The sequence below is a fragment of the Papaver somniferum genome, chromosome 8, assembly GCF_003573695.1.
Source record: "Papaver somniferum cultivar HN1 chromosome 8, ASM357369v1, whole genome shotgun sequence".
Classification (NCBI taxonomy): Eukaryota; Viridiplantae; Streptophyta; class Magnoliopsida; order Ranunculales; family Papaveraceae; genus Papaver; species Papaver somniferum.
The window spans coordinates 144,445,198-144,517,286 of NC_039365.1; the positions used below are offsets into that span (position 1 = coordinate 144,445,198).

The 72,089-nt window shown below is 35.7% G+C and overlaps 3 protein-coding genes and 1 pseudogene across 5 annotated transcripts; 2 read left to right on the top strand and 2 right to left on the bottom strand.

The window, feature by feature from the left end:
* The first annotated feature begins 4,922 nt into the window (after positions 1-4,922).
* Positions 4,923-17,689, top strand: LOC113303320 (MAP3K epsilon protein kinase 1-like). 3 transcript variants are annotated; one of them, XM_026552350.1, is made up of 24 exons: positions 4,923-5,257; positions 5,367-5,501; positions 6,633-6,653; positions 7,152-7,225; positions 7,329-7,419; positions 7,499-7,582; positions 7,775-7,876; positions 8,189-8,320; positions 8,512-8,583; positions 8,994-9,100; positions 10,426-10,540; positions 10,722-11,108; positions 11,388-11,702; positions 11,780-11,821; positions 12,373-12,552; positions 12,663-12,746; positions 12,860-12,951; positions 13,055-13,138; positions 13,646-14,481; positions 14,695-15,089; positions 15,193-15,327; positions 15,624-16,030; positions 16,518-16,632; positions 17,205-17,381. In XM_026552350.1, the coding sequence occupies exons 1-24, from the start codon at positions 5,198-5,200 to the stop codon at positions 17,379-17,381; spliced, it is 4,242 nt and encodes a 1,413-aa protein (XP_026408135.1). In that variant the 5' UTR covers positions 4,923-5,197. The 3 variants fall into 3 exon arrangements, with proteins under 3 accessions (XP_026408135.1, XP_026408136.1, XP_026408134.1); XM_026552351.1 differs by having other exon boundaries at positions 4,924-5,257; positions 10,716-11,108; positions 11,388-11,681; XM_026552349.1 differs by having other exon boundaries at positions 4,925-5,257; positions 10,716-11,108; positions 17,205-17,689.
* Positions 17,690-39,427: 21,738 nt separating this feature from the next.
* LOC113303322 (probable metal-nicotianamine transporter YSL7) lies at positions 39,428-46,120 on the bottom strand. The gene is made up of 7 exons (XM_026552352.1): positions 45,596-46,120; positions 42,187-42,350; positions 41,954-42,051; positions 41,633-41,767; positions 41,363-41,552; positions 40,517-41,058; positions 39,428-40,221 (listed from the first exon to the last, which is right to left on the bottom strand). The coding sequence occupies exons 1-7, from the start codon at positions 46,047-46,049 to the stop codon at positions 39,666-39,668; spliced, it is 2,139 nt and encodes a 712-aa protein (XP_026408137.1). The 5' UTR covers positions 46,050-46,120; the 3' UTR covers positions 39,428-39,665.
* Positions 46,121-64,506: 18,386 nt separating this feature from the next.
* On the top strand, positions 64,507-67,433 carry LOC113306137 (annotated as a pseudogene).
* Positions 67,434-68,457: 1,024 nt separating this feature from the next.
* On the bottom strand, positions 68,458-71,857 carry LOC113306826 (ankyrin repeat-containing protein NPR4-like). Its single transcript, XM_026555741.1, has 6 exons — positions 71,569-71,857; positions 71,242-71,463; positions 70,634-71,141; positions 69,860-70,526; positions 69,309-69,766; positions 68,458-69,220 (listed from the first exon to the last, which is right to left on the bottom strand). The coding sequence occupies exons 4-6, from the start codon at positions 70,185-70,187 to the stop codon at positions 68,579-68,581; spliced, it is 1,428 nt and encodes a 475-aa protein (XP_026411526.1). The 5' UTR covers positions 70,188-70,526; positions 70,634-71,141; positions 71,242-71,463; positions 71,569-71,857; the 3' UTR covers positions 68,458-68,578.
* Between the last annotated feature and the right edge of the window lie 232 nt (positions 71,858-72,089).

Here is a 72,089-nt window from a genome sequence, read left to right on the forward strand (position 1 = left end):
AAGGAAATGATTCCATTTAGTTATTCAAGAATAAATATGTATTCCTCATCTGATTTATGGATGACTTCACTATCATGTTCAACTTCATTATTCATTCCTCTCTCACTCTCAACAATTCTTTAATGGACAAGATCCATTTTCTTATCATCATGTCCACAAAGAGTTTTCTCTCCTCCATGTGCTGCTTACCCTTTAAAAACCATTCTTTAGATTTATCAACCCTTGACTACTATAACAAGAAATCTTGTTAGTGTAAATCTCTGGTTTTATTACCTCTTTTTATCAGCTTCGTTATCCATTAGTTATTTAGTACTATCTATTATAGACCCAGATCTACAAATCAAACAATTACCATTATGAAGAATAAAACAATAAAATAAATTATTAGGGTTTTTCCTAATACCAAACCCCGAAGAAACACTTACCAGGTCTTGGCACAAGTCTTTGAGAGTCAAAAAATGATCATATTTTGAGTTAGTCGCAATAATAACAAATTCCATTATTTCTCTATGTAAAGCCTTCAAGCATGAAACAAAACCAAAAAAAAATTCATCAATAAAAATCTTGCTAATAAGGATTTGCATCTTTTCCACAAAAAAAATAAAATAAAAGAGAACAGTAGTAAATACAAGATCATATACTCACTGACTCTTTTTTTAAATTGTCCTTGTTTGATAGATGACCTGATCATCAGCGATTGGTCCAGCATGAAGATCTGGCCGATAACTAGGATCCGGTCGTGGTAGTGTTGGTTGAGGTTGTTCATCTGATCCACTCATTTTTGAAATACTAATGGATTCTAGGGTTTCAGTCTTCACCTTTCAGACAGAAATGAAGTTAGAAATGTGTTTTTACATAGAAATGAAACATTTTAGGGTTCCAGTTTTCACTTTCAGACCGAAATGAAGTTAGCAATGTGTTTTTTACATATAAACGAAAAAGTAAAGTAGAGACGTAATGATATGTTCCCGTGCCATTTGAGATATGATTTACTACCCTATTCCAACCCGCTCAATTATTATTTCTGGGAAAGATTGATTGATGGACGGTATATACATGCTTTAACCATATAATTGGGATACAATCAGATATGTAGAATCGTATGCATTTAGTGCATTTTATTGTCCAATGGGTGAAAAATTAGTGATTTTTCTTTGCGTGTACGTATCTAATGTCTAATCAATCATTGATCTGGTATTTTCTGTAAGTTTACGTTGTATTTTATTAGTTTAATTTCCCCGATAACAACAAACTCCACTATTTCTCTATGTAAATCCTTCAAGCATGAAACAAAAAAAAAAAACAAAAAAAGAATCCATCAGTAAAAAAATGTTGATTAGAAGGATTTTGCATCTTTTCCAAAGATTTAACAAAAAAGAAAAAAAGAACAGTAGTAAATACAAGATCATACACTCATTGACTCCTTTTTTAAACTGCCATTGTCCTTGTTTGATAGATGACTTGATCAACTGAAAAATCTGATCATTGAGGTGATCATTAGCGATTGGTCCAGCACGAAGATCTGGCCGATAATCGGGATCTGGTCGTGTTGGTTGAGGTTGTTCATCTGATCCACTCATTTTTGAAATACTAATAAATTCTAGGGTTTTAGTTTCACTTTTCAGACATAAATGAATTTAGCAAGCTGTTTTTTACAAAGAAATGAAAAAGTAAAGTAGAGACTTGATGATATGTTCCCGTGTCATCTAAGATATGATTCACTACTCTATTCCAACCCGCCCAATTATTATTTATGGGAAAGATCGATTGATGGACGATATTATAACCCTATCCATTTAGTGCATTATATTATCCAACGAGTGAAAGATTAGTGATTTTTCTTTGCATGTATGTAGCTAATGTCTAATCAATCATTGATATGGTCTTTTCTTTAAGTTCACGTTGTATTTTCTTTGTTTAATTCCCCTTAAGAATATATTATCTTAAGGTTTGGTACTTTATCCTACCTTGCATTAGTTGTGGACCGTGGATGCTAACTATTAATCACACTAATACAAACCCTCTTCTAGCTATCGTTATATTTCCACAAGCGTTCGAGATTTGGAGATAAGTGATTTCCAAAGATTCGTATATATCTGTGTTTAAACCCCTCCATCATTTTGATTATTCTTTCTGATGATCCTAGAGAACTAATTAAAGGCCAAATGTCATTGAAGAACATAGATTATGTTTCTTTTTCCTTTCTTAAAATTATAAATGTTATATTAAAAAAGAAAAGATAATGTAAACACAATGTAGCAGAAACACACACAAAAAAAAAGCGGATTACAACTTAATTACATCCTCCCAACGGAATAAAACTTGCGAAATAGGGTAGTTTTGAAAGGTCCCTTTTATTGAGGTCCACAGAATCAGTGTTTGTATAATCAGAAGTTTGCTCTCTTTCATGGACATAAATCTTACTCCATGTACTCTCGCATGTTACGCTTCTTCTATACCTCCCACATGATGGCATATGGCAGTAGTGGCAAAATGGTCTTGTGCTTTCCATTCAAATTCCCGACTCTCCATGATTCAAGTTGTTATCTCACGATAATAGGGATATAATATCCTACGGTAAATCTATGATTTGTACAAAATTTAAATACGAATATACTATATTAGGTTTGTACACTAAATCGTAATGGATGAAGATGCAGGGAAAAAGTGAAAATACATTCAAGGTGTATCAGTTTTGCATATGAAAAACATAATTTTAATGGAAAGACCAAGTAGGATTTTTTGGAGTAAACACCAAGATTCAGAAATATCAAAGACTTTCTCCTCCTCTTTCTCTCACACTCCTTCTTCTCCATCAAAACCATCAAGAACAACCCTTCTTTGCTCAGATCTAGTCCATTTTTGGACTAGATCTGAGCAGATTTCTTTATTATTCCTTATTTTCTAGGTTATCTAGTAGTTTAGTGTAGTTTTTATTATGTTTCCTACTTATGTACACCGTTATGGTGATTTTATCTACTCTTTTGAGGTTTATCTTCGCTTTAATGACGATTCTTGGTCTTTTTGATGACGAAAGCTTCATCACTAGTTATAAGAAATTTGAGCTAATTACTCCTACTTTGGGACCACATTTTTCTATAGAAGAAAAGCAAACTAAATGGTTGGAAGTTAATTTCGAGAAAAATCATTCTTCTTCCGATTTAATCATATGTTATTCATACTTGTATTTGTCTTACTCCGGTAAACTTTCTCTTTCTCTTGTCGGATTTTTCGTATTGTACTTTTACCGTATGTTCTTGTTAATTTGTATTCTCTTATTTTCGATCTTAAACTCATTGTAACCTCGAATTTTCATTAATGAAAAGGTTCCTTGTTTATAAAAAAAAAAAAAAAAATTAAAGACCATTCATTTTAATGGAGTAAAGACCATTCATTTTGTACATCATATGCTATTTGAAGCAAGATGTGGTAAGATATGATGGAAAAATAAAATAAAATAAAAATTCTAAAAAGAGGACGTTCTAGATAAAGGAAACAATAATAATAATAAAAAATTACCAAAAGGTGGGCAGGCCATGCCGCCGGTCCCACAAAAACCCATTTTAATAGTATTTATTTTATTTTATTCCTCTTTCCTTCATTATACTCTTTAGATCATATTATTTTCTTTACTTAAGACCATTATTGCTACATACACCCACGCCATTTTCTCAGGGCAAATCCGTGGTGGTTCATATGTTCGCAAGGAAAATATTCACCATTAATTTATAGAATTCCCCCTAGAAAAGGTATAAATCGAAGTAGTGATATATTTTGGGGAAAGTATAATAATTTCTAGGAATTCAATTGATGAATATAACACTATAATTAATTATGAGTCGCTCTATTCTAGTAGGCAATCTATCCAGGAGCATCGTATTGATTCGATAACGAGGCTCATGATGGTAGAGGCACCATACCGGTTCTGAACACATATTTTGTATAATTATGAAGCATCTAAAAAGTGTTGCAACAAGCATCATTAGTGTTTTAAAGCATCAACAAAGTGACTTTTTTAAATATAGAAACAGATACTGAGTCGTACAATACAAATAATATATATATTACAAGCTCAACCGAGCGAGGCTCTATATATTTGTGCTTTAAAAATGTTACGTGACCAGTCAGAGATGCCTATAACAAGGGTTTTATTCCAATTTTCCTGAGAAATATAAAATAAAAATTTCATACTTCTGATGCCGGGCCAGAGACATATATATTCTCGTGTTTCTATAGCTGAGCAGAGGCGATTTGATGATTTTAGCCTTCGCCAAGAATCCACTATCAGCATATATTTACGAGAAAAATATTTTCGCCGAGATGGAGAAGAATGCGCATCTATCCATTAACGAGATATGTCAAGAATTTGCTAACTAGCTGTGCGGGAAACATAATCTTCCTCGACTAACATTGCTACAGATCTATGAATATCCATTACTAGAATCATATTCTGAGAGTTTAAACAAGACAATCTTGAACTTGAAATTTCTTCTTTGCACTATTAGATCTACTAAAATCATTCGATAACATCTCATAAGTAAGAATGATAGATACAATGAGTAAATATGATAGTCCAGCCTTCACATACCCATATTTATAAATTTGATTTGATTTGAGTGAGGAAGAGTATATTTGATTTTTTTACTTCAACTTAAATCCTATCGTACCCATGTTTATGACATTTGAATCTATGCCCTCAACATCCAATAGTCAACACACTCGGTGGTAGTGTAGGTACAACTATACGAACTTATATCGGTTCTTTAAGCGAAATTAACCATATAATGATTCTTTCCTTTTTCTTATTTTCCAAAATATACAATTGTGGTTCACAGCTACCACATGAAGACAACAAATTATACATTGGACCATTTTAAAAGATGGAAAGAATACTGTAAAACAGCAAAGAAACATAACAGAGGAAAGGGACATAAAAATCAGCTCTCAGTCCACTTCTCTTATTATTAAAAAAATAACGGATCTCTCGGTTGGTTATTTCGATTTTATTACTGGAAAATAAATAAAAATAAAATCCCAACTCCTGTTTTGTGAGGGTTTGTCTTGAGCTGATGCCTCCAACTGCCAATTCCGGTCGTTAAATCACGCCCAGTTTCCCGCCGATTGGTTTGCTTATGTATTAACAATTCTAGGGTTTCTGTTTATCTGCAGAAAACCCTAAACAGACGAACAAGAAATCATGTCTCGACAAGCAACTACTTCGCATTTTCACAAATCCAAAACTCTCGACAACAAATATGTAATGATATATCAATTTTACCCTAATTCTCAAATTCTTTCCATTTCTCTGTTTAGGGTTTGTATTTTGATGTATTATTGACAAATTGGGGGTCTATTTTGGTGTGTAGATGCTTGGAGATGAGATCGGAAAAGGAGCATATGGTCGAGTTTACAAAGGGTTGGATTTGGATAATGGGGATTTTGTTGCTATTAAACAAGTTTCATTGGAGAATATTGCTCAAGAGGATCTCAATATCATTATGGTTTGTTGAATTTGACCCCCTTTTTTGGTTCAATTTTAGAAATTTGAACTCTACGTACAAACTATGGGAGAATGTGATGTGTTGTAACTTCATTTACTTCACTTATGGTTCTGAGGTTATATTTTAGGATGACTGCTCCTGAAACTGCACCTAATTTTAATAATGGGAGCAAGCTATTGTTAAAAAGAGTGTCCTCCTTATGAAATTATTAACCCGTATTCTAGTGCTGCTTCTGTAAGTTCAATGTAGGACTAGACTTCTTAAATTATCCCCTAGCATCACCATCATCGTAACGAGCATCATGACGATTATACGTGGTTGGTTATATAGATGATATTTATTTCTCTCTCTTTTAATATTCAGTCAGTTTCATGTACTGCCTTATTTCTGTTGAAGGATGAGTGTGGACATTTTCTTTCTTCACCTGCATACCACATCGTACTTATTACTTTTCCTCGTAGGTTTTTAAACCTGGATCCCCCTCTTGGTGGTTGGATCTTTTTTTTGCCTCTGTTGGTTATGTCGAGTCTCTCTCGTTCTATTATTGCTTATTCCCTTACCTATGGAGTAATGAATACATTAATAACTTATTATCTGATGTTACATAAACTTTACCATGCTTAGAAATCTTGTGGTGAACAATTGAGCATGTCATTACGGTAATTACCTACTTTTATGGTTCAACGAGTGTGTTTACATTACTGTTTTTGGGTCTGATTATTATCTGCCCGCTGAATCATAACTTCGTGTTTGTGATAAGTGTTATAAGTCAGTATTGATCGGGATGGTTCAGAGCTTTTACTTGAGAGTTTGGTTTGAATATGAGTAGTCTAGGTATTGTTGTTGGCATTGGAAGTTTGGCTTATGGAAAGTCGATAATCCAGAAGTTGTGTTCGATATACCCTTCAAACCATGTTTAGTATTTTATTGATTATGTAGACAATTGAGTTTGCTTTGCTATGTTGCTGAGAAGTTGAATAACATTTTGCTGAACTTGAAAGCATGTCTTTCATAATTATCTTTTAGGAATTTCAGGGAGTACTTGTTCGTTCGAGTATTTTATTGTGGCTAACCGCTAGTTCTTTTTGTTTTGCAATTCTCTTCTCTTGGTGGACTCGTTTGATGCCTCAGCAAGAAATTGATCTACTAAAGGTTATACTTTTCCTTTACTGTTTAATTTTTTTTATTTGTAATTTAGTTGTTGTAGTTATGGGGAAAGCTCATCCTTCCAGTTTGTTGTCAAAAAGTCATAGGATTTGTACATGTGGTACATATCAGATCCAATCTTCTTTACCATCTTGGGAGTCTTTGATACTGAATATTTCATTTTTTCAAATTACCCACTTTCTCTTTCTTTCTAGAGAAAAGAATGCTCAAGGATCAGAAAATAGTCATTGTGTAGTAGGATTTAGGTGCTGACGAGTTTCAAACTCAGATCGTTGGTATCCATCACTCAATGACTTTGCACTGTATTAAAGTGGCATCTGAATCCTCACAGGCTTCCTGAAAGTGGCCCAACTTGATTCACACCCCTGGCAAGTTGTGCCCCACATTTACTGAATGCTGGTGGTGCAATTATTTATATATACTGATGCGATGGCTTACTGATTGAATGTAAATGGTACTGAAAATGTAATCACCTTCCCGCAGAATTTGAATCACAAAAATATTGTAAAGTATCTTGGATCTTTAAAGACGAAGTCTCATCTGCACATTATCCTTGAGTATGTATACCTCACTTTTTAATTACCTGAGAAATGTATTTATCAGATTCTTGGGTCAACAGAATGCTATATACGGTAACTCTCAGTGTTGTCTGCTATGTAGGTATGTGGAAAATGGTTCACTTGCAAATATTATCAAGCCAAACAAATTTGGACCCTTCCCTGAATCATTGGTGGCTTTTTATATTGCCCAGGTGTGTTTATGCGGTACAAGTAGATTGCCACGGAGAAAGTTCTTGTTAATTACTGGTATGTCTGTTTCTCTTTGAGTAGGTGTTGGAAGGGTTGGTATATCTGCACGAACAAGGTGTTATTCATAGGGATATCAAGGGAGCAAATATTTTGATAACTAAAGAGGTAATATTCCAGTTTACTGTTCTGTAATCACATGTGTTACACTTCCAAGTCTAAAATCTATGGATGAATTCTAGTCAGCTTCTGCTAGTTAGCAATTATAGCCCTTAATTTTCCTGATCAAAAAAGAAAGAAAATGAAATGCTGCGCTGTAAAAAGGGAATATTGATTCACTTTGTTATTTTGTACTCTCAGGGTCTTGTTAAACTGGCTGACTTTGGGGTTGCAACAAAACTAACCGAGGCAGATGTTAATACACATTCCGTTGTTGGGACACCATACTGGATGGCCCCTGAGGTACTTACTCTCTTAGATATGTAATTATTTTTGCATTTTCTCTGGTGTCTAATGCAGATGCTTCTCAATGTTCATTGAGATAACTTACTTCTTTGTAACCTATAACTTGAGAATCACTCAGTAAACTTGTCCTCAAGAAGAAGACAATATGCTTCTGTTGACTTTGCTGGACATTCGTTAGCGTTACTGAGGAATTAGAAATTCACAAATTAAAAGAAGATTGGTGGCCTTATTTCACAGATGTAGTTATCTTATTGGAAAATATGTTTGCTTATGTTTTAACCATCTAATAAGATGCATTATATGGTGTAGGTAATTGAAATGTCAGGGGTCTGTGCTGCATCAGATATCTGGAGTGTAGGTTGCACCGTCATCGAGCTTCTGACATGTGTTCCCCCATATTATGATCTTCAACCTATGCCGGCCCTTTTTCGGATTGTCCAGGTTTCTCTTCAGTTTCTCAGTCTTATCTTTTCGGTGTAAACTGTTCAATATTTCGTTAGTGAAAAGATTTGCTCAAATTTTCTTGTTTGATATGTTGGCGAACTTCATTAACATAATTGTATGTTCAGAAGCATGATATATATGATTAGGGACTTTCAATGTATCAGTTACATATGTTTATTGCTTTCCAGGACGAACATCCTCCAATATCTGATCGCTTATCCCCCGATATCACAGATTTCTTGCACCACTGCTTTAAAAAGGTATAGAAAAATTAGATTATAATTGAATCAGCTTATCTTAATTATATTGCTGCCTATGTGGTTTGTCAACGTGCGATTGGCTTTCCATGGAATCATGGAATGGTTTCCCTTGTTTTCTTTCTTTTTTATTCCCATGCAAATCAGTAACAGATGTTCTTTCCCTACTGTACCGATATATCGAATCAATAAGGACCATAAAGAGTGCCATGATAACCCGATATAGGGGGATTACAAGTTTGTTATCTTTTGTAGTTTTCCAATTAGGCTTATTTAATAGTGGAGCACTCACATGCTTACAGGGTAACGAATGTAGGAGGAAATCTACTTACTGATCTGGATTGTAGTTAGTTTGTATTCCCTGATTTATAGTTATCAGAAAAGTTAGTATCTGAAACTGAAGTGCATTTCAGGATGCTAGACAGAGACCAGATGCAAAAACATTACTTCTCCATCCCTGGATACAAAATTCAAGGCGTGCCTTGCAGTCCTCTCTTCGGCAGAATAGCGGATCAGTGAGGTATGTAGGTAGGAAGTCTTTGTGGATTTGAAACATACATGAACATGCCATATTTTGAATGCTTTGCACCAAATCCTGGCCTTAACCTAACATTTGAGATGATTAAAGACTCGAGGTTCTACATTTTTCTTCTCCATTCCCTTTTAACCTTTCTTCATGTCAGCAAGCCACTACAAATCTATGACCACATGTTTTGTCTATTTTATTACTTTGGAAGCCTGAGCCAGTACAATACAGACATAAAAGATGGGATGGAGTTTCCATATAGCCTGTTTGAAGTTTCATGAACCATATTGAAACAAATATGAAAATGTCTTGCAATGTCATTCTTTGAAATGTCTTGCACTTCCTGGCAGTAACCTGTCAGTCAACCAATTTTGACTTTGAGATGCTTAAATAGTTGATATTCTATTCTTTCTTTCTCCATTCCCTTAAATTCTTTCTTTTTGTCAGTGAAAAGTAGGCCACTGTATCTACATGTTTTGTCTATTTACTTTGAGAGACTGTGACAGGGAAATACATGGAATGGAGTATTCATACATACACTATGTTTTAAATTCATCGTGGTTACCCTTATGGAGATTTTTATGTTCTGGTGCATGGAAGGTGCTTACTGCTAACCCTTTTAACTTATTTTAACCTCAAGGAAAGATGAGGCAGGCTAGTAGGTTCTGCTAGTAGGCACCAAGAAAATGAAGGTGGATACCAAGCCATTTTCCTCTATCTGTAGAGGCTTCAGCTTATGTTTCCCCTAAATCATCTTTGTTTTGTTCCAGTTTTGACCTGATTGTTTTTGCCAGTTTTTCGATATTTGTCTAGGTGAAGATTCATATTTTTTCCCCCTTACCACACTAGCTGCCACACCCAACCTTACTTGTGAGATGCTTTGGGAGACATTCACTGAGTGTCTATCACTTGCTCACCTTACTTCTAGTATGTGAAACCCAGCAAGATCATAAAGTGGATTTTGGTACCACTTCCTAACTGCTAATTAGTGATATTTCTGGACTTCATTAAGAAAGCAAAAAGGTCTATGAGTTGTATGACGAGGCTGATCATCAGGCTTGGCCTGCTTGAACATCCTGCTAGAACATGGCAGTTCGACATCTCATTATTTTAGTGTTTATTTATGCATTATGCTTATACCGCATTTTCTTTATCCGCCTCTGATGCAGTATAAGACTAGTCAATTATTTTTACCAAGGGGTGTTCTCTGTTTGATGTTTATGTAATATTTTTTTAGTTTGGTTTCCAGCGCATCATGCACCACTTGAGTAAAAGACTAATTGGGATCATAACATTGCAAGGCTATGTTTTTCTTGCAGAAGTATACAGGAAGATGCTTCACTGACTACGGAAATCTCAAATGAAGATGGTCGTAGCACTGGTGAAAGCCCTTCTGGCGAGAAAACGCCTACAGATGCCTCGGAGTTCGAACCGGTGAGGATCTATTAGATTGATCATTTTCTACTAGAAGAACACCCATTTGTTGGGGGAGTTTTTTTTTTCTTCCTCGAAATCCGTTAAAACTAAAAAAAAAAAAAGATTTTATATAATGTCTCAGACAAAATTTGATTCTTGTTCATCGTATTAATATCTTGGTTTATCTTTCTAGCTTCAGGAGGACACGAGTAAAGATTTATTACCATCAGAAGCTGTTGATACAACCAATTCTGATGCAGCTCTAGATTCAAAAGATCGTCATGAAGATGTAGAGAATTCTCTTCCTGCTCAAGATCCCACCTTAGCTTTCCAGGAAAAATTGTCTATAGAAAATAGTTCTGGCAGGTTGTTGTCCACCAAGGAAGTGTCTGTTTCTAATCTAGAAGGTTCGCAAGTACAATCAAATATGGGTGACCCAGATGAAAGGGTTGGAAATGGAGAGGTGAACCCTAGTGAGTCAAGAAGGCGAATAGATAAAGAACTAGAAGGACATGGAGGCTCCAGTGTTAGTGACAGATGTCTATCCGCCATTAGACCTCCGGCTCATGAAGCTTCTCCCCAAAAGGTAGGACTTCAATCAGACACAGTCCTTCTATATTTCACTTCAATATAGAGTAACATGATATACACAGATTAGTAGCTTTGATTTTTCTTCTCTCTTCTCTTTGATTCTTGCCCCTCATGCATTTATCTTGCGCACTGCGCACAGGATGCCTCAATCTAACATTGATGCGGTGCTATCATTTCTGAGTTTAGGAATCATTTAATTTGAAATTCTTCATGGTGTGTAATCTCATTTAGCTAATTCTTATGTTGATGGAATATGTGAACATCTCATCTGTAGGCTTCTATGGCATCCCTTGTTTCTGGAAGACATGAGCTCAGTAGATTTAGTGATACACCAGGAGATGCTTCTTTGGATGATCTGTTTCATCCTCAGGATAGTATTCAGGGAGCCTCATCATCGGTTTCCTCGTTACGCATCAGCGAAAGCAATCTGACTCCCAGTGAAGCAGGAAAACATGACCTGGCAGCAGAGCTTAAGGCTAAGATGGCTCAGAAAAGAGCGGAGAGTGAGCCTGGGCAGACAAATGATGGGAATTTGTTGCGTATCATGATGGGTGTTCTTAGGAAGGATGTAATTGATCTTAACACTTTGGTATGCTTTCATGATTATTAAGTGCTTCTGATCGATCAATCATTGGATACTGAGATAATTGAATGTTTGTCTTTCAGGTAGACGAAAAGTTTCCCGGAGGAAACCTTTTTCCCCTACAGGTGCTTGCTTTCTTTTAACCTTAAATATGTGCTTCATGGTATTAGCTTACTTCTGAAAACAGTACCTTCCCTGCAATATTTCTTATTCTTAAACTGAAATAAAGGAGGGAACCTTTTCTGGATAGCATTAGTTAAAGAAGTAAAGGTAGGTAAAAAAACAGAAAGATAACCGGAGTTCAAATTATAAGTGAAACCGTCTCCGGTAATGGCTAGTAACATACACAATCTTCATCAGAGTCATCTTGTTTGTGTAGAACTAACAAGAAAACTATGAAAGTAGAAAATGATTGCCCTTAGATTTTGTAACTCTTATTTGAGGAATGATTTAGTGGGAATCAAATGTGAGTGCCATCACTGCTTTAGTCTTCTTCAAAAAGTAAATGAATATAACTACTTCCGTATAGTGTACACCAGTTTTTTCACGCCCATATAGGAACGTACAGTGCTAAACAATTACGTTTCCTGAAATAGGAAACATGAGGAAGAAAGCTATATCCACAAATTTACGTATAATTTATTAATAATTTTATTATATGTTTGTTTTTTTGCAGGCTGTAGAATTTAGCAGATTAGTCGGGTCACTGAGGCCAGAAGAACCAGAAGATGTGATTGTCTCATCATGTCAGAAACTCGTTGTTTTCTTTCATGAACGCCCTGATCAGAAGATTGTGTTTGTTAAGCAGCATGGATTGCTTCCTTTAATGGAACTCCTTGAAGTTCCGAAAAATCGTGTATAGCTCTTTTTATCTCTCTTATATTTCATATTTTTTAGTATTATTGGTGCAGGTGAAGAATTCTTAATAAATGGATAGAGCAATATGAAACTTTCCGATCCTTGTAGGTTATCTGTTCAGTTCTACAAATTATAAATGAGGTGATAAAGGACAACAGTGACATCCAAGAAAATGCTTGCTTAGTTGGCCTGGTTAGTTCTTTCTTACCTTAGAAGTATATGCTGAAATCAGGAGGCTCACACTTTTGAAGTTATAAAGACAATGGTAAAAAGCTACTTTTAATGCTATTCATATTGAACAACAGATACCTATTGTGATGAGCTTTGCGATACCTGATCGTCCCAGGGAAGTTCGCATGCAAGCAGCTCATTTCTTGCAGCAGCTTTGCCAGTCCAGGTATAGGTCTCATATATACATTTCAATTGTGTAGATGGTACACCATGCATAAATTTCTGCCAGAAATTAGTGATGCAGTGCTAATTGTAGTTTTGTTGTCCAGCTCCTTGACACTGCAAATGTTCATCGCTTGCCGTGGTATACCTGTATTGGTGGGGTTTCTTGAGGCTGATTATGCCAAATACAGGTTTGTACTAAACTTAGACTATGTATATATTACATCCTCTGGTGAGTGCTATGACAGTGGCATCCACAGCTTGGTCAAATTTCTTATATGCTCTGACATGGAACCACATAGGGTTAGAATATGGGTACAAGGAATTAGGTTTAGGAGATTTCCTTGGTTCCAAAATGACCTGATTGGAAGGACAACCTCACCAAGTCACATGCTCATTCTGTATAGTCTTATTCTGGATAGTCATTTATCTTCTTGTAATCTTGTATTGAATTTTTGGGAGTTTTCAGTGAGTCCATTTATGATCTAGATTAAGTTTGTTCAACTTGAATATGTGTAGCACAACTAGGTATTTTGATGCTTGTAACATTTGTCTCTTAAGATACAAAAATAAACATGCATAGCACAGCATAGCTAGTTGTAGTTATTGTTTTTCTATGTTTCTATGTTTCAACTATTGTTTTTCAGTTTTCCTTTTGAGGAGTGTATTGATTTTACTTTCATCTTCTACATCTTCAGGGAAATGGTCCATCTTGCTGTAGATGGAATGTGGCAGGTATTTATGCTCCAGAAATCAACACCCAGAAACGATTTCTGTCGCATAGCTGCAAAGAATGGAATCCTTATTAGGCTCATCAACACCCTTCACAGCTTGAATGAGGCAACTCGACTAGCCTCGATTTGTGCTGGTGCGACGTCTATATTAGGAGATGCTTCTGCTCCGCGGCCACGATCTGGACCGCTGGATTATACTTATCCGCTTTCAGTACAGAGTGAAACTACACTTTCTGGGTCCGACCAGCCTGATTTAAGTAAGGTTAATCATGGAATTATCGACCATCCTTTGTCTGTTGGAGCAACAGCGGAACCACCTCGTTCTTCAGCTTCCTACTCCCCTAGTGATAATGATAAAGCACAGTCGAGCCGGGCTGTAATGGAAGCTTCAGTAGCTTCTAAGTTGCCTGATCTAACGAACGCTGAAAATTATGGTACTAAAGAAGCTGCAAGATCCTCTAAGGACTGGGACTACTTGGACTTAAGGAAATCTGATCTTTCTCGAACAGAAGTTGACAATATTAAACAACAACGAATATCTTATTCCGGAAGCCGTACATCTACTGATAAGCCTCTAAACAATGGATTTTCTAATAGCTCGGTTTCTCAGCAAGAGCAAGTTCGACCTCTTCTTAGCTTGTTGGACAAGGAACCTCCTTCTCGACATTTCTCTGGCCAGCTTGAGTATGTACGTCACCTCTCTGGATTTGAGAGGCATGAGAGTATACTGCCTCTATTACATGCATCCACAGAAAGGAAAACTAATGGCGAACTAGATTTCTTGATGGCAGAGTTCGCTGGTAAGTCATTTGTCTTTCTTTATCCTGTCCTACTTGATAGGGTTTCTGCAATGATTATTGGGATATTCTCCTTCTTTTCCACTTCTCTTCCATCTCTTCTTTTCTCCATATAGATGCTTTTCCCCCCTTAATAGTAGTCAGGCCTGGAGTTTCAGGCGCAGCTGAATGTATTTAAGTCGATAGAGTTGAAAAGCTGTCTTTCATTTTCTACAGAGGTTTCTGGACTTGGAAGAGAAAATGGATATGCAGAATCTACTACGCCTAGGATGTCACACAAGGCTTCAAATAAAAAGCTTGGACCACCGATAACTAATGAAGGAGGTGCTTCAACATCTGGTGTTGCATCTCAAACTGCATCAGGGGTACTATCTGGTTCCGGAGTTCTGAATGCTAGACCAGGAAGTGCTACCTCATCTGGGTTACTTTCCCATATGGTATCTTCATTGAATGCCGATGTGGCAAGAGAGTATCTTGAAAAGGTGGCAGACCTTCTGCTTGAGTTCGCTCGAGCTGACACAACTGTTAAATCGGTCTATATGTGTACCCAGAGTTTGCTTAGTCGTCTCTTTCAGATGTTCAATAGGGTAGAACCTCCGATTCTTTTGAAGGTTAGTAAAAAATAATGCGGTGTTTGCTCGTTTTTTAGTTTCAGCTCACTCTCTTTTAATTAATCACCACATGGTGAATAATGTTGCTTTCTTTTTTGTGTAGCTTTTGAAGTGCATCAATCATTTGTCAACCGATCCAAATTGCTTAGAGAGTCTACAACGGGCAGATGCAATCAAACACTTAATCCCAAACCTCGAACTCAAGGAAGGGCCTCTCATATCTCAAATACATAATGAAGTGGGTCTTCATTCATAATGTTATGTCTCTTGTTTAGGGAAACTTGATAAGCTGTTTGAATCATATACTTCTGAGTTGTTTTGCTCTTCCATATTCTAGAACATATCAATAGTCAGTTCACAACCATGATCCGTTACTGCATTAAGATCAACAGAATCTTGGCTAAGAATTTAGAAATCATAGTTTGATGTGTATGTACAGAACAATTTAGGGAAGTTTTCTGCTGTTTTTTCCTCTGCAGACATATTGCATGCGACACATTTTGAGTGTGTCTAACTATGCTTTTATCGTTGAAGGTTCTCAATGCGCTGTTCAATCTCTGTAAGATAAACAAAAGGAGACAAGAGCAAGCGGCTGAAAACGGAATCATTCCACATTTGTTGCATTTTGTAATGTCAGATTCACACTTGAAACAATGTGCACTGCCTCTACTTTGTGACATGGCTCACGCCTCCCGGAATTCAAGGGAGCAACTAAGGGCCCATGGTGGGCTGGATGTGTACCTGAGATTACTGGATGACGAGTTGTGGTCAGTGACTGCATTAGATTCTCTTGCAGTTTGCTTGGCTCATGATAATGACAACAAGAAAGTTGAACAAGCCTTACTGAAGAAAGAAGCAGTTCACACATTGGTCAAGTTCTTCCAAGGCTGTCCAGAGCAACAATTTGTGCACATACTGGAGCCTTTCTTGAAAATTATCACGTAATAACTATTAGATTTTTAATTTTCGTTTGTTTTCTGTTTTCAAATTTGGTCTCTGCATGAATCATCACATCTTCTAGTAAGTGGGGTATATTTCATTACCTAGATAGCAGAACGGTATACCTTAGCTTAGAAGTTATCCAATGATATTGTTCGAGGATAGGGATGTCGTGTTATTAGATACTCACCTGTTGTTTTTCATTAAATGACAAGGTGTGTAGGGAAGAAGACCTTTCAGAAGGTGATCATCGAGACATTTGTTCTCATTACAGGTGTAAACCTGTTGGTCTTGTGAAATTCTAGAGCTGCTAAGTAGGGTGCTTTAACGTCTGACAAACTTATCCTGTTTTTAGGTTAATTGAACCTTCTGGCTTATCAGATGAGATGTCACTCTGCTATGATTTGCAAATTGATATCCTGATCCTCGAAGCTTCATTTTTTTTTAGTGATCTTCATAACTAATGTAAAATATAATCTTGGAATGCAGAAAATCAGAAAAAATCAACAAAACGCTGGCTGTTAATGGCTTGACATCATTGCTCATATCAAGACTGGATCATCAAGATGCTATTGCTCGCCTCAACCTGCTAAAACTAATTAAGGTGAATACCCTGAATTTGCTTGTCCCATTTTCATTATTTTTATTCTCACTAAGCCTCACCCAACTTTACTGTTAGACTGGAAGTAGTTACGAAATCGATGCTGTGTGTCAGTGTTTTCAAAAGAACCAAAAGGCTCCCTATCAAAGGAGTGCAATCTTGTTGACCGCGATTACCAAGACCCACCATGTTATCTATTGATATTAGAGACTCTAATAGTCGATCCCTTTCAAGGATGCCATCCCATTGAGTCTTATCTTATGCTTAACCTATGAAAGCAAAATTTATTAATAACTGGCAGGATGACTTAATGTAAACTTGCTGGAGGTATAGGTGCAATCTGTAGATTAATATATGGAGTTATGTAAATTGGCTAAAATAAGAGTTTTATGAATTTTTGAAGATGCAACCTTTCCACCCTATTATTCTGGTAGATTTATACAAGCCACCCTCCAAATTAATTAAGTTCATACAATCTAGTGACTGGAAATCAAGATGAAATTCATATTTTCACATTTCATTCATAGTGTCAAACTTATTCCGGGTAGCTCACATTTATTGAACCGTAATTACAGGCTGTGTACGAGTGCCATCCACGGCCAAAACAACTCATTGTTGAAAATGAACTGCCTCGAAAGCTTCAAAATTTAATCGAAGAACGAAGAGATGGGCAGAGCTATGGAGGCCAGGTCTTAGTGAAACAAATGGCTACTGCACTGCTCAAAGCTCTCCACATCAACACTGTTCTGTAAATTCGGGTTCCCTACCCCTCTTCTTTGTATATTCGACTTTATAGGTTTTAATGTAATTCAATTTTAATTTTAATTGCTCAAATGTTTATTTAATTTGTGCCATCTCTTTTTTTCATATGCGCACAAAACGGAACAGCAAAGCAGTTAAGTATCATTTAGGGTGTGAGTTTTGGAGTTGTGGTTTGGGTTTTATGCTGAAAACACATGATTGTCGATTTCCTTTTCAGTTTTAGCCGAGTTGTGTATAATGTAACAACACTGATTATAGATTGTTAATCTTCTAATGTAATAGAGGTTTTCTTATTTGATTCTCGTTCCCTCTTTCTACATATATATCATCCTGACAAATCATGGTTTGAAATAGGAAAAGGCTATGCAAGTTGACTGCAGTTGAATATTCTGTAGTCCATTAGGTGGTTTATTTTAACCGGGGCTGTCAATTTTAAGGGGTATCTAAAAGTAACCTGTTATAGGGGCGGCAGTGTGATAGTAATGTCCCTCTAGTTGGTTAGGGGATGTCCTATAGGGGGTGTCAATTAACTAGATTACCATCCCCATTTTTAACCTAAATCAAAGCTAAATTGAAAATTTGTTTTCTTTCTTCTCTTTTCCTCCTCCCATCAATCGTAACCTCCATTAAAACTCAAAATTTCATCGTCTTCGATTAATCGACGATTCGAAAATTAGTCAAGTGTAGTGTAATGACTTATATGAGGTATGTTTTGAAAACCCAGTTACGATTTGGTTTATTTTGTTCGATTTAAGTTTAATTTCTACAGAAAATTAAGATTTTAGATGAAAATTGAAATTTCTAGGTTTATGTGAGTTACGATTGATTTTAACTCAATTACGAACCGTAATTGGATATTTTGATGTTGTTACGGTTGATAATAGTTCAATTACCAACCATATGTTCTTATATCTGAGAATTTTCTTCAGTTACGGTTGGTAACCATTTTAGTTTACGAACCGTAACTCAGTTACGGTTGGTATCGAGCATTTGGTTACGAACCGTAACTCAGTTACGGTTCGTATCGAGCATTTAGTTACCAACCGTAACTGGCTTTACGATTGGGTTTTCTTCAAATTTAACCAGTTACGGTTGGTAGTTCATCTTTTAAGAACCGTAACTTCGATTTACGGTTGGTTATGAGCACAATTTCAACCGTAATTAGCTCTGAAAATGTAAAAAAAAAATGATTTTTTTACGTACTTTAGATAACTTTGAGCAACAAAAAGCTAGTTGGGACTAATTTAGAAGTATTCCCGGTCATTTTCAGGTCCTGGTTCGTCATCTTGTTGGTTAATTTCTTCAATTGATTGAGATTGACCTTCTCCTCTAAACTTTTTTTTTAACTCTAAAAATCTGATTTTGGTTTTGATTTTGAGTTAATATAAGTGAAATTAATCATTAACACTAAAATTTATTATCATCGCTAAACTAGGTTATCAATTATTGGGATTAATTTGTCATTTCCAGTATTTTTTTATAAGGGACACCTTGAATGATCATGTAATGACCCTTTTTATCCTATTAGAATGTTGTCACTCTAATAAACCATGCCACCCCTGTAACGGGTTACATCTAAAAGGAGTAGAGTTACCTTATTACCTCTCTATCTTTGGTACGTGTCATTTTATTTCTTTTTAATTTATTTTTTTAGATTCTTTAAATTTTCTTATATGTATATATATATATATATGTATATATTTATTTATTTATTTTTCTTTTCCTTTTCTTGTTAGTTAAACATGACAAGTTTTGCAACAATCTTCATGGACTTGTAACATTTCCATGACGATACAACACGATACAACAATAATCCACAAGATCGATATCTTGGGACTGTACTCTTTCAATAATTCAACTAGAATGGGTCAAGTTTTTACCGCAAAAGTCATTATGGGCCAAAATCTGCACCTTGATGACTTTTAGAGTTTTTTCTAGAAATATTTGATGCTTGAAAAGTTGTTATAGTATGTTAGTTAACCATGACAATTTTTACAATAATTGTCATGGTCTAATAACGATACCATGACAATGCAAGAATAATCAAGACACCATGACAACACAAGAATAATCATCATCGTCGATATTTTAAGATTAGGACGATTCTTTTCGTATTTCATATAGAACTGGTCAAATTTTTTCTTAACAGTCACTGTTATCCTAAATTTCAACCATCATGACCTTTTAATATTTCCACAAAATTTAGTGCATGAACAATCATTTTGGTCTGTTACTTTAATCATGATGACTTTTACAATATTTATCATGATCAATAACGATACCATGACGACATCTGGATAATCGTCATGGTCAATATCTTAGGACCATGAGTTTAGTTAAAATAATTATCTCTTAATAATTAAATGAGATCAACCCTTATTAAAGTACTAGAGGGCTGATGAACACTAACTCGGTACGATTCTTTTATACCCATTTAATAGGGGTGGCTATGAGTAGACACAAGTATATACCCTACATACCCTTTCACTAATAAAACCTAAAAATAATCTCTAAATTCATAACACAAACTCTATCTCTTTTCTACCTGTCGATTGTAACTCAAGAGAAAAAAAAAATTCCCTCATTTTATTCGAGACCAATTCGTCATCTTGTCGTTAATCGCTGAACCAAATTAAAAATAAGAGGGTACTAAGTACACCATTAACTTTTTTCGTTCACGACCTAGATTAAAGATCCTTGAACAGAATGTATATAGAGTTTTTCTCTTTCTCTTCCACAATCAATATGTCTAGACGACAAATTCTGTAAACCTGATTGTGTATAAGAGTTCTCAGACTATCTTACAAATCAATATCCAAGTTCAATCTAGTCGTATCCAAATCAAGAGGATCTGAATTCTGCCAAGTATGAAACTTGTTATCTATTTTTCAAGATATGAGTTCCACAAGAACAGGTCTCGTTATTGATCATAACTAATAAGGACTTAAACTAACTAGATTGAATATGTGTTACTTGTCTTATTCCTATATTATAAAGATAAAACAATATACTGCGGAAAAAGAAAAATACAAGACACAAGAAGTTCTGTTAACAAGGAAAATTGTACCCGCATAAAACCCCGAGACCTCGTCCAGCTTTTGAACACCAAACTGTATTAAGCAGCTATAGACACTAGCTTACTATCATACTTCGGACTGGTATGCAGTTAAAATCGAATTAACCCTCCAACCAATTCAGCCACAGTCATGCTCCTTACGTCTCTTGAACCTCGCAAGGGTCTACGTAATTGAATCCCTTAGATGACGTCCTTTACATACTAAGAGTTGCTTCAACCTAAGTGAAGACTTTTGATACCAATCTTCCTCTAACAAACAAGCCATTTTGATTTCCCTTTAGATCGTTTATATCAAGGCATGAAAAACTGTTTGCAATAGAAAAATATAGCAAACCTCATAATCCAGAGTACTCACACTCAATTAGCTAAGAAGCTTGGATTACTAACCACCTCTCAAGAACAATCTAAACCGATCACTAAAGAAGAGTTTTAGATATCTATCTTGAGGAATCACAAAGTCTAAGACGGAGAGAACTTTGCGGTATCTATCTATCTATCTATCTATCTATTTATCTATCTATCCATCTATCTATCTATCTATCTATCTATCTATCTATCTCGTTCCTGATTGGAGATTGAAGAAAACCTCAACAATCAACAAGACAAGGCCAGTATATACGAACTATAAGGCAAAACATATTCGGACCTGGCTTCACGAATCTTTAAGTGAAGTATCTAAGTCGTAAACCTAATTATGTTTCTCATAAGAAACCTAGGTTAATAGAGGAAGACTCTAGCAATGGAGAAATGACAAGGATTGAAATTCCCAATTTTTTGAGTCTCTTTATTTATAGACTTTCAAGACTATATGTAGCTTTGAATTCAGGCTAAGATAACTTGAAATTCAAGGAAAAACTTTCTCAGTTCAGATGAAATTCTTATTAGGAATTCATGTAAGCATGTGAGAAGTGTTTCTTGAAACTTCACATAAGAATATACACTTTGGTCCAAGGTACCAGAACCGTGTACAATTATAGTTCATGGAAAATATTCCTTATGAACTTGTAAGCATAATCGTGGTCATTAACACTCAAGACTTAAACCGTGATTCACAAACACAAAGTGATTTATAGAACAAAGTTGTCTTAGAAGTGTTTATGAGAGTTGTAGCAATGCCAAACATATTTGTAAAAATATTTTATGAGCATCTTCTTAGTTCGTACTGGGTAGGTATGTTTACCTATGGACCAGTCCATGAACTCAGGTTGTTACGGTAAGCGTACTGGGTATGTCTACCCTTAGCCTTTCTCGAACCCAGAGCCTTTGGGTATGCGTACCTCCCCCCTTTCACGAACTCATTACCTTAGGGTGCGCGGGTATGTATACCCTTACCGATTCTGTAACTCAAATGTCTAGGGTACACGTACGAGGTACGCGTACCTACCCTGAGTTCAGATTTCAGTAGTTCTGAAAACTCTCTTTTAATGTTCCGAAACATTCCAAATTTTCATAGATATGAATATCATTGCTTAGGTGATGTGATTGTAGAAAGTGGTAAAAAAATATAAAAAAATATCATTCAACACTTATGAAAGTTGGTTTTAGATCTAATTTTTAAAATAGAAAATAGAAAAACTTATACAAAGATGATATCAAGATCAAAAAAATAGTGAGGCTAAGATTTCGCTATTTACCAATTTTCAAAATGATTTAATTTAATAATTATAATTATGCAGTTCATACATTCATTTGATTCTAAAATATTGCAACAAGTAGATTTTCAGAATAACAATTGTAGATAGAAACCATGGGATATCAAAAACCATAGGCTAAGCATATACCATCATTATAAATCACAATTGCTTAACGAAAATCTTTAAATCAATTTTTTAACCAAAGAAAATAATCATAAAAGAATTGCATAAATTTAAAAAAAATAAGAAATACCATTTTTTTTATTGGAATAATAACTTCCCCGTCGCCTTAGATATGGGATTTAGCTCCTCATGTTGGAAACACACTCAAAATGATTTTTCATTGCTCAAATAATGTTTACAAAGATGATAAAAAGAGAAAATATAATAAAATCGAGAATTTGCAACGTTTGTAACCGTTCCAAACCCATTGTTACATAGATGACTGTTGCAGAAGTGACTGTGGTTTTTGTAAAAAAAGATAACGATTTTTGAACGACTATCTTGGGATGATAATGTTCTTCATATTCTTCCTCTTCTGCAGCAGCATAAATTTTTCTCAGTAACTCTGATTTCTTCTCTATCTCCCTCTCAAACTCTATAGACAACTCCAACACCCTATATATATATATATACTAGCTGTATTGAATCTCCTCAAATCACCTCCAAATCTCACATAGTAAAGGGAGAATATTTATGTGACATTTTATTCATTTTCATTCCATGTTACGAGATTTGCTTCCTATTTTATCTTCTCCATGCGTCTGGTGGTGGCTGTGGTTCTCCATACACGTTCCATACACACTTTAGCTCATGCAGGCCTCTAATTCTCACGCACTACTCGGGAGTGATAATCATACATACTGTGTGCGCTTAAAATCCGACGATGTAGCCCAATTTAACAGATTTTGAGGCCTATGCTAATTTTTAGGCTTGTTTTATCCAATCGGGCAAACCCAATGAATTTCGGCCATTGAGTCTAGAGGTGAGCATCTGTCCCGTAATCCGCCAATTTAACCGGGGCCAACCGTTCTTTTGCGGATGGATGTCCGGACCGTTCGATAATGGGTTGGATGCGGATGAAATTTTTGAAATCCAACGGATTAAGGGTCGGGCCCTAATACAACCTTGAAAATCCGTTGGACATCTATATCCGTTAAACTAAGGGCATTTATATAGTTCTAGAAAATATTATGGATCATTTAGGAAATCTTAAGGTGTTTATTTGGGGTGTTGTACATGGCATTTTTATGTTTGCATACATATATATGATATGAAGGTTTTATAAAGAGACACTTGTTTGGGCTTTGTTTTCTTTATTATAAATTTTAACTAAAACAAATCCATTTAATTATCGGTATCCAATCCGTCCATACGTGCATCCATTGGATGCAAATCCCTTGGATGTTGGATTGGATGCGGTGCCAACCTTGAAATCCGTAATATATTGGATTGGATGCGGATGAGGTGAAAACCTGTCCATACCAGCTCATGCTCACCCCTAATTGAGTCTCCCTATTGTATCATGTCCAAAATTCGATCAAAAATTATTCACGGCCAAATAATTTTGCCGCCAATTTTTCTGTGAATTTGAGAAGAAGTTGGAGTGCCCATATCCTCTCCTGGGTCCCTTTAGCAGTTTCCCATGAGTGCCTTTAGTAATTTTTCGAGTGGCTTTATCACTTTTTCGATCCAAATTTGCTAAGGATTTATGAACATCCATTGCTTGAATCATATTTCAAGATGTTTAACAAGACAAGCTTGACTCGAAATTTTTTCTTTGCAATATTAAATCTACTAGAATTAAAAAAAAAAAAAACTCGTGAATCTAATAGTACAAGTGATCCAAATTTCGGGAAAAAATCAAAATCAAAAGAGATTTTTAATGAAGAAGATGAAAAAAGTGAAGAACACGATGAAGATGAGGTACCTGGTGTAGATTCACTCACTGATTCTGACAATATAACTCCCCGCCAAGATGAAATGGTCTCAATAAGGTAAGTTTATTGCTTCACTTGGATGTATTTGTGAATTATTTTTTCAAGGGCTTCCAGTTACAAGTCATAATAGGTAGTACATTTACGTAATTACACTGATTATACGTAATTATCTACCGATTATATTTGTCTCTAGTATTGGTGACTTGATCATTTTACTATGGTGATCGTTTATATTGAAAACATTACATACGAAGTATAATTTGCATGTCTCTAGTATTGGTGACGTAATCATTTTACTATGGTCAAAGTGTCAAGGAAAGATATACTAGATGTTGTATACAACTTTGGTTATATGGAGTTACGGAGTATAGTTTATCTACTGCTGGGTAAAGGCGGTATTCCTATTTTCGCACTCGTCAAAAATCTACCATCAACACCAGGACGAGTTAATTTTATATAATAAAGATAAGTTATTCAGGTTGTCCGCATTTATCTTAGTTGTGACTTGTGATCCGACTCGCTTTACTTAACTTCATAAATTGATTGTCTTCATTTCATGTGGTTTTAACTTGAATCATTACGTTCCCAACAAGACTTTCTGGATCGTCGTGGTTATGACGACCATTAGCAACTCTAAACATTTTCCACACTTTACCATCAGGTTTATGGAAGATAATCTAAATGGGCATACAAACTTCTTTGAATTATCTTTATAGTTCCTCTCAATCTTCTTTACGTACTTACGATCCTTTGCCGAGTGACTCTTTCGCTCGCCGCTTTTCTCGCAAACAAATTCAAATCAATACAACTTTACTTGAATATTCTGCACTATTATGCACATCTTTTTTTTTTGCCTTGTTGATAAGCCATTCCTTTGCCCCGTCTTACTTTCAAATGCGAAATGTGCATAACGATAACAATGCTTATAAGCCAAAGAAAATAAAATAATTTCTTAGAACAAGACAAGAACGGGAAAATGTCATACCAAATTGTTAGCACAATATAAGGAGGTATCATGCATCTCATATGAAACATGATCAACCACTCCAACAATTTACATATAATAGCAACAACCCTGCCCACTATGATCTTAAGTACGAGATTATCGTTAGCTATCGATGATAACACAATCGGTTGGGAATGTAGAATCACAAACTACCAATTATATATAAAAATCTCGACAAGTTTTTGGATAAAAAAAAACATCAATAATCAAAGGACTAGGTTTTTCAACTACTATTGGTTATAAGGTAATCGGTCAACAACATGTACTACCGATTATAACCAAAAGAATAGTCATGTATCCGGGCATCAAAATCAGTACAATCGGTAGCAAATTTTAGTTGCTTTCTACGGATTATATGTCTGAAAAGTTTCGAAGTTTTATAAGTTTGGTAAAATTCATTTTCGGGGATATTTTAGTAATCGGTAAATAAATGATTTTTCGAAACTACTGATTACGAAAGTAGAAAAAATTCAAAATCTTATAAGTTTTGCAAAATCTGTAGAAAAATTATTTGTCAAAATTATTTGTGAAAGTAGATAAATTCGAGATTTTATTATTTATGGGGCTACTTTAACAATAAGTATTGTCCAAACTACCAATTGTGAAAGCAAGAAAAAGGAAAATTGGAATTTTATACATTCTGCAAAATTTATTTTTGGGTCTACCTTCACAACGGGTAGATAAATAATTTACCATAACTACCGATTATGAAAATAGAACTTGGAAAATTTCTAAGTTTTGAAAATTATTTTTGGGACTACTTTCAGAATCAGTAGATAAATGATTTTTCAGAACTACAGATTGTGAAATTAGCAAAATTCGAAATTTTTCATAATCGGTAGATGGTGAACTTCACTAGACTATTAATTGTGCAATGATTTAGGGTAAAATTCAATTTGAGGTTTATTATGTAATTGTTAACGTTGGCAAGATCGTTTATTACTGACTATGCAACGATTTTGGAACATAAATATAATCCCTAGATAACATATTCTATTATCTACCGATTATGAGACGTCAATGGCGTTAAATGTATGCAAAAATGGAGTTTTCTTGCTAACGATTACAAATAAACGCATACAAAGTGGGTTTGAATTTTTTTAGCGGAATACTTTTTTTTTTTTGATACATTATTATCTTCATTTTGATGCGACTCTTCATTTTCTTTCATTAAATCATCGTCTAGTGTTTTTTCACAAAAATTTGTATCATCCAACGAATACCCCAAATTATCATCTCTAACCATTATTGAACCGGTAACATGATATTTTTTATGTGAAAATACTCCTTCAGATATTCTTCTTCTTCATACTCATTCATTTTCGTTACTGGAATCTCTAAAACCTAGTTTTTCCCAACTTCATCTTCTCTAACACGAAATTTCTTCTCAAAAAAACAAAATTCTAATTTTCTATCAAACTAACTATATAACCTATAATCAATACTTGCTAACTAATTAACTAACAGTAACACTAATTACTCAATATTATGTTAGCCATTATAAAAAATCATTGGATAAAGGTTTATGGATACTAATTTTTAACGTCCCTATTTTGTTTTATTAGTAGTTCTCATCCCTCAAATCGGGAAAACTAGTTAAACTAGAATACCGGTGCCAAGGTGGGGATGGCCGACCAAAGAAAAACGAAACATCACTGATTGCATAACGTGTTGTACTTACTCTTTTTGTTGGAATGTTATTTTTGAGGCATAATGTATTATATATCCTTTGTGGTGGTATGCATAATGGTCATACATTCAATTTTAAATTAGTGTGCCTAAAAGGATAAGTACCTCCAAGTTTTTCATAAAAGCTCTAAATTTGATATTGTTGTTTGTACTCATTGCATAGATCTCTTTAAAATCTTTGATAAATTTTTTAAAATTCTAAGGCATAGATTTTTAGATATGTCATATTCTAGTTTGCTTGCCAATTATACTCAGAAAATATAGGATACACAAGGAGTTATAATAACTGGACTAAAAGGGTCGGGCATTTCCATGATCTTCTCTTGAATTGAATTTTTTGGCATAATTTGGTTGGATGTAATGATACATAGAATGGTCTCTCTCTCTCTCTCCCTCCCTCCCTCCTGCAATTTCTAGCCGTTATTTCTTCCCCCTGCTTCATCATGAATCACCTAAAAACCATTAAAATCACAGGCAATCCATCAATCACAGATTCCTTTAATATCTCTGAAATCACAATTCTCTCAAGCGTCACAAGAATCACAAATATCACTCATCACTCAACCCTTACAACCCATACTAATTTTATCAGGTATAATTTATATAATCAATCTACCAATTCTATCAACATCTATAAGAGTAACTCCTTTCTGATGAGTGCTAAAAAGTGCATATTTCTATATATTTTTCTTGGCATTTAACTCATCTTTTGTGCATTAATTCTACATTTTATCCCATATTCTGTATTTTCATTGTTTTCAAGAATAAATATTTTTCTTACTTAATTTTGCATTTTTAGGTAATAAATAAAGTTTGGATGAATAGCAGAGCGGAAAAGAGCAGAAAAGTAGTGAAAAGCCGGGAGGAATTACACAAGGAAGCCGCGAAGAATGTTGTGCACAAGACCAAAAGGTTAGAAGTGGGCTTGAAGAAGAAGAATTGTCCTTAAAGAAGATATGGTCTTGGCATACCCAAGGCCCAAAACCCTTACTCAAACACATTTCCACTATCCAAGCCCGTCTCGGATTTCAGCCGTCAGATCGAAGCATTTCAGCATCCTACGGTCGCTCCATCATCGCACATCAAACTCCGAAGCCCCCGCTTTACATCGCAACGCCCATCTCCATCTTGGGTCGTCCGTTTTGCTACATCCCTTCATCCGACGGTCGCTCCACGCTTACCTCCGTATCGCCGTTGGATCCACCTACCATCTTCCCATCCATCGCTCCTTGTCGCAGATCATCAAACCTCGCCGAACCCGCCTAACACCCAAGTATCGAACACCCTATACCCATCGCCAAACACACCCTTCTCCCAAAAACATCGAGTTCTTCTCCTCCACTCCGTCTGCAGAGAGCTGCTCCACAGCTCTGCAACTCCATCACCTCCACCAGCTACACCCTCTGCCTCACAACCATCTCCATACCCCGACACCACCTCAATCACCATCACTTTCTCCAACCCTCTAGCCTAGTTGCTTTTTCAAACCCACATCTCTCTGACCTAGGTGTGGAGTTGATGAAACAACTCGAGCTAGGGTTGCAGTACATCAATTGGAGCAAGAAGAGCATCAGAGGGACATCAAGAAGCATGGGTCGAAGCCAATTTACACATGGGTATGTCGAATTTGATTTTCCCCAAAAGTTAGGGTTTGCAAATTTAGGGTTTTGGTGAAATTAGGTATTTTGTTGTAAGCTATAAAAGGGAAGTGATGTAGGATGTTAAAGGGTGTTCTTGGTTAGCCGAGAAACCCCCTAATTGGGTTAATTTAATTCTCAATGTTAATTTAATTTCACTGTTAATTTTTAGGGTTCTTCTTTTGCAATTTTCATTCACTGTTTAGTAGTTTAAATGATCATGTTTAGTTCCATTGTAGTGTTAATTATGTTCTGAGTCACTGCTGAGGCTCAGATGAAACCTTAGTTCTATTGAATGATGAATTGCTAGGAAGGCCTGTTTTGCTTGAGTAATGGGAAGAAGTTGGTGCTCTGATATGCCTGTGATTGATTGTTCAGTCAAAAGACAGTCAATGCTAGGGGCAAATCAGTGAGCAAGCTGATTCTCTTCCCATTCTAGTTGGATGCTTAAGTTTTTAAATCTAGAATTGCATTGTTTAGCTAGGATACAAGGTGGATTCTAAGCCTTAGCTTAGCCACAGCTGCAAACTCCTCCCTGCCCTTGGCTAACAGCCTTGGTTTATTTGGCTTTGTTTCCTGTTAACTGCCACTGTTACCTTTGCTTCACTGTCACATTTACTTCACTGCCTTGGTCTTTCTCTTTGCTTCATTTCCATTGTCTCATTATTTCACTACCATCTTCATTGCTTTGTAAATATCACAGTTTCACTGCCACTATTTGCTCTTTCTTCTCTTTTGTTTCTCCTGTTCTTGTTACTGCATTCACTGCCTAATGCTCTGCTGCCTTGTTCTCCCCCAGCTGCTACTACTTGCTACTGCTTTTGCTGCTGCTGAAGCCACCACTGCTGCTGCTGCTTCTTCTCCAGCCCAGCCTTGTCTGCTGCTGCTCCAAACAGTTAGCTTAGAACCAAAGGCTAAAAGCCCAGGTTCAAAGTCCAGGTTAAGGCCTAAAGCCTAGTTCATAGCTCAGAAGCCTAGCTAATCTAAAGGCCCAGCCAACTGAGCCCAAGGCTCAGTTCATTCCAAAAACCTAAGGCCCAGTTCACTGTTACCAAGCCCAGTTCACATCAAAAGACCAAAAGCCCACTGAGCCCAAAACCATTTCATTGTTACAAAAACCCACTAAGCCCAAAGCACAATTAGAAGCCCAATAGCAATTTAGAGCCCAAATAGCTAGAAACTCCAAACACCCCCAGTCTCTGTGGATCGACCCGTACTTGCACGAGTTACAACTGACGACCGTGCACTTGCGGTATTACTGTAGGCCCGTTTTCATTTCACTTCAATTTTATACGCTTTCCCGGGTCCACCACTTTCTCGGTTTAACTAATTCAAGTTCTACCACCTCTACTATTATCTACAGATTTGATACAGGAAAATCCTCTTTATATTTTCAATTCAACCATAAATTAGACTCAACTGAAATTCACTATAAGGTTGATATTGTAGGTTCAATCCCATCTTTCCAATCCAGGTTTGTTCCTGAATTCAAATTAAATCTTGTTATCTCTATCTATCCTATTCACCCGAAGGATAATCATCATCAGAAATTATATGAACATAACCACATTATCAACATACATAACCATCAGGAAGAAATCAACTATGATAACATTAAATTGGAGTTCAATAACCAATCCCATAAAGCTAAATACCAAACCAGAAACCAAAATTGTTCATCCAAAGAAATAACCACATACCAGAGTAGTTCGAAACCCAAAGAGAGTAGCATCCACAACATAAACAAACATCACCATAAAACCAAGTTTAAAAACCAGTACTACCATTGAATAGAAAGAATCCTAAAAGAACCGATTTTCTCTTACTAGTGGAAGCGGCAAGTCCTGCTCCGAGTCCCTTGGCTCACACTTCGGGTTCGGCTACGAGTCATCGGAGTTCTAATTACACCAACACGCCTCTCAGATACTGGACTTTGTTGTTCTCCATCAGGTCCAACACCATTGACATCTTCTGCAATGGGAGTTCCAGTCGACATCTCCATTGGGTGTGCAAAATCCTCATGAACCTCAAAGGGACCATATTTGGGATGAAATGCATACAATACCCAATGATCGCTAGAACCCATCTGTGGATGATCTACAGTTTTTGGAATGCCAGTAACATAACAACCTTCACCATCATTATCTTCTCTAGAAGTCCTACGCTTTGCCTCACCAGTTGCATGTTCATTGCTGCTCCCAAAACCAAATTGGGAATTCAATCCAACAAATAGATTGCTTATATCCGGATTTATAGGTGCAGGCTTTGGATGATTGATATGTTGTTGAAGGCGCTCTACTGGAGAATCCATAAGCAATTCATGAATAATCCATGGTGGACCCTCTTCATGCAGGCACTTCTCAATCTTCACTTCATAATTATGTTGAAGATCATCCAAATACCAAGAGAAATACCTCTCATTACCAGGCGATTCACAACCTTGTGGAAAAGCTATCCCATGAGGCAATCGAGTCACATAATGCTCCCGCGGATACCAGTGGATGCGAGGCTCCTCCTCAACCTCAATCAACTTCTGCTTACCCTTTCGATCTATGTTTGCATTAGCATCAGCCATGGTGATTGGTGTAAAAGAAATTTTCTAAACAATTTCAACGAAACAGAAGAAGAAAATAAGAAGAAACTGAAACATTTCTCATCTCCAATAGAGGGTCTTATAATGGATCCCATCGGTTGGTGGTTGGTCATCCCAACATTAAGTGGTGACGGTTCCCGAAGAGCAACACATTTCTTCCCCAATACTCAAAATCTCTCTACTGTCGTTTCATTTATCCAGCAACTTAGACATCATTACTCACAGCCTATGCTAAGCAACCGTTTCTTCTCTAGGCTCACTAATCTTACTCAAATTTTTTTGACAGATGGAACGAGGAGAATAAACAACATTACACCTGGCAGTTCAATCTATTCAAAGCCAATAACTTTTTATTCTTTCATACGTGAAGCTCACATGAGCGCGAATACGATGCTATTAACTGCTCTCTCCGCCGTCCATACCAATCACACGAGTGGGACTCGGATCAAGTTTCATCTGACTCGGCCAAGCCCCACAGCTGAATGGCATCACAGTATGAGGGAGAACAGACAAGAACCACGTTGCAAAGTTTCTGGTCAAACCAATTTTATCAGATTGCCATCCCAAGGTTTGCTATCAGTGCATAATAAAAAAATCGGTCAGTAAGTTTTTAAAATATCTCTCAACCGAATCTCTTTTTGTTACTACCTTTCACATGCATGATAGATACCATAAAACTAAGGAGGGTTTTGGCCAGGCTTTTATCCGCACCTCTAAATACATTACCTTAAACAGTTCAATTTGGCCAGCTAACCTCCTTTGTCTTTATAGAATGTACTATGCTAGACTTTGCTCTCTTGACAGGTCGGCCTCTCAAGGTTCACCAGTAGTCAAAAGCTCCACCTCAGTCAGCAAAGCTCAGAAACACGGGTTCTGGAAATAGATAGCTATCACATGTCACTTGTACTTCCCTTCAGTTCAAACTTGGACTATTAAGCTATATCAACATCAATTACAACTAAACAACAAACTGGAACCCTTCCAACCAACTTACCTACACACCCAAATTCAAATTAAAGTAACCAGACCAAGTACTTATCACAACCCCATCCTCTGCATCATCATCAACACCATTACTAGTTTTAAAACTTCTTCCATGGCCTCCTCCTCAGGAACCAAACCCACAGACCCAGTTGAAAATATGTTTGAGAAAATGAATTCAACATTAAACATCCCTGAAGATTTATACCCAAAAGTTTTTATCAATGCTGAAAATACTCTACCCCAAAAGAAAGAGGATTGGAAATGGGTCTTTATAGGTAGATACTGCAGTAAAATTTCTCATGAAACCAGAACCATCTCAAGGTTCATAAACTCTAACTGGGAACTTAGAAGATATGCAAAAGTCAATCTTTGGAAGAAGAGAAGAAACTATTACTCCATCAGATTAGGCAGTATAGAAGACTACAAGGTTTTTAGAAAAGGTGGAACTAGAGGAATATTTGACAAACTAATAGTCCTAACTGAAGTTCCACCATCTGGTCCAGATTTTATTGATGAAGAAAATTTCTACATAGTGCAGATTTGGACACTTGTTAAAAGAGTTTCAAGGCATATTATTCCTGATATAAGTAACATTATAAGACCAGCAGGAATCTATCAAGACGCCAAGAAAACTTATGGGAGAGATGAAGATGAAAAAACCTTGAAGTTCTCTTAACTATTGATGTCACTGGAGCTCTTAAATATGGCATTGGTACTTATGAAACCCCAACTATGTATCACTGGCTTGAAATGGCTTATGCCTTACATGGCATTGCCTTCCGTAAGGTGTGTAGAACCCTAGATCACCCTGGTCCACTATGTGAAGAGAAGGCAGAACAGACTCAAACTGCTACCCAAAAAGCCCATCCATCCAATCTCAATAACTCTTACCCCTCAACTCCCAATACTCCAACAAGTTCTAACACCAGTAGCCCTTAGAACAATATCAAGATAAGGCACTACTTTGAAAGAGATGTTGCTGAGGAATTTGCCATCAAAATGAGGCTAGCACAAAGACAAATACTTCTAAAGAATAGCTCTGAGGAGCTCGATGGTACTGAGGATTACATTATCTTCAAAGATGGTCTGCATCAACCCATTGATGGAGAAATACCAACCATCAACCCTGAGGTCATAACCTGTCAAAAGAAACACAAAAAAATCATGGATAGCAACAAACACAAGGACAAAATACTGAAAAAGAAGAGCTACAAAATCAAGGCTGCTGTTAGGAAACACAATGCTAATACTGAGACTGGAGTGGAAAACAGTATCAACCCTGACAACATCTTCCCAAAAGTGCATAGCCCATTCCCAAAGAATTCAATACGTAATATCTTTGATACAAAACCTTCTCTAGATGATATCCAACACCAAATCAATGAAGATTTCAATAATCAGAAGAAGTTGCTACGGGAAAGAAGAAAAATAGAGTTTAAACTCAAATTTGTGGATACTGACCTATATTCTCAGCTAATTGACCCAAAAAGAAAGCTCTTTATTTCCTCAACTGCCATTGATAATCCTCCCCATCTATGGGATCAAAACCAACCATCCAAGAGGAGAAATAACCATGTGATGCAAATGGAAGAAGATCAACTGACTGACTTGACTACTGGTGACCATGTGGGAGCTAATCCTTTCCCAAGTCATCAGGTAACCTCTTCTACTCTCTGTTATCCTTTTCAAAGTGATTATATTAGCTATAGAAATAAAACCTTAGTTATAAGGATAATTGTCAGCCTTAGCTTCAGTAAGCAGTATAACAACACCACTCTCCAAACTGTTATTTTTATAGGTTATATCATAATCATCTTCACTTATCCTAATGTTTCCTATTTCTGGCAATTTTATTTTGTTATGTCTTGGAACTGCCAAGGTCTAGGACAACAAAATACTAGTAGACACCTAAATAACATGCTAAATAAACATAATCCTGATATATTATTCTTATCTAAAACCAAGCAACAATCTAGGAATTTGAAAACCATTCTTGGAAAAATAGGGGTCATTATTTTTTGGTTCGTTGAACCTAAAGGAAAAAACAATACTGCTGGAGGCCTAGTGTTAGCTTGGAAAACTAATATTAAGGTTACAATAGAAGACTTATCCAATTACCACATTAGTGCCATAATATATCCCAGTGTAGGAAAACCTTGGATTTTTACAGGCTACTATGGTAGCCCTTACACCACTCCTGATAAAATACACTCATGGAAAATGATAGAAAATACTGATAGAACTAACACTCTTCCTTGGCTGGTTATGGGTGATTTAAATTTTGTTCTTCATGATCATGATAAATTCAGTCAACATCTTATTGATACTTCTGAAGCTACTCTCTTTCTGGAGAAAATTGAAGAAGCAAACCTTACTGATTTGGGCTACACATAATGTCCCTTTACTTGGACCAATAGAAGAACTAGTATTCATCTTACCGAGGAAAGACTGGATAGAGGTCTGGCTAATGAAACCTGGCTTGAAATACACCCAAACACCACTATCTCCAATCTTCCTGCTATTGGTTCTGATCATAACCCAATCCTCCTCAATAACAAACCCAATTGGAAGCAAGGCCACATTCCATTCAAATTCTTTGGACCCTGGCTTGATCACCAGGATTGCAAAGCCATCATTGCTGAATGTTGGAAATCCCATCACAAAGGATCTCTTGCCATAAAAATTTCAAGAAAACTAAGAGATATCAAAGTTAAATTAAAGAAATGGAACAAGGAAACCTATGGCAATATCAAGACTAATCTAGAATACAGCTTACGACACCTGGACTGGATTACCAAAAATCAATTCAACATCAATAGAGGAAAGGACATCGGAGAAGCTAAAAAGCAAGTTGAACACTGGCAGAACATTCAAGAATGTTTTCGGAAGACTAAAAGCAGGGATCAACTTATCAAACTTGGAGACAAGAACACCATCTTATTTCACTTATCTGTTAAGAAAAGATACAGAAGAAATAAAATTGTTTCTATACAACAAGATGATGGCTCTTGGCTGCATAATAAGGAAGAGGTTGCAAGATGCTTCACCAATCACTTTGCTACCATGGCCACTGCTGAACTAATAAACATCAATCATTCCCTCATAAGTCTCATACCCACCACTATAACTACCACTGAAAATGACAATCTCCTTAAGATACTTGATGTTGTGGAAATCAAAAGTATCTTGTTCAGTATGGCAGGGGACAAGGCTCCAGGGCCTAATGGCTTTCCACAAAACTTCTTCCAAGCCAACTGGGATGTAGTGGGTTAAGACATCACTACAATGGTACAAAATTTTTTTACCTCTGGATATATTCTCAAAGAAATGAACTTTACCTTCATCTCCCTTATCCCCAAAATAGAAAGTCATACTACCACTGCTCATTTTAGACCAATATCCTTTTGTAACACAACCTACAAAATAATCTCAAAACTTCAGGCTCAAAGACTAAAACCCCTTCTACCAAACCTTATATCCCCCTTTCAATCAGTTTTCATTCATGGAAGATAAATCTCTGACAACATAGCTATTGCCCATGAACCATATAAATACTAGGAAAGGAAAAAAGGGAGCTAATGGCACAATGGATATCAAGATTGATATGGCCAAGGCCTTTGATAGGGTAAATTGGGAATTCCTTATTCAAGTTATGAAACAAATGGGATTCATCTCTCAATGGTGTAATATACTGCACCAGTGTATTTCCACTACCATTATGGCTGTTCTGGTGAATGACTCTCCTGGAAAAAATTTCAAACCTACTAGAGGTCTCAAACAAGGAGATCCTCTATCTCCATACTTATTCCTTTTCTGCATGGAAGCTTTATCCATATATCTGACAGATGCTGAAGCTAAAGATCTCATACATGGAACACAAGTCTGCAGTGAGGCACCCCCTATCAACCACCTTCTCTTTGTTGATGACTGTATGATCTTATGCAAAGCTAATATGGAAGAATGTAACAACTTAATCAAGATTTTTCAAGACTTTGGGCATTCTTCAGGGCGGCTGATAAACTTCTCCAAATCTGGAATAGTCTTCAGCAAGAACACTGCCCCAAGCATTGCAGATAGAATAAGTGATACTATGAAGGTTTAAAGAATTGGCACTTCTGACAAATGTCTGGGTTCTCCACTCTTCACTAACAGAAGCAAGATTCAAGCCTTCAAACCTGGTGTGGAAAAACTCAAGCTCAGACTTGCTGGCTGGAAATCTACACTATCTACAGCTGGTAAAGTTATTATGATCCAAACAGTCACCTCAACCTCAAGTATTTACCAAATGAATTGTTTCAAGATTACCAAGGGCACCTGCAAAGAGATAAATGCTATACAAATAAATTTCTTCTGGAATAAAGACCAAGACAAACCCAAAGGTCTATTCTATATTGTTGGGATGCAGTTAATAAACCAAAAGAGTTAGGGGGTCCGAGGTTCAAAAACATGGAATACTTCAACCTGGCTATGCTCTCAAAAATTGCTTGGAGATTGATAGAAGAACCAAATTCATTATGGACCAGTACTATGAAGGCCTCCCACTTTCCAAACCAAGAAGTTATTAGAATGGAAACCAAGCCAAAGAACACTGATTCCTGGATTTGGAAAGGCATTTTGGAAGGCATCTCTTGCATTCAAAAGTACTATATCTGGAGAATAGGTGATGGAACCAACATTCACATTTGGGAAGATAGATGGATAGATAACCTACCTGACATACTCCAAAAACCACCTCATTGTCCTCCAAACCTGAAAACCATCAATCAACTTTTTAATACCAATGGGGAGTGGGATCAATCTGTTCTATCTCTCTGGTTCACTCATGACATTCAAAACCTTATTCTCCAGACAAATCACCACCCAAATTCTGCTGACATCATTTAATGGAGCTTAACCCATACTAGAAAATTCACTGTCAAATCCCTTTATGATAGACAGATTGATGATAAATATGCTGGTGACACCCAACCAGCTCCTTGGAGAGAAATTTGGAAGCTGGATACCACCCCAGCTATTCAACTATTCATATGGAAGTGTGCTCATGGCATTATCCCAACTAATGCCAAGTCAGCTGGCATCCTAAATTATATTGATCCAATCTGCAATTTCTGCAAGAATGCTAATGAAGACATTGCTCATGTTCTATTAGCATGTCCAGCTGCTTCTGATGTTTGGAGGAAACTATTTGGGGATAATCACCAGCTTTTTACGGCTCATAGATTCTTTCATGATTGGTTCAACAGTTGGTTTTCACCCAACAATACCTCTTCTAACTAGATGCGACAAGATCTTTAGAAATATAGATCATAATGCAGAGGCAACAACTCTGAAAATCACTCAACATCTTTGCTCTTATGACAGAGTTCTACACAATCCAGGACATATATTAAACAACATCCACTATCAAGATGGGAGCACTGATTCTAACATAAGCCGCAACAGACTGGACAGAAACTCAAGAGAAAAGTTTGGGATCACTATTAGCATACACATTATGGAAGTTAATAAGAATATGGCTAATAGTGATGGATCACAGTATACTAACTATGCTCTTGTGGCTCTCTCTTTTTCAGGGCAATGCATGGGAGAAAGGAACTTTAAAGACCCAGCAACTGGACTCGGCAGAGCAAGCACATGAACTCAACTAGCATTAACCTGGGCAAAGGAGATGAAAAAGACCAACATCAACTTTGAAGCAGAAGAGGACGCCATTCTACAAGCCATTCAGAAAGACTAGGAATGAAGATAGGAATTTTGAAGTCATCGACTTTGTCTTGGGAAGACTCACAAAACTAGATTCTCAGCATCACAACAATGCTGCTAAACTAGCTAGAATTATTAGTACTTCCGCTATATTTCAGAACCTTAACTGGAAAGGTCCCAATTTGCACTTAGTCTGACAAGCTTTACAGCTCAGTCCAAATTTACTCATTCAGGATTACTGTAATAACTTGAATACTCCATCTAGGGATTCTCTTGGTGCTAGCCATAGCCCAGTTGATCCCAATGTTGTTCTTCTAGAGTAGGTTGCTCTCTTTTGAGCTGCCATTACTCTTTTTATTATAAAAAATAAAAAAAATAGTAACCATTTCCAAATTTTTTGTCGAATTGCACATTTGCGTTAGACTTCCTTCAGAGTCCTGCTGTGACGAGGTCACCCTCGTGACGTCTATTATAACGGTGCACTTTATGACCGTTGGATAATATATCTTAGATGTATTTGTATCCCGAGTCAGTATATAAGAAATTAATCTTTTTTTTCACGTCCTTAATTCAATTTTATTTACTCTTTGATACTTCTAACATATTAAATCCAATCTCACCCGCTAGAAATTTAGGTTTTCTGAAAGAAAAAAATTGGAGCATGGAAGAAAATTGATTGGATGGTTTCATATAATAATGGATGATGTCTACATCCAAACATAGTTACGCATCAAATTCAACTGCATTTTTATATTTTTGCCACAGTTTATTTAATCACGCTTCTAAGTTGTTCAAGCAGATTGGTCCGAAGCAGGGATATATTTGGACTTATGTTTTATATCCTTAGATGTTATGAATGAGTACCAGCAGACTAAGGTTTGGTCACGAATGAAATATAACACGTTCTTAGTACGTTTTGTTACTTAGTACTTCTTGTTGGAAAATGGGTTCAAATATAGGATGAATTAAACACAGAGAAATTGTTGTACTCCTGATTTCAAGGTTCGAATAGATTTCTTTTGGACAATTATTTCTACCCTCCCAATATCAATTGGCGATTACAACAGGTATGCGAAATAATACCATCAGGATACAATGAAAGACCTACAACAGAGAAATTGGATTCAAAGTTTGTACCCCTTCAGAATATAATGAAAGGTCGAACACAGACGGGAGGGGCTACACCCCCGGATAGCGGCAAACAATCTTGAAAATATCCAACACTTCTTAGTGGGCATATATAGTTCTTGATTTTAGATGCCTTCGTTTTGGGCATATATAGTTCTTGATTTTAGATGCCTTCGTTTTCTATGTACATACATCTCATTCTAATAATCGTCCGGAGATTTATTTGTTATCTGTCGAGGAATTTATACAATACTGATTGTGTTCATATGAAAAAAATGAGAATGCATCACCATTGATCATGATCATGATTACCAATCAGGCAATCATAATTATCAAAACGATGGTTACTAAAGGGACCAAGATAAAAGTAAAACTAAATAAAAGGATGTGAAAGCAGAAAATAAAGGAATAAAAATGCCACGAGGGTGACCTGTCACGGCACGACTCCTTCATTTTATAAGAACATGACCATAAAAGAGACTCCTTCCTTTCAGGCCGTCCGGTTAGTAGGCCCAGTAAGATTAGGCTTATGTGGCTTCATTCACAGTCAACACCCCCCACCACCACCACCAATTTTTGTAGCCCTCAATTAAACATCAAATTTTCATGAAACACATGGTAAATGCCAAAAGAGAGGGAGAGACGGCAACACCAAATTTTCACACGATGATGTGACGTAACAAATCAACTATGAGATCTTACATTTCCTATGCTTCTATGTTTTTTGGTAGGAGTACGAAGATAAGATACTCTGACTTGCAGTTGCTTTGGCGACATAGTACATATGGTGTATGGACATTCTACAAATACATTTTATATTACATCTCAGAGGAAACATGAAACTGAATATTAGTACTATTACCAGGTATCTAAAATTCTATCCACTACCCTTTCAAGATTTTATCAACCCTGATGTTATCTTTGGCAGATAGGAACTTCATACAAATGGGTGGCTTAACACCTGCTAAAGCAAGAATCGAACTTGGCAAAGTCCATATCCCATCTCCGCATATCAAACCAGAGGCAACAGCAGGACCAAATGCATCAGCTTTAGGCTTATTTACCTTCTCCCACACAAACAAAATCAAGCTCCCAAGGCACATATCTATCACGAAGTACGACCCTAAATAAAATGGTATCGCCATTGCCATCGGCAACGGTATAAATCTCGACCACTTCTTTCCAACAGAGTCTCTAATTGCATTAATAAATATTGCTGCGGCAAAAAATCCATAGCACAGCTTTAAGCAGTTCTTGGGTAAACTTGAGAAGCCTTCGACTCCTAATATTGCCATGTTACGGTATACAAGAGCATATGGGGCTGGATATTCTGACCCTGGTATCCCTAGATCGTCGAAAGCTTTGACGAAGAGCCAAAATACACAAGGAGATATTATACACCCCATTGCAGTTCCAATAACTTGGCTCACAAACATGGACCTACAAAAGAAAGCATTTCTTCGTTAAATTTAATTTGGGAATCGGCTGATATGAATCAGTAAATTCTTGTTGGCTAATCTAAAGTACAAATTTCATCTAGAAATTCATGGATTGGTAAAACGCCATTTAACCTTCAGTTTCGAAGCAAACTTCCTGAGAAATGGTTTTTCTAGGATTTGCTTTTTAAGGGAGGGTCACCGGTCAGATGCGTAATGCATATCTCAGGATTCGTCATATGCTAAAGGTAAAAAGGTTGCACATTCCTCTACTTATATGACATGATAACATAGAATACCTTGGTGATGCTAATGTCATGTAGCCGGTTTTAAAATCCTGCATCAGGTCCGAAGCAGTGGAGACGATATTCATCATAACACCACAGGCTGCAAGACCAGCAAGGACCCCACCATGAGAAGCCCCAGCCCAAGCGCCAATAGTGAAGATGGCCAATTTTCCATATGTGGATGCAAGTGACCAATCAGTGAGACCACATCCATAGGCATTGCAGAAAGCTAGAACTGGTGCAAAGATATAGATGACCAATACATAGTACCATTTGAGTTGGTGAAAAATGTATGGTAGAGTGATCATGGAGACAACAGCAATGCCGATGTATCCCAGAACAGCCAGCCATGTAGGAATTTGGTCTTTGAGGAAGAGTTCAGTCCTACGCTGGTCATCATAAGAGATAGATTTATTGGCTGTATCTGGTTGGTCAGCGACAGGAAGTACATCTCTGCTTCGTAGCTGATGAAGTAAGCCGAGAACTGTTCGGTTTAGAACTTTTACGAAATTGTAGAGACCGTCACCAAGGATCATGGCTATGGCAATGAAGATCTATTATTAGCAGCATACATGCAAATGTTAGGCAAATGTTAGGTCAAATGGGAAAAAAAAACACCCCTACGAAGCTATCTACTAATACCAAAGTCAGGATCCACAACCAACGGTTATTTAGTAATTTAGACCAGACATAGCAAAATGGTTAAATTATGGTTATGCATCCTTGCCACCAATCAGACACTAAAAAAGCTTTCAACAAAACCGTTTGGTAATTTTCTTTTTTTAAATGTGAAATTAATAAGAACGCGTCATAAATGAAAAAGAGATGTGAAAGAACAAATAAAAAATAAAAATCTACCCTGTAGCCTTGGATCCCATGGAGGCTGTTAGGCGAGAGCTCTGCAGGGTACCAGTCTCCCTTCCTATTTTCTATAAGAGGCCACATAATTCCCCATGATAAAATACCTCCAACAAGCAAAGATATGTTTATGATGTATGGACAAATCATTCCAACCCCGACATAAGTAGCCGAGAAATCAAAATAGAACCTGTTTCAATAATGTAAGTCAGGATCTAAGTTCAAGTTCTACTTTGTATTTTTATACTCTATCTAGAAATTTATATGCACCTGTTCTCGAAGGCTTTGAGACCAAACGTAGGGAAATTTATAAATCCACAACCGTCTCCAGAAGTGAAAAACCATTGGAAGAAACCCCACAAGAAGCTAAACGAGAAGAACTTCCCCAATGCCTTCACTTGTTTCCTGAAAAACAGAATTTCAAAAGGTGAGAAAATTCAAGAGGTTAAAAGTTTACGTAAACTAATTCAATGAGACAGAGTCAAACTATTTTTTTCCAAACTGACATACATGGATCTTATTGTAATCAAGGTTGGCATGATTTATTGGGTTTGATACATATAGTGAAATTAGGTTTATGAGAAAAATTACTTGGCTAGTTTGGCACCCTGTGGTGTGTGAAAGCTGTTGATAAGATGAGCTGTGGCAGTTCCACTTGGGTAGATTAGCTTAAAGTCTATCACCATAATCTGCATAAAAAAAGTATACCTGTAGCTACTTAGAAACATACTGAAGAAAACATGCATAGCTCAAGCAAAGGAAATTAAAAAGAAATGAGATTCTTCTTCATTTTCCTAAATGTAATGATTGTTCTTTATTTTTACCTTACGGAGAGGCACGACGGAGAAGAGTCCAAGAAAACTAACGACGAAGAGAAATCCAATCATCCATCCTAAAGATGGGTTCTTAATGTTCTGTGCACTATTCTCTTCTGTTGATTGTTTGGCAATAACTTCACTCATACCAAATAAATAACTTCCAAAACCACCTATTAAAATTATAAAAAGGAAAAAATCAAAATCCGTAATCCATAATCATAAATCAACAAACGAAGTTATAAATTGAAGAAAGTTTTTTGATAAGAATAAAAAGATATCTCCAAGGCATAAAAACATGTAATGCACCTGAAAGTGAAGACTCTGAAAACCATATCTAAGACATTTCTTGATTGCATGAGAAAACAAAAAAATTCAGAACCTACGAAAGGTTGTCTTTGAATTGCACATCTATATTGTGTTTGACTTCTTCATTGGAAGGAATATCAAATGACTCGGCCTAACCAGCAAGATGCTAAATGCTATAGACGAAATTCAAATTTAAGAAATCTAGTTTTATAATGCAAATTAAAGTCCAACCCAGGAAAAATAAGCTATATATGAGTTACCTATGAAACAAAATAACTGTATCCGAATGACATTATGGCTTCTGGGATGAGTTGCGGCTTCAAGATTGAGTTCCACCCCAACCTTGAAAACAACAAGATTGGCTCCTGTACAGTCCATTGTGTGCTCAGGCCCTACTTAGTACTGACAACTTACCACAGAATCAGAACAATATACACTGATGAACTTTTGAGTCTGGTGTAATTGAATTCATGAACTCGCTTTCTAGAAAGGTTCATACTGATTCACTTTCTACTGTCTAGTTTCCTTTATTTTAGCCGATACTAAAACAACCAAACATAAAACATAATTTCCTATTTATGAATTGTTGCACGGTCCTGGCATGATTCGCCTATTACAAGCTGGCAAACAGAAGGCTGAGATCCTGAACACTACAAATTATAGATCTTGTAAAAGTCACGTGTCTCTACAGATAAGCAATGAATTGTCCATGGAAGAGTTATTTATCATTTTATTTTCAGGTTGAGATATGTAACCTATAACAAGAAGTCGCTATCAACTGTTTCTAAGAAGCATAATCTACATGATTCACTAGTCATGTTTAGTGTCTCAACCCCTCACTTGCTGGTTTGCAGTAATCAACACAAAATTTACAACAAGGCAATCTTTACACTGAAAGGGTACTTTTACAGTGTTACACTGATTTGTAACCTCAGTAATCAATTGCTGTAAAGGTGGTGTACTTTGCAAAATCACACAATTTAGCTTAAAGATAAACTGTGTGCCTACAAACCGGTCCACTCTTTTATTGTAGGGTGTTAGAAAAGTTGCCAGTCACATGTTGGAATTACACTCTTGCACCTATCCGTACATATTCCAGACTGTCTCACTCACAAGAATTATGTTCTCCTCTTTTGGTTTAGAAAACAGCGAAAATGACAATTCACCATAAAGATTATTTTCTAACAAGCAGAGACGTGAAATCTGTGAACTTGGGAGAAATTAATGAATAACATTCATTCCTAAGGTCATCAGGTAGGACAGTACTACTTGGAAATAAGACTTTTCTTCTGGCATCTGGTCATGATTCCTGTCTAGCCATTCATTTTACTTTGTGTCTCTGGAACATCTGGTTCAAGGTCACGACCTGGCTCCAGTTCATCACAGATGACTTAACAAAAGCGACATGCATAGTTTTACACATGGTGCTTAGACGAGTAGGATTGAACCATTAAGTAAACAAGATCAACTTAAATTTTGCAGGAAGTTTAGAATTAGCATGAACCTGTTTGGTCTAAAATCAACTCCGATAAGTAATACAAGTCGACACAAACTAGATAATGGCCCTGGAGTCAGATTCGGAGAAAAGATCAACCAATAATATGAAATCTAACTCCACACAATCACACTAGAAATCAGGAAACAAAATCCAGACTCCACTTGCAAAATCTCAACTACCTAAGGCTTAAACCGAGTCCAAAAATCCTTAGTTAGAGCGAATGCAAGAGCAACGAGACCTGTCCCGGTCGCACATGACATCCAAATACAAAAAGAGTTTCTCGAGCTCAGTTAACAAAAATGCTAGGTTCACGAGGGACTCTACCGAGAAATGCACCGTGTGAGATAAGAGTGAGTCAACTTTAAATCTTTCCAAGCCCAATGATAGAATCATTGCCCAAACCACCATTGGATTCTCTCACGGTGAGATTTCCGTTAGAACTCTCGCTTTACCTAGGTCACTCTTTGGTTAAAGAGTTTCGGTAAATTTAACCATGAGAAAATCCAATGATGGTTCCGACAATGACTCTATCATTAGCATTGAAAAGATTTAAAATAGACCTCACCTCTTCTCTCACACGTGTACGGCTCTCGCAAGAATCCGTCAATGAACCTAGCATTTTTGGTTATTAGTAAGTAAGAAATAAGAACTGGTTGGTTATCCAAAATCTCACCAAAGTTGTTACAGTTCAGCTGCCAATCATTAAGTCAAAAAATTTAGCTGGCTGCTATTAAGTCAATCAACTGGGACCTCCTCACCTGTCACTCTAGCTCTTTTAAAACTTGCGGCCTCCTACTGTGTTAAGGTCAAACAATTTAGCTGTCAAACAGATCCTCACAGTTAAGATCATCCAGTTAGCGTCCGAAATGATTGACTTGTTTTGAGGGAATGTGGACCCCAAAGTTTCCAATACAAAATGGAAAAGTCCACTACGCAATCAAGCACTAGTGGACTGGCAACTGGATTCTGGCTTATCAAATCTGATCTGATCCAACTTAAGTGGGAGTGGGGGGATCATATCACATGTCCTATTATAAAAAATACAATACTTAGAAGTGTTTGTTTCCAAGGCATAATTTTTTTTCTAATTTGTGTAAGTTTCCTGTTCGAGTAGATTTTATTTTCCTCCCATAAGCGTATTTAAGTTGATAAGCTTACCTTTTTCGCCCTAGGAAAACATTTTTTTTCTGGTTAAAATTTGAATGGTCCGAAACAAGGAGATAGTCAATAGTGTTACGTAAAAGAATACAGTTACCAAAGCTCCCGAACTTCAATACTGAAGAGACGACAACGACAATTCCTTTTTCAAGATTCTTGTTCTTTTGATCACTCTTTTTCCAGAAAAAGACAAGTGAAAATTCCAAACCGGAATATAAATGAACAGAAAATTTTAGCAAATTTAGAAAGAACAAGGGTATTTTCGTGTATCAAATTAAACTGTCAACAAGTAATTATAAATTTTTGAGTTTATCAAAATTGAACTCAAAAACCAGGCAATCCTTATCATCATCAATCAATAATCCATTTCCTAAAATATGCATCACTAAACAAAGAATTTCTTTAAAAGTAATTAAGAGTGAAATTAAAGAGTTAAAGAGGAAGATAACATACCACTAAAAGCGATACCAGAAGTAGCAACAACACAAGTCTGAATCACAGTATTTTCCTGTCTTGTAAAAGGTTGTTTCAACATTCCTGATTTCTCCAATATCTTAGTCCAACTTTTCACAAAAAAGAAACCTAATAATCCAGCTGATACATTCAAAGAAGGTATGATCCCTGTAGTTAGATTTAATTTCATAACAATGAAACTAAACAATATCCCCAATATCAAACTCACTACGAATGCTCTGACTGTTAATTGTTGTTGCCATGTTGGAACTACTTCATTCTCAAATACTTTCTCAATCGATGGCATCATCATCTCATCATCATCACCATTATTATGATTATGATCAGTAACTCCATTTCTTCTTTTTCTTGGTATTCCGTTATTACCATCTGTTTCTACCTCTGCAGGTATATCAGAAATGTAATCTCCATCTTCTTTTCCTTTTCTCTCCATTTTTGTGAAGAAGAATACAAGTGAACTAACTTGGAGTGGGTAAGATGAAAGTGAAGATGGAATGAGCTCTTTGGTTCTTGGAAAGACTTTATTTATAGATGAAAATGGAAAGTCGTTATCTAGTGTGTCGCGTAGCTATTTAGTACGATAGTAGAATTAGTATATACTTTTAAAATGTTGTTCTCTGACGGTGATAAGTCAGAACTTAAGTCTTTGTTTTGCTCTTCCTGTGAACACATTGATGGAATCTTGTGTACGATATTTTAATCACACGCTGATTTTAAATTTTTATATCCGCCCACTTGGTTTTGTACTTATTACTACCAGAGCTGATTTTTTTGGGTACAAACAACATGATCTTATCTGAAGTATGATGGTTCAATCTAATATTAGCCGTTTGCTACTTGCTTGAATTTGCCAGACCAAACAATTACAAGGGATGGGAATCTCATTTTCTATTATGGTTGTGTGCGCTACTACTTTGTCTACAATACTTCCCCATACCTCTCTTCAAAGATATTCTGTGGCTGCCTATGAATTCATGAATTTCTACGTATTATCAAGGCAAAATCATAAAATATTTTACTATATAGTGAAAGAAGCAGGACGAACTTTCATCACCTAGCTAGTCCATTCGTCCCACTACTGATTGACCTATTTATTTTTAAATTTTGTCTCATTAATAATTGATTTTGTATCATTTGATACTCATGTTTATAGTTGTTACATAGGTGTTTTAAAATGTTTTTCAATGATATAAAATTTTGAATATATGTGATATATTAATTTGAGAAATAAATCATTTCTAAATTGTATGACTAGATCAATTAATAGTGGAACGGAAGGAGTACATTTTAAGAAAGTGTATTAATACTCACCGTCAGAATGAGGTTTGATACTCAATGTATGTACTCAAATTAGAGAGTTCACACTGAAACCAATTGATGAAGGAAAATAGTTCACACTCGGACGGCCGGACCCTTGATATACTTGTATTTTATAGACTCATTAGATGGGACAGTTAATGGAATATGGGATCCAGAGCTACAAGACTATTGATCTGGCTGTATAGGCGTGTGCTGCGTGGTGATAGTTACCTGTTGCCCACCGAATGACATGTTCTTGTCGATAGAACTCTTGTTACTTTGAACTAGAGACTAAAACATGGGTGATGATGATAAGAGTTGTGTATAAGATTTGCCTTGAGGAGACTTACTGATAGATGCCTTATCCGTTGCCGTAACGGCAAAGCTGTGTAATATGTTTTACTAGTCTTCCTTGATTAATACTCCACCGCAACCAATAGGGAAAATCACTTCGACTAGAGAGGAATCATGCACGATTTGACATCTAGTCAAAACTATCTGACTCAAGTCAATGCGGAGCAAACAGAAAAAAAAACATTCAAACAAATACTAAGAGCTTCTCCAATGGAATATGTGTGAAAGAAAAAGTCTTCATCCATATAGGATACACAAACATTTTTATAAAAAATCATCTCCAACCCATTAAAGTGAAGATGATGTGGCAAAAAAAAAGTTAGACATTATTTAGGTGAACCTCTAGTTTTAGACATTCATTTAGATGCTGTTTTTCCATCCTAGTCACACTTTTATTAATAAAAATCATTAAAACAAAAATGGAAATAATTTTAACCAATTATGCACCTCCAAATAAGCAAAAGAAAGATACAACACTTTATGAATTGGAGAAAAAAAATTATTTTCTCATACTATTTAGGATTTTATACCTAGAGAATGTCTAAAAAGTAATGTCACATAGAAAACATTCACATTCACCATCGGAGAAGTTCTAAAAATGTGACACGTAATATGCATTCAAAGGGAAACATCCTTTTCTGGTAACGACCATCATCAGCATCACTTCCCAGCGTCTTTCCACGCCCGTCTAATCAGAACGGGAATGAAAATGAGTTGCATGACTTAAAAAACTTTTCACTCGTAAGCATTCACTTTACCACTTATAGTTATTAGAAATAAATCAAGTTAATGCCGGGAGACTCCAAATATTCAAACGAATGCATGGTTGAAACTTGAAAGAGAGAGAGAATCTTTATGTGAGCAAACGGAAGAAAAATCACAATCCTACAGCTCCCTTTCACACTAAAACTCAAAAACAAACACTTAAAATGGGAAGATTGCTGAGGTGTATACGATTATTTTTATCCAAGGAAAGATATATTTTATAACTTTTACTCTTCAAAAAATTGAGGTAAAAATAGATACAAGAAGGAGGGTCATGAGTAGACCAATCTCATGTTACGTGTACGCTAAATGCGAATTTGTGCCCTATATGGTTAATTGTCCTAGAGACAGCAGTGAAACTAATATCAGAAAACCTTCGTCTCTTATCTTGAATACATTGTATTGTTGCTTTAATTCTTCCCGAAATGTACTGAAATTTTCAGTTAATAGCATCAGGAATGTTAAGAGCAAGTCTTATGGTGGAATCCAACCTATTCTCAAGTGTGGAAAATTCATGGAATGTCAAGTCTAGTAGCTTTCAAGTTGGGATTTTCCACAGAAAATCCAAGCAAGGTTTCATGGTTTGGTGGAAGGGTCCGTGGAATCCATCTAAACACCAATAAAAATAGCGTTAAACGCAATTAAGAATTGCGTTTTTTTTTAATCCGTAGATTTAAAATGAGTTGTTGGAATCTAATGGTTGAAAAAAAAGCTTCATTCTTAATTGCGTTTTTTTTATCCGTAGATTTAAAATGAGTTGTTGAAATCTAACGGCCGAAAAAAAAAGTTTCATTCTTAATTGCGTTTTTTTAGCTCCATTCTTAATTGCGTTTTTTTAGCTCCATTAAGAATAGCGTTTCTACTATTCCACCATTACACTTGCGCTTCCATCCACAGTTCCAAATGCTGAGGTGGTGTGGAAGATGGAAGATGGATGAATTCCACCATAAGACTTGCTCTAATAGCTTCTCCTTCAATAATAACTTGAGATAAATGAAGTTGTATAGCTAAGTCAACTCCCAGGTCCTAAGCAAAAGCTTTAGCCGATTAAGAAGTGACAGTGTTGAAGTATTTTGACTTATAACCTAAATATCTCCCCCGGCTATCAAAAGCAATTGTTGCTGCAACACCATTATTTGTGGAGAAAGTTGTATAAACATTGATCTTGAAGTAATGACTTGGAGGTAACGGTCATTCACCGGAAATCTTGAGGTATGCAGAGAATGGTGATAAAATAAGTTAAATTCATGACAGGCCAACATCAAAAATCTTTATTTATGATCAACATCTTCTTCTAACCAATATTGAATAATCATTTAAGGATCAGTATCATCAGAGGAACTAGGAAATCTAATAAGAGACATATAAAGTACAAATGTTCAACAATTTCTTTTACCTGTACACAAAAAGTGCAACTAAAATCAATGTTATTAACAAATTGGAGATGTTTGGCTTAACTGCGGCCCGGTTATATAACAATCTCCGTAAGAACATCTGAGTTCTAGGGACAAATACAATTGTAAATGAAATTGTGAGGGATACTTATAAGGGACCTTAATCACAGCTAAGGTTCTATAATTAAACTATGGACTAAAATACCTAGGATGAAAACATCTCAAAATCCCAAGACACCGACCCTTAGTTCGAAAGCAGTTAACCTTTTTTGAGTGAACTGCTAGGTCTCATAATAAGTTATCCATGCGACTTTCAGCGTGTTATGTTTGTGCTACATGGTTTGTTTATAATTTTTGATATTCTAATTTTATTTTCAGAAAAGTCTTTTAATCTTCGAAACTTGTTTGGTCCAAATTTTTAACATTACTTCGTAGAACTTTGTATAAGCTGATTAAACAACATTTTTTTGTTTAACTTTTTTTTTTCTTCTTTAGTCACAATTTTTTTTGACGTAAGGTTCAATCTAACTTTCAAAATTATGCAGTAAAAAATGATTTTATGTATTTGATAAATGAAAATTTTCTGACGATAATCGGATTCCAAATAGTAACTGAAAACTCAAGTTCAACAAGAAACCATTGTGTTAGAGCACTGCTCGGTTGAACTCGCAAGTTTTGTTATCTCAAGTTTGTTTTCGATGTTAGATATATAAAAATATATCTTGATTTGTAGTCTGCTAAAGTCATGTCTCGTGCTAGGATTAGAGTACGGTAGTTAAGTATCATACATCACTGAGTAACCCTAGAAGATTGAAGACTAGAGATCAAACGAATACATTTGAAGAACTTCATCGACAAAGAGGTATGTGAAGACTAAATCATCCTATTTACTCACGATATTTACCATTCTATCTTTATGATAATATGTCATATGATTTTAGTAGATTTCATATTGCAAAAAAGAGATTTCGAGTCAACATTGCTAGATCTCTCAAAATATAATTCAAGTAATGGATATTCATAGACCCTTAACAATCTCAATCAATAACAATTCTGTTAGAGCATTGCTCGGTCGAACTTATAAGTGTTGCTATCTCAATCTTGTTGTCAAATTTAGTTGTCAAAACTATATCTTGATTTCTAGTCTACAATTAGTTAAGTCTTGGTCTAGGATAGAGGTAGTTGAGAAACAAACCAGTCATCATTTGGGTTCTACCGTTTGAAGGAAAAGATTAACCGAAGCTTTTGGAGAACTTCATCAACAAAAGGTAAGTGAAGACTGAACCACCTATTTCTCAAGTTATACTCATTTTGCTAACCATGAGACGTTTGTCGCATAACTAATTAGACTAGCTTGCATAGACAAGAGTTTCGAGTCGAGAACTAAATATTTAGTTTACGAATTTCTTGAAATATAATGACTAAGCTTAATGAACATTTGTTCATACTTTATCAATTTCGGTGGAGAACAATTTATTGTTCGGAACCAAAATAATGACTCAAGTTTATCATTTGAAAATAACCTGGAACAGTGCTATGTGTCATTTATGTTATTCAGGAATGTTTCAAATTGATTTAGAGAAAAATATAGAACTACTATATTTGGAATACAAGACAATGTTATCGGTCTTACAAACTGACATAATTGTTACACATCTGAAGTCGTATTACATGTACTCGCACACGTAGCAGAATATCTATATATCGACTTATAGATTTGTGTGATATGCATATTTGTATGCAGATCATGGGAAAATCTGTTTGTTTCGTGATCCGGTTAGGTATGCATATTCGTATGCAAACCATTTTGGAACTGTGGTAATAGAACCGCGTTTAAGTATCCAAACCGGTATGCGAACCAATACAGTTATATGTTCCTGAACTAGTTTAGTACCCAAACCGGTACGCAAACTGAAAAGGTTCTGTTAACTCCGGAGTCGGTAAAGTTTTAAGGTTCCAAACCGGTTCGCAAACTGAAAAATTTATGTCAACTCCGTAACTTAATTTTGCACCTAAGTTTGCAAACTGGTACGTGAACTAAAAAAGTTCTGTCAACTCCGGAACTCGGTTTTGCTCATAAGTTTGCAAACCGGTCCGCGTACCATGACTCAACCGATTCACGAACGACTCATGTATTTTTACTTTGTGCATTTACCAACTATGTCGATTATGATTCAATTGCGATTGAATTATTTCTATGAGATAATTTGTATTTGATCAATTCTATAAATACACTAGACTTATTTGATCATATGATTGTGACTCAAGATCAATGTCTTTGTGTTCATGAAAATGAGTGTTAAGCTTTTAAGTTCAAACCGGCTAGTTTTGGCTAACCATGATAGACATAGTCTTTGTACACGGTTCGGTTACGGTTTACCTAACCATAGTGTATATCTTGTTTATGTGAATGATATTCAAAGTTTTCATTTAACGGTGAATATTGTTTGCTTGGTTCCAAAGTTATCTTAGATTAAGCCTAAAGCAACCTATGCTTTGAATGTCTATATAAGGTAACTCTTGGCAACTGAGATCTTTGAATCGTAACACTAGTTTTGGTGTGTCCTAGTTGTATCTAAAGTCGCCCTCTCCAGAAATCCTTTTAAGGTTTGGCGACTATCAAAGAATTCATTGGGATTCGTAAAGCCAGGTCCAGTTATATTTTATCTTGATAACTTGAGTATCCTGGTATTGTTCGATTGTTGATTTATCACTTGAATAAAGTTCTCTTCGTTTCAACTTGGTGATTCGAAAGTTTTATACTTGTGAAGTGAATAATAATCTAGACTGCACTTCGGGTTGCATAAGTCCGGATTTTGAGGATAGCTAGATTTCTGTCAAATCGCTATCGATTTTCATCACCTTGATCCTACATTTGATTTCATCACGCGTTTCGATCGTAATCAGGTAATCAATTATATATACTTAATTCATGGAAGGCAGATTTGGTTTAAAGTCTTCAATTGAGTTGAAGCAACTCTTAGGTTGTGTGACATCATCCAAGGAAATCAATTGCGCGGAGTCCTGCTGGGATTCAAGAGGCGTAAGGAGCGCGAATGTACCTGAATCAATGGGAGACTGAGTTATGGCTCAACTACATTCCGGACCGAAGTTAATTGGTAGTAGAGTAGTGTTTGTAGCGGCTTAAGCCTAGTTTGGTATTGTTGTGAGTTTCAGAAAAGCGCTTTTCTGTTGTGCTATGCGTTGCTGTACTGTGCTGTGCTGTGAAAATAAAAAGGCATGACGTTTGGTGACCAATAATTTCAAAAGTGCTGTGAAATTAACAAACTATAAATTCTGTTTTGTAAGTTGGTATTTCAAAGTGCTGGTGATGTAGCTAATGACAAAAATAGACATGTTTTTATAAATACACCGTAATTATAATAAATTATATTTTAAATGTTAATATATTTAATAAAATATAAGTAATATTTATTTTATTATTTTATTTATTATTATAAATTTAATAATAAATAAGAAGTCTATTTATTATTATTTTTATCATTTAATAAAAAAAAATTGTTATGATTTGCTTAAAAAATATCATTAATATTATTGTAATTTTTTTAACGGAAATGCTATTCACAGCTCCACTTAGAGCTCTATTCACAGCTCAAACGCTAGGTGTTGCAAGAGTATTGGTTCATGACTTTCAGCCAGGACCCACCGCTGGATAAAAAGGTTCACCATTTTAGAGATGTGGGGTTTAGATGTCCTGAGCTGTGAGTAGTGTGGTGTTTTTGTGCTGTGAATAGCACCACCGTTTTTTTAATAAATAATTTATTATTATTATTGTAATTAACTTTTATTATTTCAAAAATAAAAATAAAAATAGAAGTTAAAAATATAGTGATAATTGTACAATATTCTAAGGTATAATTTGTCTTTATAATAAAATACAAGGTTAAAATAGAGAATTAATTAAATCAAATCATGTGGGTCCACAGCTTCTGCTTTTCTAGCTTTTAAATGCTAGTGGTGAGTAGCTTTTAAAAGCAGACCCAAAATGGAAGTGTTTCTCTCCAAAAGCACTTTGAAAAAAATTTACCAAACATAATTTTTAGTAAAAGTTTGTTAGAAGTTTGTTACAAAGTGCTTTTGATAGAAAAAAGCAATCCCAAACGGGGCTTTAATACAGTTTGGTATTCAATCTGGACTACGTCCCGCTGTTTTTCTGCATTTGCAGTTTCCTCGTCAACAAAAATTCTGGTGTCTGTGTTATTTCTTTTTCCATATTATATTATTTATCTTTATAATTGAAATATCAAAGGTTGTGCGTTGATCAATCGGAGTAGATATATGTCCGACCTAATTTGTTGGATACGACTTGATTGATTCTTGGATATTGGTATTTGGTACCGTCTAAGAACTCTCTTTGTGATTAGGTTCTTGGATTCAATTATGTAAAGGTTCTAATCGCAAGAGAGATAGAGATATAACTCTAGACACTTTCCTTGATTGAGTTTTGACTCTCAGAGTTATGTTGAGTTTGTCCATATGGATTGCCTACGAAAAAGTTGGTGGTGTATTTTGGCACCCCCGGTGTTTTCAAATTTATTGTTCAAAAGTTATTTTTGTTTCAAATTGATCATTTGGAGATTGACCAAGCAATGATATTTCATATATGGCGTTGCGAATGTTTCAAATTGTTTAAAGAGAGTTTTCAGAATTTCTGAGATTATGGATACAAGGTAGGTACGCATACCCTAGACATCTGAGTTATAGAACAAGGGAGGTACGCATACCCAGTACGGGTACCCAAAGATTCTGAATTCGTTAATTGGGAGGGGGGTACGCATACCCGGCACACGTACCCCAAGGGTCTGAGCTCGTGAGTGCATAAGGGTACACATACCCAATACGTGTACCCTAGTAGTATGAATTCACGAACTGGTCCCTAGGTACGTGTAGGGTTCCTAGGTATGCGTACCCCTACACATATCTACATAGTACGAATTAAGAAGATGCTCATAAACTATTTTCGGAAATATGTTTGTAATTGCTACAACTCTCATAAACACATCTAAGATAACTTTGATTACTAAATAAATTGTTTTTGTGAATCATGGACTAAGTCTTGAGTGTTAATGATCACGATTATGCTTATAAGTTCACAAGGCATATTTGCGAAGAACTATCTTTGTACATGGTTCCAGTACCCTGGACCATAGTGTATATTCTTCTTAGCTTGAATTCAAAGTTACCTATAGTATTGAAAGTTTATAATAGAGAGACTCAAACAAATGAGAAATTCAATCTTATGTTTCCTAGTTGCTTGCTAGAGTCATCCTCTATTAATCTAGGTTTTCTTTTAGAAACATTATTAGGTTTACGATTTAAAGACTTCACTTATGGATTCCTGAAGCAAGGTGCGACTATTTGTTAGAGCACTGCTCGGTCGAACTCTCAAGGGTTGTTATCTCAAGATTGTTTGTCAAGTTTAGTTGCCAAAACTATAATTCTTGATTTCTAGTCTACTTATAGCTATGTGTCGGATTAGGATAGACTGTGTAGTTGAGCTTTAGACTTCACGGTGTTCATCGATTGAAAACGAAGAACTACTAAGGGGAGCTTGTGGAACTTCATCAACAAAAGGTATATGGAGACTTGAACTCATCTATCACTCAGAAGTCTATTTCTATTTTATCTCCTATTGAGACAAAATTCGTATAGCTCTATAGAATTTACATTATACACATATAATATTTCGAGCTGAGTTTAACTCGCTTACATATTTCTCGAAATATGTGTTGGTAAGCTTTCGCTTTAACCAAGTTCATATTTTATTCTTGACGAAAGTCAAAAGATGATCATATAAAAATCGCATGGTAACATCTTACATGATTTGTGTGAGATAGTCATTTGATGTAGAATCAGAATATTTCGTATTGATCTATTGATCACTTGAAAATTGCTTTGAAGCTAATAGTTTGTGTGAGACATCTATTCTCGTCTTCCAAGAATGTTTCAATGATTAACATGGATTTTAGAAAGATTAAACATTGATTAGATATAGCATAGTACGCGTAATTGTATACTAACTACTGCAAGTTATTCCAAGTTCGGGAACCATAGTATGCATACCTGTCTGCTTACTGGTTTAACAGTTAAAGTCCGGGAACTTAGTATGCATACACGTATGCGTATCGGCTTAACAGTTCAAGTCCAGGAATTCAACCGAGTTTGGTCATGTACGATAGTATGCGTACCCGTTCACATACTGGCGAATCCAGACCAAGTTTGGCTACTTAGGTATGCGTACCCGTTTGCATACTTGAGTGGGTTAAGTTCTAAAATCGGTTTGTTCATGAACAAATACATTTATATAATAAGGAATGAATCTTTTGAAAATCGTGGCTATAATGTTCATGAATTGATTCGAGTGAATAAAAATAGATTTTGCTTCAATTGTGTCGTGTATACTTCTACGAGAATATAAACAATTGAACAACTCTATAACTAGTTTCATTGGAGTCATTTGAACTGGTTGTGATTAAGATGAACAAGGTTGATATGAAAGTGTTCATATGGCTAACTTCAGTTAACTATTGTTGAACCAACTAAGTGTACAAGTTTAGGTACGATTACCCATATCTAAATGAAGTCACGTTTCATTTTGTGCATAACAAGCTAAGTTCGATCTAATGGTTGAAACATGTTAGCTTGAATCTAATCAGGTTTTCATCTAACGGTGAATATTGAATGCTTTGTTACCAAGGTAACATTGATTACAAACCCTAATTTGAAGACTATATAAGCGAGAACTCTAGCAACTGGTAAACCTAATACCCACACCTCTTGTGTGATACTAGTTGCGACTAGATTCGATTCTCCTTTAACCTAGGTTTTTCCTAAAACCATTATAGGTTAATGACTTAAAGACTTCATTGGGATTCTGAAGCCAGACCCAACTATTTTCTTTGTAGTTGCATGTTTTGATCTTACTTTGTTCAAGCGTATTGAGTACTATCTTCTCTAAGATTTGCTCGAGATTCGTCTCATCATTTGTGATTCCACAATATCTTGTTTCGCTACCATACGATTAAGATTATTGTGAGATGATTGATATTACTAGGCTGTTTTTCGGGAATATAAGTCAGGTATATCAATTGGTTCATCTTCACCTTGATTTATCAAAAGACGGAACAAAAACTCGTAGGTATTTATGTGGGAGACAGATTTATCTATTCAATATACTTTTCTGTGTGAGACAGATTTGTTTATCAAGTCTTCGACTTTGGATCGTAGCAACTCTTAGTTTTGGATGAGATCAGCTAAGGGAATCAAGTGCGCAAAACCCGGCGTAGTTCATGAGGCTTAAGGAACGACTATACCTTAATCAGTGTGAGATCGGTTAGGGATCAACTACATTTTTCAGTCCGAAATTAACTTGTACTAGGTTAGAGTCTGTAGCGGCTTAATACAGTGTGGTGTTCAAATCTGGACTAGGTCCTGAGGTTTTTCTGCATTTGAGGTTTCCTCGTTAACAAAATTTATGGTGTCTGTGTTATTTCTTTTCCGCATTATATTTTTATATAATTGAAATATCACAGGTTGTGCGTAGTTCAATCAATTGGTGAATTCAATATCTGGTTGTTGATTGTAATTGATTGACGCTTGGATATTGGTCTTTGGTACCATCCAAGTTATTTATCATATTAATCCGGCTCGCAGATTTTTATCTGTTCGACTGCAAATTGATTTGAGAAATTGAGATATAACCTTGGATGTATTTTCCTTGATTGAGTCTGACTGTCTAGTTGATTCTCTTGGAAATATATTGGAGTTAGTCCATACAGATTGCCTAGACGAAATATTGGATGTGGTTTTTAGACCCCCGCTTTTTCAGTATCTTTACCTTGATAGTTCGTATATCCTGATCTTGTTCTTATTGATTTTCGAGGGTTTTTTCAATATCCAATCAATAACGAGATGGATAGAAATCCTAATTTCTCTTCGTCTCAGACTTTGTGATTCCTCAAGATAGAAATCTGAAACTCCTATTTATGTATCAATTTAGATTATTATTGAGAGGTGGTTAGTAATCCAGGCTTCTCAGATAACTCAGTGTAAGTGTTCCAGATTCATGAGGTTTGCTAGCTTTCTGTATTGCAAACAGATTTCCAAGTATTGATATAAAATCTAAAGGAAAATCAAATATGCTTGTATTTTAGAGACGGATTGGTATCAAAAGTATTTTCTTAGGTTGAAGCAACTCTTAGGTTGTAAAGGACGTCAACTAAGGGAATTAATTTCGTAGAACCTTGCGAGGTTCAAGAGATGTAAGGAGAACGACTTAAGATGAATTGCTTGGAGGGTTAATTCAGTCCCAATTACATTCTAGTTAGAAGTATGATAGTAGGCTAGTGTTTGTAGCGTCTTAATACAGTTTGGTATTCAAATCTGGACGAAGTCATAAGGTTTTCTACAGGTGCAGTTTTCCTCGTTAACAAAACTTCTTATATCTTGTGTTTTTCCTTTTTCACATTATATTATTTTAACATAAGTAGTACGTATTTAATCTAGGTAGTTTAATTCCTTATTAATTATGATCAATAACGAGACTTGTTCTTGTTGAATTTGTATTTTGAAAGACATATAAAAAGTGTTCTACTTCGAAAAATTCGGATCCTCTTGATTTGGATATGACTAGATTGATCTTGGATATTTATTTATGAGATCGTTTAAGAACTCTTTTACATAATCAGGTTCATGGACTTTGTTGTCTAGACATATTGATTGTAGAAGAGATAATAGAAAACTGTATATACGTATTGTTCAATAATCTTTAATTAGATCGATTTGTCCACAGATGTTGTTGAACAAAAATGTTCGTGGTGTACTTGGTACCCATTCTTTTCACATCGTGACAATAAAAAATGAATTTTTCCACTTGAACATCACTCTATGAGTCATTTCCTGTGTTTTTTTTTATTAACCATCACATTAGTTTTGTGGAGAGCATATGTATAAAGGACATGCCGAGGAAAAAGAATTGCATCCCTGATGCACGTTCTGGGATCATACATATCTTTAATCATATTGTTGTTTTCATACGTCAAAACAGGTCCCATGATTATTCCGGGTTAAATTGCACCCAAATATATAGTTCAACAATATGTTATACACAAGTAGTTAAAGCAAGAACTCAATAGTTCAACAAATTTCAAGTAACTAGTTTGGACCATCTTTGAAAAACATGAAAACAAGATTTTGGATCAACATGTATGTATTACTAAAGAATTCATGTGTTTTTCTAACATACATATGTAAACTAAATAGAGCTCCTGAAATTGCATTCGCGTATCTGGAATCTTAAAATACTAATATCTTGGAATTTGCTGCTCGAAATAGATTGGACTGCTCATGAAAACTTGAAATGATGTTATTTGAATAAACAATATTGTAGGCCTGAAAAAAGGCTTGTAGAAATAACATTAACATCTAGAATAAAATCAGTCAACTAGTTACCTTGGCTTAACACGTCAGAATTTCACAATTTTGGAAATATCAAACAAAGTAAAACTATTTATCAATTTAGGACATATGGGAGGTCAATTCATGGAAGGATAAATGAATTCTAGGGTATGAAGATACTCTAGAACAATCATGGGTTTCACCTATTTGCCACTCATGCCTTTCCTATTTGCCACCCCCTCAAAATGTTAAAAGTAATTTTACTTTTCAATTTTACGTTTTCCTATTTACCATTTACAAAAGTCAAATTAAATTTGACTACAACTATTATTATCACTTATTTTTGATCTTCTTTATTAAAAACCATATTAGCCTTCTTCATTAATCCCCTTTCCATTAAAAAAATATTAACCCTAATAGGTTAAAGTTCCGTTTAATTAGTTATGGTACACCAAAAAGATATTATTGTTATATGGAAGATTATGTTGTTGAAGATTTAGGGAAAAATACTCAAATATTATATGGATCGAATATCCAACAAGATTATTTAATTCACAAGCAACAAATTTGGTGTAATTTTATGATTCTTATTTATTTTTATTTATCAAAACCAATAAAAGTACTGAATTTATGTATTTGTGTTAATGGATACTGTTAATGTGTTAGTGAATTATTGGAAGTATTGAATTTATTGAATTTCAGGTTTCATAGATACAACTCTAATGAACATTCATAGTTGTCCGAAATATGATTGTCCAAAAAGGTGGTAATACGTCCAAAATTTACCAACTACACATTTTTAATCTTTTGAATCTTAGTCGTTATTACATGAACGACTACAAAAAGTCTCAATCGTTCTGAATACGACTGTCCTGGTTTGTTTTAGTCGTATGGAATTTGAAGACCACAATTTTATAACTTCTGTATTGTAGTCGTCAATATTTCAATGATTAAGAACAGTCGTAGTCGTCCAGGATATGACGACTACGAATATTGAACTTCTTTCTCTCAAATAAGAGAATACAGGTGAAGGTGGTGGTTGGTGGGCGGAAGACGGTGGTAGGTCGGTATAGAGGTGGTCGGTGGGTGGAGATGGAGAATAAGAAATAATTTGTTAGTTATTGGGATGGTATTATTGTTAGGTGTAAACAAAAAGTCAAGAGGTAGTATTTGAGATATCTTCAAATTTTTACGAGTGGTAAACAAGATAAGCGGGGGTGGAAATGTATGTGAGTGGCAAATAGGAAAACCGTGGGTAAACAGGGAAAACCTTAAACTTGTTTTGAATCATATTGATTTGAACACAAAGTGGTCGAAAATTTATTCAATTAAGCTAATCTTTCCTGCACAAATAATTAGAGATATTTTAAACATCAATTTTTGCACTGTCGATAATGGTAACTTGAAACATGTTAAACTTAGAAAAAGCCTTACCAAGAATAGGAAGTTTACTTAAAAATATCTATATGCTGACTAAATTACCATTCTTTGCAGATCAGTCAACAGTTGCAAAGATTCTGGAAAACTCTATGGAGTGTGAACCTGTCCTTAAGAATGAAAGCTTTTGTGCAGAAATGCTTACAAAAGTCTCTCCCAACAAGGCAAAAATTGACATTTTTTGGAGTTGGAAGAGAATTGTTTTTTTTTTTAATTCCTAAGTTGAATCAACACAACATATATTATTTGAATGCTCATATACCATAAGAAAGCCACATCTTGTAAATATACATCGCAAAAGGCTATTGTAATCATTTTTTTTTTCCATCACTAGCAATTATGTAAAAGTATCCATATCGGAATCTCCTCATCTAAAACCATTTTGCTTAGATATTAATTACTATCACTTTTTTTCCTTCGTTGTTTTAATATTAAGTTTCAACTTACTTTGAAGTTTATCTTCTTGTTGAGAAGGTTGCAATACAACATCAGACTCCTCCAGAAGACTCAACTCATTAATCCTTTGAGTTAAAAGTTGTTTGTCATTTCTTATGTTTCGGAATATTGCAAGGTCTAACTCTTAACAAAGTTCTTAAGATTCTGAAGCTTACAAAAGAAAACTGAACATACTGCCTTGATAAGATATATAATTCCATAAAATTTCAACAGTCTTCACAAGTTTCTTATGCTTAATCCAAGTTCTCTCGAGCTTAAAATAAGGCTTGCATCTCACATAAAGACTTGAAATTACTTGATCTGACTGAAACAAAAATAAATCTAGTTAGAACAATTAGAAGAGCATCAAAAAAAGCATCATCAGATTCAACACTGAAACAAAAATATGTTTAATCTGCATTGAATGAAGCCAATATGGTTATTCGACCAAATATAATCATTATCTATCAAAGGTTGATCCACCAATTCTTGATTTAAAATCAAATTTTTTAGGAATGCATTATTTATGTTGTCTCCATCTTCATCTCCTTTATTCCTTATTTCACCTGACCTGACTACACTCCAGTCGCCTACAATGCTAAGAGGACCTGCCGACCAGCTTCTAATTTTTTTCCATATCGTCCGGAAATAAGAAGTTTTGATTATACTCACATTGGATATAAACATTAATCATATACCATTTAAATCCATTTATCATAGTAGAAAAAACTAAAAAAATTTATCAAGTTAAATTCTTTCATTTTTTTACTCAAATATATTGTTGTCCCAGATAGATAGTCGATAAACCACCACTACATCCCGATGATGGAATACAAGTCCTCTCAAAATTCTCATCATGCCAAAATTTGCCTTATAAACCAATTGGAGGATTTTATTATTTTAATCACCTGAATTAGGAAAAATAACCCATCTTTGAGCAACTACCAAACTCGAAAGATAAGTTATCTTGTTAAAGTCTTTTAAGCTCTTAGTGTACCACTACAATTTTTTAAACTCCATTGGAAAATTCGTCCACCCTTTCAGCTCATACACCATTATTGCTTACTTCCTTGAGAAATACTTTTACAATATTCATCTCTACCACTGTCTTCAGAAAAGTAAAATTGAAAAGAGTTAACTTCCCCACCCTCCGCACTATTAGGAACAAGAAATCATTCATTATCATTAAGTTCCAATTTTGTCATTTTATCTCTATATGAGAACTTATATCATCGCGTACCATAACAACAAGCTAAATTTACCAGAGAATCAACAGTATTGGAAATCACTTCCCCCATCTTTTACCAGATAGTGTCTTTCAGAACGTACCTCATAGCTTATAGAATCAAATTTTCTATCTTCAATTGAATGGTATTTCGCGAAACCCTTGTTTAAATGCTCTCTTCATTTACTGACGACTTGAATCTGAAACCTGATCCGAACCCAAAAAGTGAGTTATGACTGAGTTTAAACTTGATTTACAGCTCTTGTACTTAGAGACATAAATAACTTTAATCATCATTTTCTTGAATAATTCATCCAGACCCATTTTTAAGGAGTTCATTTATCTTATATGTTGCCATTTTAGATTGGTCATTACCATTATGGCCATCCATATCATCTGACCTACCTGATTTGTTCACTTCATTAGTTTTTAGGTTTTCTTGTGCGTGAATTTTCGATTTTGAAATTCAAAATTCAAAACCTCGCATCCAAATCTTCCACTTTTAATTACTTAAAAGTTAGTTCAGGAAAATGTTCTGCTAAAAGGCAAAGAAGAGCTCAAGTTAGTTAACAACCAAAGGTACAAAAACAAAGGAAAAATAGTTCACGGGATGTTGCATGAAATATATGTCAAATGAAGATAACCAGGAGGCCAAAGATCGTCCGAGATTTTTATTGAAGTCGTTGCCTAGGTTTTTATTGTTTGAGTTTATATCTTGTAATCAATGAGGAAGTAATATTAGTTAATTGGAAAATATTTAAAATGTAAAAGTTATACTTTAATTTTTATTCGGTGTTTATTACATTTAGGATTACATTTAATTAGCTTGGTTTAGCAATGAAATACAAAGTATTTACAGAGAATTCAAAGAGAGTCGTTGGATAACGACAATATTTATTACCAAAATATTTTTGAAAATTAACGGCTAGATAACGACAATATTTGTAATGGTTATATTTATAAAAATATAAAACCAAAGGAAAGGAAATATTATATATATGTGGAAGCAAAAGAGGTTTGTCCATTATGTTTCATGGATAATCACAGTCTGATGCAATGCTCTTGGATGTATTCTAAGTGCCCATAAAAAGGTTGTTCACACATCAGAACAGTCATTAAATCACAACCATAAAAGCTTAGGTATTTGCAATGTCAAGATCCTAATTATCCAGAGGAACCACATATGCTGGATTATACTATGAAGACTAAAGAAGAAGAAAAAAAGTTATCAGCAGTGTGCAAAATCTTGATACTTAAATCCAAAGCACTGTGGAGATGGAGATCACGAATACAAACATAGTCCGTAGAGAATTAATAGATGCTCAAATCCCGGTTGTATGACTTATATACAGTTATACACTTTTACAAAAGAAGACACATGTGAAAAGCACTTCTAGAAATGTCCTAGACGTTTTTTGGTGAAGTGTACTGATTAAGTGTAAGAACTGATTGGTTCACTGTCATTTTAGTTTGATGTCCTAGGTATTTTATGTTAGTTTGGTGTTATGTTTATTTAATTAATCAATGGAATTTTCTTTGTATTTTCACCATTACTATCATAATTAATTTGAACTTTCTTATTTTAAACCGAACCACATTGGATTAGAGCTCTTTAATCTGCATTGGATTAGAATAAACTACATTGGATTAAAGTAATTACATTAGATTAAAACTAATCTATTATTCAATTAAATCAAAATTATTCTACTCGTTCATTAACGTCTTCATTCAATGACTCGGTGGTGGAGTATCTAGGCAGTACAAGGGGTTGAATCCGTGGAGCTGTCTAAGAATGTTGAAACAAGCTTCTTAAGCGAAAGGTTTTCCGTTAGATGGCTGCCATGTTGCTAGAGTTCTTTGTATCTGTTTAGCTTCATTTTCAACATTCAATTTATGGTGGTTATGTTGCAGTACCAATCATAGGAATTGACTGACACCTTAACTTATTACTTGAAAACGAGCCGATAAGGAATGAGCATCACGATCCATGGGGTTTCCCGTTTCTGCTGCGAACATTGCAAAAATATTTTACCACACACAATTAGCCAACATATTATGATGACCATAAACACTTTCTCTTATTCTAAAAGAAAAAGCTCTACAAAGAGCTAAATCCTCTTCTTAAGGTATTGATTAAAGTGATCTTAGCTAGAAATGGAAGTAGGAAATTTTGGGTGAAGAAGGTGTCATTTTAGATATGAGAATTCTTTAATTTATAGAAGTTGAGATGGTAGATGTTGGATTAACCTAGCATTATCAGCTCAATATGCAACCTGAATGTCTCAGTTTGAGACGAGCCACGTTTCAGAATGAGCCGAGTCTCGGTCTAGGTAACCCCGATTGTCCCACTTGATTCATTTGTCTCTAATTGAGATGCTAGGCTCAATCTGAGATGGGTTCCCAAATTTAAGTGTTTGCCCATCCAATTTTCTTGTTTGGCAGTCCCACTATCGGGTGGGAATTGATAATGCTACTCGTTTGCTTACCGCATGTCTTTGAAATTATCTCTCAAAATGTGAAATAATATGATTTAATAATTTTATTAAAAAAAATCATCTCCCAAAATGTGGGATAATGTGAATTTAAGAGTGCGTGGGGATCTGGTCATCTTTTTTTACCCCCACCCCATTACATTATTTCCCGGGGATTATTTATGTTTTTGTTCGTGTTCTTTTCAACCCTACCGGGTCCAATGAGGGTTTCGAATGCCAATCTTGGGACCAACAATTTTTTGATTTCACCAGTTACAAACTTTGAACCGACCGAAGACTACAAATACAACCGCTTCTCCACTAGGGTTTCTCTGATCCTCTAAACCCTCTGTTTACAGGGAAAAGTTCTTCATTCCTTCACCATGGTTCGTTACGGATTTCTAGACAATTTTCTCAATAAACTCTCATATAATTCATCAGATTTCTATTGTTAATTCTTGTTTATCAATTGATAATCTCACCTTTTATTTGTCGTGTTTGCAGCCTCAGGGAGATTATATAGAGCTTCATCAGAAACGAAATGGTTATCGACTTGATTATTTCGAGAGGAAGCGTAAAAGAGAAGCTCGCGAAGTTCACAAACGATCTTATAGGGCTCAGACTGTAAGAATTTATCGCATTATATATCGCTTTGCTGTTAAAGATTTTTAGTTAACATTTCAATTTTGTTAAAAACAGACTTTAGGACTCAAGGGTAAACTATAATTTCAAAGAAACGTTATACTGAGAAGGCCTTGATGAAGAAAACGTAAGTTCTCCCGTTACCTTGTATAATATACTCAATACTGTCATGCATTGTCTATAAGTGAAGAACTGAGATATTGTCGGATTAGTAAGTCTGAAGACCAACGCAGACAAATAAAACATCAACGAATTCGGCAATACACCATGTATTCAAACTTAATATGTGAACACTTATACATAATGCAAGCTAGTACCAATGGCTCGTACAAGATTGTTTGTCACATGAATGTGCAAACTAGTACCAACAGCTCGTACAAGATTGTTTGTCACAGTTGTTCTTGAGTTGACACTTGACAGTGGTTCTCTTGTGTGATACTGATATTGGTTACTAAATGTTCGTCTACTGTTGTGGCAGCATTGTCATGCATGAAGAGTCGAACAAGAGACGCAAGATTGATGACGAGGTTAACGATGGGGCTCTTCCTCCTTATCTTCTAGATCGTGAAACAACTACACGTGCAAAGGTAATAGAAGAATTTCCTAGCTCAGCTATTCCTTTATGCATTGATTCAACTTTTTCTTACTTGATGGTTAAGTGACGGCCTACATTGTTTTTGTGCAGATTCCTAGCAACACTATCAAGCAAAAGAGGAAAGAGAAGGCTGGTAAATGGGAGGTTCCTTATCCTAAGGTATCTTTTCCTGCATGTCATTAGTCAGTTTCTCACCCCAGTTTTATATAGTACTGCGAAATGACAAGTTAGAGATCCCCAGTTCCCATATAGGAGTATTTTTATCTTTGAGTGCCTTGAAATTAGCTTGATCTTCGGTTGGAAGGGCATGCTTGTACATCATAATAATATCTCTCTTCTTTTATAGACATCTTGTTAATTTTCCTTTTTAAATTGAAAATTTGCCTCTGTTTCACAGGTAAGGCCTATGGCTGAGGATGAGATCTTCAAGGTTATAGATAGTGGAAAAAGGAAAAGTGAGTATAAAAACATATTTAAGTACTATAGTGTTATGGTTTGAGGGTAAATGATGTCAATAGAAAATTAAAATAAATTAGCGGGCCAAATATGTTAGGAGGTTCTTATGGCAGAAATGTTGCTCACAACCAGATTCTCTGTATTGGCCACTGCTGATAATCTATATTCAACCTTGTCTCACAGCCAAGCACTGGAAAAGGATGATCACCAAAGCAACTTTTGTGGGACCTGGGTTCACAAGAAAGCCTCCAAAGTATGAGTGCTTCATTCGCACATCTGAGTTACGATTCACCAAAGCCCATGTTACACACCCTGAACTTAAATGTACTTTTAATCTTGAAATCATTGGTATAAAGAAGAATCCCAACGGTCCTATGCACACGTCTCTTGGCGTTCTCACTAAGGGAACCATTATTGAGGTAATGATTTAAGAGAGCTCAAATTTGATGTAGTCATCTTGTGTTCAACAATGTTTTGATGTGGACATCATTATCTTTCAACTGTGGAAATAACAGGTGAACGTGAGTGAACTTGGTCTGGTTACACCAGCTGGGAAAATTGTATGGGGTAAGTAAAATAGCTTACACTTGTGTTTAAATAAACTTGCCATGTTTTACCATCCAGAAGAAAATGATACTTCGTTTTTTTCTTTCTCATTTGAGCTAATAATGTACATTTTGGATGCATTCAGGGAAATATACGCAGGTTACAAATAACCCGGAGAATGATGGGTGTATAAACGCTGTGCTGCTAGTATAAGAGGTGATTACAACTTTACAAGTAACTTGTCTTTTGATCCTTCCAGCCTTTAGCTGTGCTTCTCCATGTGACTTAACTCTTGAGTAATTAGTTGATTTCTGACGGGCACCTTGCAAACTTTTATGTTCTTCCGTCTACTGATATAATGATGATACATGTACAGTCTTATCTTTTCAATGGTACTCTCTATTGTTGACATTTTATATTCGAAAATGCTTCCCAACTGCTTTAGTTTTTGTTGCCATGTTGTTGCATTGTATTCAAGTGACGGTTGCTCTGATTTCTTCAGTTGTGAATTGAAATAGCCTTGTGTACTTTGTACTACTAGCTTGCTAAGTCAGTGATATTCTGTCGATGTCTTACGTAGGAATTATGCAGAGTATCGAAAGATCTGTCCCCAAGCTAAGTCTAACTGACCGTATCAAAAAACATTCCCAGGTTCTCTAGCCTGCTGAAGACAGAGGTCAACTTCTGCAAGTGTTTATAGGTACTCCTTACAAATTTTGGGACCTTAAAGGCTTTTAATGTGTTTACGTATCAAGAAATGCTATTAATACAAACTATTCGTTCTTAGGGTGTATCTTTGTTTCTCTTATATATACAACAGTGGATAGATGACATTTCCCGGTCTGATATGTTTTAGTCTATAACCTGAATGAGAATTTGCTCAAAATAGTTAGTAATTTTGGTTTCAATTCTTGTTGTTTTCAATTTTGATTTGTGCTTTATTAAACATTAGTGATCTAGGACATCCTGGAAACTTCATCTTAATGTTTTTTTTTTCTTCTCGATCAGTCAAAATAAAAGGCACACAAGCCGTGCATGGGTAAAAACATCTTAAAGAAGCATCTGAATGTTTTTTCTTATCATTCATGTAACTGGTAATGTGAGAATAATACAGCTGGTTTGTATGTTCATATGTTCAAACTTAATATGTATCCAAGGAGCATTTGATGCATCAGGTGGTTTGTATATTGGCAGTAATCTGTTGGCAAATACTCTGTTGTTTCCCAATTTAAATCCTTGTTAGCTCAATCTCCTTGTGTTTGTCCTGGTAGGGTTCTAGTTGGCTTTAGATGGTTTAGGATTTTAAATGGTATTATACTTGTAGCTATTAGTTGGTTGATGCACAGGGTGTTTAACTATGTCAGTTGATTATGATTGTTGATTAGGATTGCCCAGGGTGTTCAACGATGCGCATTACACCATATGAGTTGGTTAAAAACGTTCTTTAAAATGCTGTCTTAGGAAGCAGACCAGCAAGGGTCATGGGGATCAGAGGTGGGGTGGGTTTTCAGTCTTAACGAATGGTTGAGTAAGTGACAGAAAAAGACTTCCAATTAAATTCAAATAAAGTTTCTTTTACAATTGTGGTCAACATTGTCACAATTAATCAGGTACATATAAACCACCACCATCGTTGTAGGGCAGAAAAAAAGAGAACTTTTATGGGAGGTGAGCAAAGAGTAGGATTCCAGTGTTTATGTATTCATATGATCTTTACTGTATATTTTTAGTTGAGCAGCATTAAATAGACGACAAGAAGCAAAAGATAAAAAAAGCAAGCAACAGTTTAAATGTCTGTCTTCATATAGTATCTTAAGGACATTGCTGTACACCATGGGTAAGAGAATCGGCTACATGACTAAGATAAACGGATACTGGCACTCTAGTTTACACATTTGCTTTGGCCCGTATTTTAAATGAATCCATTTAGCTATTAGACAAACGAAACATATGTTTGCTTTGTTTACCAAAGATGTGAGGCCAATAAGTAGAACTGACCATTGTCACCAACAATGGAAACTGCAGTAATGCAAATAAAGTAACATGCACGAAACCAAATAGCACTATAGGAATAGGAACCCACCTTAATCTATGCACAAGCACAATATCAAGTGCTGCACCAAAGGCTACCATCATCGTGACTATAGAGAAAAAGAGAGTTGCAAGACCAAGTATCAGTTTTGTTGGTAAAGAAAGGAGGAAATCTTCTTCTGCGTATCGTGATGTCAGAATGGCCAAGAACATAAGAATGGATGTGATCGAGGAAAATAGAGCCAAGGCATCTGCTATGGCGAAAATCATGAATGAATTTTCGTTCAAGAAAATTGGGATGCCTCTATTACTACTTTCATCATTATTGAAATTTCCACCGGGCACAGTAAAAGCTGCAGCAAATACTACTGTAGCGATAAGGGCGGCCACCAGCATGCAAGATTGAGCAGTGTCTTTCATCCATTTTTCTCCTTCCCTCATCAGGTCCTTGTGTTGCGTTGTGAATATAGATTGGGCTGTCAGCCCATCTTTATTTCTGACCAATCTTTCCGATTTTAGTACCATATTTTTCACACCCTGAAAAGAAACAGACAAATTTATGAATAATTAGATAAATATACATAAAGTTAAAAGAAAAAAGAACACTACAATCTTACTTAGATACCTTAAACCACTGCATCTCTCGTTGCATCTGCAGAGCTGCACCTGAAACTAAATTGAGTTGACGGAAAGGCGCTAACTTGGCGGCATAGTGCAAGACCCCATTACCATTCTTATCTTTTCTAGAAACCAGTTCGTTCTTATCTTCCTCACTAATCTTGCACATGAGATTCAAAATCTTTTCATTTCGTTCTTCAATTGCCATTTGGATTAGTGTTTGATTCTTCATCATTTTAGTCCAGATTAGGTAAGGAAATTCTTTTAGACACTCTTCTACAAGTTCAGTCGTCCCAAATTTTATAGCCGTCTTCAATACCCCAGAGTTCTCAAAAAAATCTGCTTCCTCGGCCTCAGTGGTCATCTGATTAAGTTGTGCAAACATACCTTTAACTAAACTGGAGGCCTGTCCATGCATCAACTTTTGTTTGTATATTTGCTTGTATAAATGTTTGATACCAGGGACTGAAACAAAAATAAAGCCGAACCATAAGACATTCTCTATTCGACTTCATACACATTTGTCTCCAGTTTGCACAACTTAAGATTAAATCATACCTTGGCATAGCCAATAGAGTATGGTCATGGTTCGGCTTGTTGGCGAGGATTCAGCTGTCACTGCTGGATTCTCCGGGTCTTCTATATTGTTACTGTTAGTTGAAATTGGCACGTCCACATAAACAAACCACTGCAATTCCAGTTTGCACATATTCATTATAAGATGTAAAAGTTGTCTAGTTTTATACAGAATATACTGGAAGGATTTTGCTTCTGGAAAAACATTGGGACTTCCGAAATCACACCACCTGAAACTACCAACAGAAAATCCGTACAAAAACCCCACTCCCCTCATGTGACTCCATATGTCGGCTAGGTTCCCTGTCATCCTACTTCTTTTTTTATTTCCTACTTACAGATCAAAGCAAAGATAGCGTCATGCCCGTTCTGACACTATTTACTGCAGTCTTACCTAAAGTACATGATTAGGCTTTAGCTCGTATTCTTCCCAGTCTCCCACACAAGGGCACACTGGTAGTATGTTATATAGAAAGATACTAAAGATAGACGACCAACTTGAGTAGATGCTCCGTTGCCAGAAATTTAATTTACTTCCACTTAAAGTTGAACGGTCTTTGAGCCATCACTTCTAGAGGCCACATATTGCTGTTTTTCGCCTTTTCCATAACCAACTTGGGAGACCGATGAAAGAGAGACAGAGCAATATCTTCAAAAACATAAGATAACTTAGATAAGTGTTGTTTCCTCGAATTAAATGGATAAAGTCTGGTAATATAGGCCACCAAATTTTTCTATGCAATCGATTATACTTACTTACCGTAGTAGTCTGCATCAAGTAAATTACACATTAGTGCAGCACCGTCAGGACCAGATAAGGGACTTGGACTCTCATCCTTGGTGACACTAAGAAGATACTCAATCGTCTCCTTCTTCCCATGTGAAACGAACAAGGAAGCAATTAAAAGTGGAACTCTTCCTTCGTTATCACGTATTTGTGTCAAATTATTGTTTTTCTTCACCATTGCCTCAGCAATTCTTGTCTTCCCTTCTCTAGCAACAATGTGAAGTGCAGTGTAACCAAATTTGGTTTCTTTTAATCCAAGTGCTTCCGGTTGCATGCATCTTACAATTTTCTCGACAAATTCCCACTGTTAATGATCTGCAGCTACAAGTAGTGCCGTGTCTGACTCAATTGTGATTATTGCTGTCATGGAGCTTGGATTACCATTAAACAACTCTTGGGCTTTTTCCCAGTCACCTTGTTGAGCTGCTTGGTACAGTGACATGTACTCGACCACAACAAAGCTCCTTACCGGAGTACCTTCGAAACCAGACAACAACACATGTATAAGAAGAATTTAAACAGAGATGTACCAAAATCAGACTCATAAAAAGAATATTGAGGGGAAAGAAATATTCACCAGAATCAAGCCGAGGGGAAGGAGTTTTTGGAGGCAAAATTTCTTCCACATTTTGATCAGTATTAAGAATAATATTACGGTCTCTATTAAGTAGATCATTCAAGCAATTCTTCTGAAAAGACATCTCCTGTAATGAAGAATCATTTTCTGGTCGCACAAGTGCAGATTCTTTCAGATTATTGTTTCTACTGGTACTAGCAGGACAAGTCATGATCACTTCTGCTGGAAGATGCAATTAGTAATGTTAGTATTCATGCCTGTTTATAGATATGAACAAGTAAAAATTACCTTGCTTAACAGCTGAAATTTCGACGGCCTCTTCATCACCTGGGTTATTATTATCATCAGGACACGACGTAGTATGCTGTTGCGGTAAGACGGCCAGATTTTGTTGGTCGGTAACTTCATGTCGACCAACTTGATCAGGAAAACTAACATGATTTTGCATTTTGGTTTAGCGTTTGTATAAGGGTGGTGAAACTTGTTGCTAAAACGTCTAATTGGCGCTGAGTGTTTTCTTGAGTGTAGACGAGATTCCGGAATCTGCTCTCGAAAGATTGGGTGTTATCTCCCGATCTAGACATGGTGATCGACCGGTGGGTGATACTTTTACATTCCGGGCATATGATACGAAAGATGAGATTTTATGTATCCTTCCTGATTAGATATTTTTATATACTCCCTTTCTTTTTAATAGTCTGGTTTTGTTTTTAGAAAAAATTAAGGAAATTAAGTGAACTAATCATTGAAAGTGGTCCTCATGACACTTGTCAATAAAAGAAGTGAAGTGCAATGGTCTCCATGACACTTGTCAGCAAAAAAGTTAAAGTGGTCCCAGAAAAATTAAG

What these genes read in the sequence shown, in the direction of transcription:
- LOC113303320 (XM_026552349.1), top strand. Translation starts at nt 5,198, where the DNA reads ATGTCTCGACAAGCAACTACTTCGCATTTTCACAAATCCAAAACTCTC. An exon ending in TTGAAGTTCCGAAAAATCGT is followed by an intron (nt 12,553 to 12,662) that starts GTATAGCTCTTT and finishes CGATCCTTGTAG; the next exon opens with GTTATCTGTTCAGTTCTACA. An exon ending in TATCTCAAATACATAATGAA is followed by an intron (nt 15,328 to 15,623) that starts GTGGGTCTTCAT and finishes TTATCGTTGAAG; the next exon opens with GTTCTCAATGCGCTGTTCAA.
- LOC113303322 (XM_026552352.1), bottom strand. Translation starts at nt 46,049, where the DNA reads ATGGAGAGAAAAGGAAAAGAAGATGGAGATTACATTTCTGATATACCT. An exon ending in TTCTGGTATCGCTTTTAGTG is followed by an intron (nt 42,351 to 45,595) that starts GTATGTTATCTT and finishes TAATTTTAATAG; the next exon opens with GTGGTTTTGGAAGTTATTTA. An exon ending in CCGTCGTGCCTCTCCGTAAG is followed by an intron (nt 42,052 to 42,186) that starts GTAAAAATAAAG and finishes TTTTTTATGCAG; the next exon opens with ATTATGGTGATAGACTTTAA.
- LOC113306826 (XM_026555741.1), bottom strand. Translation starts at nt 70,187, where the DNA reads ATGACAGGGAACCTAGCCGACATATGGAGTCACATGAGGGGAGTGGGG. An exon ending in ACTCTATTGGCTATGCCAAG is followed by an intron (nt 69,767 to 69,859) that starts GTATGATTTAAT and finishes TTTTTGTTTCAG; the next exon opens with TCCCTGGTATCAAACATTTA. An exon ending in GAGAGATGCAGTGGTTTAAG is followed by an intron (nt 69,221 to 69,308) that starts GTATCTAAGTAA and finishes GTTTCTTTTCAG; the next exon opens with GGTGTGAAAAATATGGTACT.